Raw genomic sequence first — 69,025 nt, forward strand, 5'->3', positions numbered from 1 at the left:
GGCAATGCTGGCTGGGAGCGGGCGCCGCCTGCGAGGAGGCCTGGGAAGGGGGCTCGGGCCCTGGGGCTCGGCCGGGTCTGGGCTTCCTGGGGCAGAGCCGCCCCCGGGACCCCGGGGCGACGTCGCTGCCTCCCTGGGGGGAGACTCACCTCCCGCTTTCTCAAAAATCCCTTACGACGGCGCGAGCATGCGCTCACCGTGCTTCCTGTACCCCTGCCACCCGCGCGACGTCTCTGACGCGACCCAAACGCCAGCACGCAGAATGATTTTTCGTCCGAGAGAGAGGGGCGAGCCACCCCGCGACCTCCTCTTACTTCAGCCCTGATTTGCTGTGTAGCTGCGATATGCGTGACTCTCCTCTAGCCTTCAGGTTCTTTATGGACCGACGCTCTGTGGACCATTTTAAGAACGGGGCTTAGAGCGCTGGCCAGGTCGGGTGGCCCAGTGGGTCGGAGCAGGAGGTGGCCGGCCCAGTCCCCAGTCGGGGCACGTGACTCGGCTGCCGGTTCCACCCCCGGCCTGGGCCCGCACCAGAGGCAACCGATGGATGTTTCTCTCTTTCACCGATGTTTCCATCTCTCTCTTCCTCCGAGTGAGAGTTCAAAAAAAAAAGAATCGGGCTTAGAAACGTTATGAGTTCCCTGTGGCCTTGGGCCGTCGTCTGTAATGTCAGCGAGGAGGAGGAGCCACGCTGTGACCAGGCTCCATTTCTCGAAGTTAAACTGTGCGTCCCCAGACGCCCCGTGACCCTGGAGCCGCACGTGACTGAAGACGAGGCCATTCACCGCCCCTCGCTCCCACGTAAGGTGAGCAGACGAGTCACTCTCGCGGCCTGTGTCTTCTACTTCTGAGTGGCTGTGTCTGCCGGGCAGGCTAACGCCCTTGGTGAGCGGCTCAGGGCGGCAGTAAATGTGAGTCTGGGCTCTTCCCCTCAGACGCTGTCCCTAGACTCTCCAAGGCGGCCGGTGTGGAAGCCCCTCTCCTGGACAGAGCCGGGAGCGCGTTCCGGGAGCGCGTCTGCGGGGACGGCTCCCGTGCGAGGACGCTGCGCACCTGTCACCCGGGCGGCTGCCCGGTGAGAGCCCAGCAGCCAGAGGCTGGCCGGGGCGGGGACGGAGCACAGAGGCTCGGGCTCGGCCACGCTGGCTGTCTCACGGGCCCTGGGAAAACTCCCACAGGCTTTGACCGCAGGCGGCCCTTCCGCACTACAGGACGTGGGGTCAAAGGCTGATGACAAGGCCCCCGGTGTCAAAGCGCCGAGCCCCCCAGTTGTGCCGTGGGACCCGGCTCCTGTTGCTTTGCCGGGTGGTCGGCCTGGGTCCCGGCGGGGCAGCGGGGGCACAGGCTCAGGGCCAGACTTCTGCGGCTGACCCGGTCGAGGGCTCTGTCCTCCCCAGCCCCCTCCCGACCCAGTCTGACAAAAGGCAGGTGGCACAGCCCCAGCCCAGAGCCCCCGGAGGGAGTCACATGCGCACCGAGGTCATGGGGGAGCGTGCGGCCCGGCGCAACCCCGCCAAGCGCCCGATTCACAGCCGGGGGGCCCACGGAACGTCGCGTGCCCTGGGCGCACGTCTGCCTAGAGAACGCGGGGGCACTTCGCATCCTCGCCTTTCTCCTTGGGTTGAGTGTGTCACGTCAGGCCCACGAGAGAGGGGATCAACTACTTTTATTTAGAAGTTATTTTAGTTCCAGACAATGATCTGTTTGGCATGTTCAAAATTAGCTCCAGGACGAGACTTGCTCCATTTCCATGAACTATGAAATTAAACAGAGGAAGCAATTTTTAAAGGAGAAATACTGCTTTTAGCGCAAAACCCTAAGTGTGGAGTTTCTGCCTGCAGTGGGTTTTTTCCATTAAATTACCAGCCACGGGTAATAGAGATTTATAATGGGGGCGCGGATAGGATCTAACGATCGGGAAGCCATCCGCCACGCGCCGCACAGGGTAGGGATGGATTAGCTGCACTAAATTATCTTTAGGAAATGCAAACAGCACAAAGAGAAATGTAAAGCTTGTTGCATTATTAGCATAAAATTAAAGCCCTTGAATGCATAATTGTTCCATACCCAAAGCACTAACGGAGTTCACTTTTGGAGTTCAAAGACCTCCTAATTAATATGCAAAATCGCCTCATTTTATAAGCAAGTTTTCTTTTTTCTTTCTCAGAAAAGAGAGAGTTCTTTCCTGGAGGAAAATACTATGAAGTTTAGAAAACACTAACTAATATTGATATAAAAGCCAACACATCTATATAGCCAAAAACAATAACAACTAGGTGCTGTGAGAATATTTATAATTCTTCAGTCTGTGTATAACTATAAACTGTATGTTTAACCAAACAATGCCTGGCTTAGGAAGATTAAGCTCACAAAATATAAAGAGAGAACAGTCTCTCTCTAGAAAGTGTTATCTACTTGTAATGTTTTTAACTATGAAATAAAACCCAGTAAGAAGAGAAAGTCTGGACCTGGTAGCATAAGTTTAAATTATGTGACTCTCAATCTAATTTTTAAAAGCTGAATCCTTCCCATTTATATGGCCCCAGTCACCAAGGTCTGCAACCAGAAAAAGGATGATAAAGTTAAAATCGCACAATTAAAAACAGACTGCGCCAGCAAATGAATGAGTCACCAGAATTCTAATTTTTCTCAATAAATATCAGAATACTCTAACGCTTGCAAGCCATGTCCTGGGTTATTTTTTTAAAATAACTTTCTTCTCAGCGTGGACAATATAGAATAACTCAGTTTTCTTCTGAATATTTACGTACTTTTAGATAATTGATGCTCTTGAGAGTCTTTGACACATCATAAATCAAACTATAACGGTCACGTCGTCATGTTTTAGAAAATGCAGTCATTTCTCTGGAGCAAGAAGGAAGGTTCCTCTAAGAGAGGCGGGGCCGTAAAACGCCGCGCAGGCTCGGGCGGGAGGCCCCGTTGGGGGGACAGTGTCCCGTGAGCAGAAGCCCTGGGCCTGAGTCCCAGTCCGGGCACCTGCCTCGGCTGGGGTTGGATCCCCCGTCACGGCGCGTACGGGGGACACCGAGCGATGTCTCTCCCTCTCTCTCTCTCTCTCTCTCTCTCTCAGCAGTACACGTATTTGTGGTCAGCCCACGGAGCCGAAAGACGGGTGGAGGATGAGTGGAAGATCAACCAGAAAATAACAGTTCTGGGGACAAACTCGGAAGGAGCCGTTTCCGAGTGGCAGAGCGAAGAGCGCACAACGAGCCCAGCAGGAGGCGGGAGCGGGGCGGTCGCTTGGCGACGCTTCTCCAGTTCAGATCTGCCGACCCTCCCCACGAGTCTGACGTCCAAACGTCCTAAAAGTCAAAACTGTGGGTTCCGGGGTTTTTTTTTATAATTTTCTTGGAGACAAAAGGCAATCTGATCTGATCTGATTTGGCATTGAAGTTTAACCTGAAGAAAATGCGAGACCATTTATACTCTTTGTCTCACTGGGTGTGAACACTCACCCAATCCGCTGTAAAGCAGCAACGTTGGAGGCCGGTGCCGCCCCCGGCCCCGGGGCGGGGGGCCGATGCGCGGTGTTTTCTCCACGGTACCTTCCTGAAACTCCAGGAATTACGGAGAAAGGCCTGCATCCTCAGACACATCTGGCCCCAAGAGTTTCTCACAGGACAGCTCAGTGACTGTAGCCGCATACGGTGTAAAATGGGACGGGGACCGAGGTGAGAAGACCAGTGTGGAGACCTCCAACGGTCCTGGCCAGAAAAAATAAGAACCTGATGTATAGCGGCATCTCTGAAAATGGGGGGAAATGGGTGAATATAAGAATCACGGGGAATTGGACTCGGCAGCTGCTTGGAGGGAGCAGAGGGAGGAGGAAGTCAGAGGAAAGCCCCCGGTTGATTCTGGGAGCCCAGGGACAGCGGCGGCAACCGCAGCGACCGCGGCGATGCCCAGGCCTGCGAGTGCGCTGCGGTCACACAGGATGCGAGGAGCGGGCCGGGCTCTCGGCCGTCGCGGGCAGCGGGCAGGGGCGGCGCTTAGAGTCGGGGCGCGGTCAGCGCCCGGGCTGGGGGGCGGAGGGAGGCCCACCTGCTCGGGGGGCGGGGAAAGCTGTGGGCACGGAGGACGCTCCCGAGGAGGAACGGAGGGAAAGGACACGCCGGCATTTGGGGGAACCAGCAGCTCTGAACCGCAGGGCTTTCTTACTTGCACGGAAGGTCTGTTGCTGAGATGAGCAGAGGCCAGGAACCCCCCCATGACAGAGCAGCAGGGGACAGCCACCTCCGAAGGCACCGGTCCGGGTTCCGCCGGGAGGAGCACCAAAGCAGAATCCACCCGACCCCGACCCCAGTGTCACGTCAGCGTGTCTGTTGCCGACAATGAACTGAGCAAACACCCGTTTAAAGCTCTGGAAAAACACCCCAAAGCAAGTGGGTTCTTTAAAAAAAAAAAAAATCAATAGATGTCCTCGAGTCCACATTTTTTACCCCGATGCCAGTACAAACATAGCTTTTTTGCAGTCTATCACTGTGGCCCATTCTGACTCAAGAGAGCCATTCAGGCCAAAGTAAACCCCAGTTAGTCAAGCTGTTCGCTTGCTTTGTAAACAGCATCTTTCTTACCGCGGCTGCCGACACTCCCCTCGGCATCGCTGCTCTGTGGCGCAGACAGTGCGGCGGGAAGAGCCCGCAGGGAGCCCGGCAGGTGTGAGCTGATGGGCGCGGGCCTCTCCTCCAACAGTGAACCTCCAGAGCGATGTTTCTCGAGAGGCTGACGGCTGATTTTACAAGTCGGCCCAGGTACGTGGCCAAACGCTATTCTGGATGCTCCTGCAAGGCTGATCTGGGGGAGGTGCCCATCTCAATCGGCGGACGTCAAGGAAAGCAGATTGCTCTCCCTGCACAGGTGGGTCTCGTCCAATCAGGCGAAGGCATGAGCAGCACCAAAGACCAACCTCCCCCAAGAACCGGGACTCTGCCGGCCAACGGTCTTCAGACTTCAGCTGCCCCCTCGGCCCTTCCCCGGCCTCCAGCCCCCCGGCCTCTGCGAACCTGGGATTTGCCAGCCTCCATGATCACGAAAGCCAATTCCTTCAGACAAGCAAACGCAGGGTCCGGCACGCCCAGCGCCCCTTTTTCATTACAGAATCTTTTATTACAAAATCATGAGCATGTAATTCTGTCCCGTAACTATCACACTCAAGCACATCACAAGACATTCTAGGTGAAATGTTCAAATTGCTGTCCCTCGCGTGAGAGGTATTCACCTACCCTACCAGCCACACTCGATGGCGTTGCATCTGCCGGGCCCTGCGTACAGTATCCCGTTGGCTGCTTCTCCGGGGAACCCCGACTAATACCAGAGGGACAGAAGGGATAGGGCAACTTCACTTCTGGTGACCTAGAGAAGTTGAAGAAATGAAAACTTATGATCCAGATCGTCTCGGGGGGAGAAAGCAATTTAGTCAAAAACCCAATGGTGGAAAGCAAATTGATTGAGGCTTTAGATGAGTTGAAACGACAAGCTGATCAATAATAAAGATCTCAGTCCTCAACTTATTTCACTTCTTGATCATGTTTATACACCATCGGCCGTTGTGCCGCCTTTAGACATGTTGATCTCTTTTTCACAACAGGGGGAAATTATTTATCTATTTCTCCCTGCTCTCTGCTACAAACTGTGCATGCAGCCTCTGAGCATGACAGACGAGCTCCGTCTTATCCAAGCCACCATCCCTCTTTATTCAGCGAGTGGTAATCATGGGACAGGAACAGAATTAAGAATAAATGTGCTCCCTCCGAAAGGCAAAGGCGAAGGGAAATCGCCTCGACGGCAGAACCTTGAGTGGGCGTCCACTGCAGCTCAGTAAAGAGACACCCGCGCTCTTCCACGGGCAGCGATCAGAAGATTAGAGACAAGACCTGGGCCGGGGCGCACATGGGCCTCGCAGGATGAGCCCAAGATGGGGGCCCTCTGCGCCCCACACGAAGCGTGTCACGGGGAACCTCTGCAGAGAAAGCCTCCCGCGGTCAGATGCCCAGGTGGGCCGGGCCCGGGGCGCCGGGCGCCCTCCCTCTCGGAGCCCAGCGCCGGCTCAGCGGGCTGAGTACAGTCAGCCCGGGAGCAGGGACGGAGCCCACCAGGACCCTCAGCGCGCAGCTGTCATCTAGGGCCTCCCCTCGCACTGCTGCACGGCAGCCTTTGGGGGGTCCCGCTCTTGGCCCCCGCACCCTGGGCCCCTCAGACCACTTTTCCTCCCTAGGTCTTCGCGTTGCCCAGAGTTAATTCAGCCCCTCCCGACTGATGCCCTGGGGGGGCAGCCTCAGGCCTGGCTCCGTGCGGCTGCCCCCGCTGGCAGGTCCAGCCTGGGAACCCCCAGGCCTTCCTGACCGCCGCTGCTGCTGCCGCTGCCGCCGGGAGGACAGTTGGACGTTTTGTTTTCAGTTCTGTTCGGTGGCACGTTGGCCGGCCACTCCTGAAGCAGACATCCTCACGAGCTTTGCTAAGTACCTCGGGTTCAAAGGAAAGCACCAGATTTAAGGCAAAAATTCCCACGGAAACAATTACGATTCTTTTCCTCTGCTATTAAAATTAAAGAGGCCAAAGGGGCTCAGCCTTCTGGCATCCAATGGTAAATGTCCTGTTACCCAGAGGTCAAATCAAACTTAAACTGAACCCGCCGAGGTTTAACTGTGCCTTCGGACGTGAATGTACTTCTGTTTGTGAAGCACTTAGATGCCAACCTCCGAGAAAGTGGTAACAAGCAATGGTTTTGTAAACATGATTTAGAAATGTAATTACATGGGAGAAAGTCATCCCTAACACTCAGTTCTACCGGATTTGAGTGCCTCCCTCAGGGTAGGGGGTCCAGCCTGAAGGTGACAGTGTGCGGGGGGCACAGGCACGACGACAGCAACCCCTGAACAGAGAGGGGCAGGGTCGGCAGGGCAGGAGGGGATCCCAGGAGACACCCCGAGACCCCGCCTCCTGTTCCGGCGGCTACAGCCTGGACGGCGGCCGCCCTCCCCCCGCCCCACCTGCCCGCCCACATGCCCAACCCTGCCCTCTGCCACCGCTTTCACCCTCCTCCAACCGCCCTCAGTCCAATGCAGCGGCGAGGACCAGACCCTCATTTTCAAGCCTGCGTTCCCAGTGTCAGGAGCTGGTCCCGAAGCTGCCCCTTGTGGCCTGCTCTGCCCGTAGAACAACCTAACTCGTTCTCTGGGAAACAGTCGTAAAGGCCCCGGATGGGATAAAACGAACCGAAAACGAACCCCTCTTGTGAACAGACCCCCGTAAAGTGGCCAACAGGCAGGGACACTTGTCTTATGAGGGGGCCTGGGAGTGAGTGGTCTGACACGCCGCCGCGGTCCCCGAGCAGCCCTTCGGGGAACGCTGCCCACGCGACGCGGGGCCCCGTCACGTGTCTGTCCGGTCGGTGACGACATCCCGGGGCGCCCCAGGCTGCGGCGAGGCTCCGCGTGGCCTTCCTGTCCTCACCGGGCCCTTCGCCCTCCAACCCGCGGCGGACCTCAGCACGACCTGGAGGGCCAGCGCGTCTCCGCTCCGCGGGCGCCGCAAACGTATTCTAAGGGTATCCCACTCTGATGTATTTCATGAGAAGTGAAAACACAGCACCTCCGTAGAATTCCCACCATCTAGCAAGTCACGTCCACTCTGGGAAACAGGGCCCCGCTTCTAAAACCAGACCATAAATTTTTCAAAAGACTTTATTTCGGTGACTCCCGGGTCCTATTGTGAGTTAGCAAGTTCGGTGCTACTCAGGGCCCCCGATGGACGCAACTGAAAATTAGATTCCACAGAACTTCTCTGGTTGGAATTTAATCTAAGGTTTGTGCAATTCTACACAGAAATCCATTTTTCTTAACATTCAACTTAAAACATCAGACCTAATCAAATAAGGGGGGGGGGGGGGAATCATGATCGAATGCTAAACATGGAAACATGAAACAAGTAAACAAATCTCTTTTAAAAGATCACTTTATTATAAAAGAAAAAATTAGCCAGAAAATCGCACAGACCCAAACAAATCGACGTGAACACGAGGGCGTGTTTACCGTCACCCTCTTACCTTTCAAAGGAAGTTCCGTCCACTAAACCCACAGCCTTCACTGCCCGAAATCAGCGCCATGGGTGGTTTTACTGCCTAACGTCCCACAAACAATTGGCTTTTGTTCCGGAAGTTGAGATGGTATCTACCATTTTGCTTCATGAAAACTTCAAAATCATCCCTTTATGAGTGATTTCAGGTATCCGCCCCCAAAATCCAACGCAAACAACAGAAAAAATAAAAACACTGTTGTTTTCCAAAAAAAACATCCTGCCTTCCATCTCATTTCACCAGCCCGAGGACAAAGTCGGAGAACAGCTCCTGAAGGCCCGCGGTTTCAAACTCCTCCCGCAGCGCGTCCAAGCGCGGGAACTCTCTGACGTCAAAGGCCGCGAACCTGCGTGGCAGAGAGAAACGGGCAGATGAGCCCGGCGCGTCTGAGCCCCGCGCGTCCGAGCCCCGCGCGTCCGAGCCCCGCCGCCGACCAGCCCCCGGCGCCCGCGCGGAGCTGCACGGCACCTGGCGTGTTCCGGCTGCACCCGGCTTTCATACAGCACGCTGACCATCTTCTCCTTGCACTTCTTCCCGCTCGAGTCCACGTCGACTCTGCAGGTTTTCTGAAGCACCAGGTACTCCTAAACGACAAAGCAGGGTGTTATGCGCTGGCAGGGCCCAACCTCCCCGGAGCCGCACCCTGCAGGCGACCCACGTGCTTCAAGGGCGCTCGCTGGGGACCGAGCAGGGAGGGCGTTACGTGCTCTTACACCCTGGGTTGGGGGAAGCACGGGGCACGCGGGAGGGAGGGCTGACGCCATCCGCCGACTCAGGCTGAATCCCGGACGGGCAGCCAGGCCGCTCTTGGCCCGGAGCCTCAGAAACCTGCCCCACACCTGCAGGCGACGCTCGCGGCTCAGCGAGCTGACAGGTGCACAGCGCTGCTGGCACCGCCACTGTCACCGTCCCTGCGACCCCCCTGCGTCGGAATGGCGTTCGCAGGTGCACAGCGCCTGCCTGTCCCCGGGGGCGGCACAGGGGCACAGGCGCCTGGGGCTCTCGGGGCTAACCTGCAACCCTATGAAAATGCAACAGAGGCGTTTACACGAAACGGCATTTTAGGGACAGTTAAGAAAAAAGAAAGAACCCCTTAAAAGTGAAATTTCTCTACATCAGCCAAGTTCGAGCTGTGTGAGTAACGACTTGTTAATGAATTGATGGGTCCAGTCTAATCTCTGCAAAGCAGCTGCTTGTAGCTGAGAGGCCTGGGCTGCCTGAACGAACCGTCAGAACCTTTGGGGTAATAAGAGCAAGAAAAGTAAGCTGCGTCCCTTTTACCGGCCAGTGATCGCACTCAAAAGGATCGACTTTTACAGGTAGGTTATAAATCCCCTTACGATGCACGGTTCCCGGCCAGGCCCCAACCCAGGATCTCTATGAAACTCGAGCACCTGTGGCAGCGACCTGCTGTGACCCGCACTGAGCTGCCAGGCCAGGCGCCAGGCGAGTTTCCCGGTCAGACCCCGTCCTGGACGAGCTCGGCCGCCCTTCCACAAACCTGCGCGATCTCGGCCTGCGCACGCTCCGCCCGTTCGCAGCAGACCCAACTGCAGTGATTCCTGACCCAACCCCTCTGAAGGCACAACGTTTAACAGGTGACGTGTGGCTCTCTGAAGATGGGAGGTATAATTAGCTCTCTCCTCATCTGGCCCCACGTGAAACAGGTCAGAGGCGTCAGAATGCGAACCCGAGACATCGGCAGACGAGGGCGGGGAAGCCGCGGCCGAGACAAGTCAGGCGGCACGTGAACCTGAGGAGGGAGGGGACGGTCCCCGGGGGCGCCGGCGCTCACACTGCACCGCGGTTAGGGGGCCTGGCTCCCCTTTCCAGTGCGACAGGTAGCCAACTACAGTGTCAGACGGCACCCTTCACGGCCACAGAGTAACGTTTTTGCAGACTGACCGCAGATACAGCACTTGCTGGGCCTACCTCAGGCACAGGCGCGGAGTGCGCGTGCATGAGCGGAGTGAGGCTCATCAGAGAACGCACACTCGTAGGCCACGGAGGCTTTTTACGACCTCCCACCCACATTCAGTGGCATTTTTTTTAAAATAAAACCTTCTCCTTGATTGTCAAGTTTTTCACGTCTGTAGTCGTAATTAGCAGATAGAGCTACTCTCTAAAAAGGGAGACCCACGCGCGTGGGAACAGCGAAAACAGGCACGCGATCGGTCTGCCCACCGTTACTACGCATATGTACAGAGGCATCACGTTAGCAGAAGACGGTGGGATGCCCTTTCAACACCAAACCTGCAGGCACCTTGATGTCGTCTCTGCGTCCCTGCAGCAAAATCAGGATGACTCTGCCCATGAGCATCAGTCTCCCCGTCAGCCCCAAACCGGCAGCCCACTGCCGCACGGCCCTCGCGTATCTGCTCTTCGCTCTCATGTGGTCCACGTGCAGAAGGGCCAGCCACAGCCCCTCGTCCTCCGTCGCGCTCGCTGCGGAAGGGCACTGTCCGGGGCCGCCGCCCGCGCCCGCCTCGGCGAGGATGTGCCGGAGGTGCTGCTGGAGCCAGAGGACCAGCTGGTGGACCATCGGCTCCGGCAGAAGGCTCCGTGCGTGCTCCAGGAGCCTCTCCCTCACGGCCCCGCACTGCGCCCGCGTCAGGCGCTCGGAGCTGACGGAGACGCCGGGCGGACACGAGGGGTAACCGGCCGGCAGGTGGAACACCAACTCCAGGGGAACGGCCGCGTCCTCCGCCGGGCCCTCGGCTTCCGTGAGAATCCTGAGCACGGCGCCGTCCGTCTCTGGAAGGCATCCAAACAGAGCCGTTAGCTGCCCGCCGCGCGGTCTGAGGAGGGCCCCGGCCAGCTAAGAGTTTTGTTTCCCATGGCGACGTATTTTTCACGTGAAAACTGAGTAATGTTTGGAAGAGACCCCTACTGGTGCGAAAGCCTGGTTTACAGGTTACTTCCTTCCACCTCCACACTCCTTCCTGGAGCCCGTCCCACCAGCACCAGGGGCTTCGCTGGCGTTCGACTGGCTCTTCCCCCATTTTTATGGGGTGACCAGAAAGGCTCCTCAGCAGAAAACCGTTTTCTACCCGGACTTCGCTGACGATTCTGGAAACCCCTAATAAACTCACAGGAAGCTGCACAGGCTCAGCAGCACGTGTCTACGAGACCGGTGATGGAGCCGCCGGCTCCGCACCCGGCGCAGCGAGGGTCACCGCGCGGTCCGTCCGCGTGGAAGCGGGCCCTGAGCCCCAGTGGGAGCCCGGGTGCCGCGCCCCACGGCCGTCCTGGCGCCGCGACGGCCGGACCCGCCCTGTCCCACTCCAGACCTGCCAGGACCAGGGCGGCGTGAGGGCCGCGGGATGAACGAACGGAACCTCGGCGACACCCGGCCAGCGGTTTCCGTTTCGAGGAAGGAGCGGGAGGCACCCAGGACGCCAGATGAAACAGTCGCTCTTGCCAACGCCCTCCGCATCCCCCCGCCAGGTGCTCCCCACGCTTTGCCCACTTTGCAGAGCTGAGAAAGCACCAGGGGCAGGAGCCCACGGCTCGGGCTCCAAGTGGAGCAGAAGAGGGCAGCGTGGAGGACCCGCGGGGCCGCCGACCTGCCTCCCTGCTGCTCCCCAGCGCCTCTGCCCGCCCGCCCCGTTTCACCCTCCCTCCGAGAGGCGGCCCAGCTTTCTCGTTTCCGTCCCCCGACCGCCGCCCCTCGCCCCGGCTCCAACCGTGCGCAAGGGGACATCCCCCTGTTTAAGAACCTAACAAACATCAGCTGGCTCCCAGCTCCCCACCACACACACACAAGCTACAAACTAAAACGACCCAGACTAACGCTACCCCTGTCACAAAATGAGAAGCCCGATAACACAGCCCATTCTGCTGATATTTAATGTAGTAATAAAGGTGCACGTTTTTTAAGAACTCACTTTCTCCTTAAACCTCTACGTATGTAGACCACCCTTCCATTTCTCATCTGCCTGCGTTTGAGATGCAAGTAAACTGCCTCCTTTTTGCCCTGGAATTTTTCACATAACCCCATGTACTGCCTGTCTGGTTGTGGATGTTTTCCCCATAAAAAATGAAAACAAAGTTGCCCTTCTCTGCTGTAAGATTATCATCAGCTTAGAAGCAGAGTGATCACCAAAAACATAATTGTGCTCTGAATCTAATGCTAATCTCCGCCCCTCCCCAGCCCCCAAACTCAGTAGTGAGCGTAACTCACAAAGTCGTCATTAACATCTATGCCCCAGAAACCAACGGCTGCCTCCAAAACTAACATGATCCGAAGTCCCCAGACGATGTCCGTCTGTTCCGAAGGCCTCTCCAGGGTGTGCCGGTCTGGCCCCTGGTTGAAGTTCACGTACATGTTCCCTAGCTGTTGGGGCGGGTTAAGAAGTCATCCGCCCTGTAGGAAGTGCACCCATGGTACCAACACGGTAACGACAACAGGCGTCAAGCCTCCTTCCTCCCTACAAGGGCAGCAAAGAAACCGCGCTGCCAACCACGCTCCTGACAGCGGAAACCCGAACTAGAGCAAGGGAAGGGAAGCCCCGATTCCGCGTGAATGTCCTTTTTAAGGGTTTGCTGTACTTCATAGTCAACAGTAGAAACTCAGTAAACGCCGTCCAGTAACAGCCAACCCTGGAAAATGCAAGCGAGAGTTCAGGCAGTGAGATCTTCGATTCGCTCAGGGCCCATGGGGAAACCACCTCTACAGCACAGACAGCCGACTTCCCACACTTGATTTTCTTTGTTTGTTTGTTTGCTTGTTTGTTTTGCCATCTGTAAACGTCCTCGGATGAGAAGTTGCTCGGGAAAACACGAAGCAGCCCGATGGCCTCCGGCTCAGTGCCGCCCCCGGGTTCCTGTCCCCTGCCCCAGGCGGGCCCCCCACGTGCGCGGACGCCACGGCCGGTCCCCACATCATGGCTGGGGTTTTTCTGACATTTAAAATGTGGTCACAGGAAAGAAAAACCTAAAGTAAGCGACGCCCCAAGGGGCAGCCCCATCCTCTAGCAGCGGAGGCCACGGCTGAGCGGCTCTCCCGGGGTGGGCACGCGCCCACCATCCGCAGGACAGAGCGGAGCGCGCGGGGGCCCATGGGTGACGGTGGCCGTCCGATCGGCAGTGTGAGCACAGCGCCAACCCCTCCAGGGCCACTAACGCGTCACGTGCTGCCAGGGCTCAGCTGCCTGTCGCCGTCTCACCTTTTTCATCTGTAAACTAATTTCCAGAAACAACTCCTCGTACAGTGAGCACTGACGATGGCAATGGACTCTCTGCGAACCCCCGAGACCTGGCCGGGACACGAAGCTTTATAACAACACCCACCTCACCTGTCTCACAGGTGCGCCGCACCCGTGTCCCTCCTCCCTGGGTCCTCGCCCTTGCTCTCCCACCCCGTCCCTTAGGCGGCATGACACAGCGTGAGGGTCCGAACACCCTGGAGCCTGCCTTACCATCCGTTACCTTCTCTGTAAAATAAAGCGAAGAAACCCTCGCCAAGCGCGACACATTTAAAGTGTCAGGCACCCCGTCGGGGCCGCGTGACACCTGGCCCCAGCCGGACCGCACGGCACGGGAGGCGCAGACCCCTGACCAGTGTGTCCGCAGACCGCCTGGCACGGGGCGGGGCCAGGGGGGGGCTTACGAAACCTGTCCCCCTATGAGATCAGCGCTATCAGCGTCCTGGAACCGTCGCAAAGAGGCCAAAACGTGCAGGAGTCCCCAGAAGCCCTCGGCACAAGCCAGCCCGGCTGAACCGAACCGGACGGTTCGGCCTCCTCGCTCACGCGGCCTTCCCAGGCGACGCTTGGGTGGGAGCCTCCGCCTGCCTGGGCCACCGCGTCCCACAAGTGCCGTCGTCCCAGGGTCTTCTGGTCCCCGTGGCAGCAAAGAGACGCTTACTTGGAGGGGGCCCGGCAAACTGGGGGCAGCAAGCTGACATCCGCCAACCCAGGCTGCCAGCGACCGTGGCTGCGGGGCCAGCAGAACCGCGCGTGTCTGCCGGGGTCCGGCAGGGAAGCCCGCGCCGCGCCCTGACGCCCGGCTGCGACCACCACGCGGCCGCTTCGCAGTCCCCGAATCGCCCTGCTCTCCCGCGAACCTCTCAGCAACAAAATGTCCTAAGCTGTTACACTGAATTCCTTTATAATTCAATTACTTATTGATGCCAGAACAGAATTAAATTAATTAGGAGGCACGGCTTGAAAGTCATGCTTAATTAAACAGCAGATAAAATATCCTCGGCGTTCTGGATATTAAGGAGCGGCTCTCTCTCTCCACACTTACGTGTGCGGGTTAGCTACGACCCGACGTCGGCCGGGACCCACGCTCAGCAGCAGAGCCAGACCCAGGCCACCGCCCCAGGCCTGTTTCAGGAGCCGTGGGGAACCACAGGCTCGTCTCCCCGGATGGCCCCGGCTGAGCCGTAACAAAGGAACTCGGGGGTCCGATGACCTCTGCGAAGGGCTGGCGCGGGCCCAGGATTAATAATTACCAACGAGAGGGCAGCAGAGACAGCGGGCGAAGCGATGAGCTAGGGACGCCGTCCGATCGGAACAGCGGTGACAAGGGAACGGGACGAGGGGGCAAGCCCTTGCGTGCAGATTTTAAACGACTGTTCGAGACAAACACGGGGCAGGCGAGGCTCTAACGAGAAAGCAGGTCCGTCACACTCCCTGAGCCACCGTGTCGCGGTGCCCGGCACAGAGCAGTGCTGGGGACCTGCGTAGGTGGGGGACAGAAGGAGCAGTGGTTACAGGAGCCAGCCTCCCTGCACCAGGCAGGAAACCGTCCTGGCCCCAGACGGCCTGCTCGCAACACCCAGCACGTTGTCCACGGCCTCCTTAACCATCAGCCGATTATGGTCGGGAAGCCCCCGTTAACCGCGGCCGCCATCTAAGAGGGGGCGAACTCCTGGGACAAAAAATTTTCATACCCGAAAGCCCAGCGAAAACGCAATTATCGGCACCACTTGCCCTTTTCCATAAGCTATAGGTTTTTTCCCCTAATAGAAGCCACGGACAGGGACAGAGTAAGTTTTAGGAGTCACCAAAAACAGCCTTGGAAACAGCGTCTGTTCGCAGGAGATAAACAAGTGTAGGCAGAACAACTCACGCGCCCCCAGGACCCTTCAAGTGACACTTGCCTTTCAGGGGCCTCGAAAAAGCGTCAGAGAAGCAAGGACCTCGGAACAGAACGGAGAAAGGGTTCAGACCGCGCGCGGCGTGAATTCAAAACCCGCCTTTATTGACCGCCTACTGTGCGCCCGGCACTGTCCTAGGTACCCTGGAGTTTTGTGATTGCAAAGCAGACAGAGCCCTGCCCTCCAGCTACTTGAGACAACCTAACACGGTAGCGGGGCCAGAACGCACGGGGCTCGCAGGACCATCCAGCAATGCAATCTGGGGAAGCTGTCTTACACGAGGGGTCGGGAAAGAACTCTTTTTAAGGTGAAAGCTGAAGAGTAAGTACGGGACCGGCCCGGAAAGCGCAGGGGAGCGCGTTCCGGGAGGGGGCACCCGGCCCTACGGGGCGGGCGCTCCGCGAGTTTGCGGAGCAGAGCGGGCGCGCGGGGCACAGGACAGGCGCGCGCTGAGCCGACGACGGGCCCAGGAGGGGCACGGAAGGCCGGGACCTGCCGGACGGGGGCGCCCGAGCGTGGGCCTCAGGTTCCCGGTTCCAAGCAGCGGCGCGAGCCGGGGCGTGACACCGGCCACTCTTGGGGGAATGGCCTCCACTCCCGCCTGCCCCGCCCCCCGCCCCCATCCCTAGCGGGTCCCCTGGCGCGCGGCGGTCACCTGAGTGGCTGAGCACCTCCCACTCGCCGGGCCCGCAGAAGATCGCCGCCAGCGCGCACAGTTCCTCCTGCGCCGGCCCCGCCATCCGCGCGCCCCGACCCGCCCCGCCCCTTCCGCCGCCGGCCCCGCCCCGCCCCGCCCCCGCGCAGCCGGGCCGCGGCCACAAGGGGGAGCCCGCGTCTCCGCAGCGTGGGGCAGACGCCGGGGCGGGCGGATAGGCCCGGAGATCCGCCCCGGGCGCCCAATTCCTATCGCCCCAGGGAGGCTGCGTCTCCGGGGACTCTCCTGGGGGCCGGTGGCCCGGGACAGGGTCGCGCCCGTGGCTGTCCTGCCGGAGGGCGGCCTCGCAGCAGAGCCTCCCCGACCTTGAACGCGCGCCGGGCGGTGGGCGAGGGGAACCTGGTTAGGAAGAAAAGCGAGCGAGGAGGCGGGCAGAGGAGGCGGTGGGCCCTGGCCGGGCTCGCAGCTGAGCTAGGCGTGGGGGTACAGACTGGGCTCGCCCCCTCCTGGCGCTTCTAGTGACCCAGACCTTCTAGTGACCCAGACCGGGCACTCACCGCCTCCGAGGCTGAGCGCCACCTGGAGCGGCCCCTGCCCAGGACCCCTTCCCCTTACCGGTGCAAGAAGGGAGTTTGGACCTGCAGGGCCGGGATTCTAAGGATGTCACCCGGGGGCCCCGGACCTTGCGGGCAGTTCTGCGCCCAGGTGCCCATGTGTCCCCTGCTTTCACGGGGGACCGCCGCGCTGACCTCGGCCCGGGGAACTCCTTGGCCTTTGAGGGCGGGCTCAGTCAAGTGTGTAAACTCTGCAGACGCTAGCTCTTAACATTGTTTAATTTGTGAAATTCAGCACATACAAAACAGTGGGACTCTTGACCCTTAATCAATGAAATGATGGTCCCTGAATCCAGCAGTGAAGTTGAAGAATTTGAGCAATAGTGACAGGGTGGCGATTATCAGCCCATCTAGTTCGGCTGTGAATTCCTGAGCAAGGTTGCAGTGACCCTCTGCGGTACTTCTGTTTGTCAACCTGTTGGGCTCAACCAAAACCTTTTGGGGGGTGTACTGTTTGTGTGTTTTTGTTTTCAGTAACTCATTTCAAGTTTTGCAGCCCCTCTTCCCTGTAAAGGTAGCTGGCCTTGCTCAGGCAGGTCCCACAGTTTTTGCTTGTATCAGAAATAACAGTTTGAGCCCTGAGGGGTGCGGCTCTGGGTTGGGCACCTTCCTGCAGATCCAAAGCGTGCAGGTTGGACTCCCCGTCAGGGCGCCGGCCCGGGCTGTGGGGGTTCGTCTCGGTCCGATTGGGCACGTAGGAGAGACACCTAATCGGTGTTTCTCTCCGTCTCTTTTCCCCTCCCTTTGCATCGAGAGAGAGAGAGAGAGAGAGAACATTTGAGCGATAAGCGAGGGGCTTTGGGTGGCTGCAGCAGCTCCTGTCGTGGACCCGAAGAAGCCAGGCCCGTGGGACAGGCGGGCCGACGGCGAGACGAGTCACGTGACCGCCGCCGCCGCCGCCGCTCCCGCTGTTGCCAAAGCGCGATTTGAAGGGGGAGATAACAGCGGCTTCCGAGAACAGAAGGGCGTCTGGCCAGACAGGCTGCGGAAGGGCCCCCCCGCGGAGGGCCCGTGGGATTTCCGGGACCCGCGTCAGCAAGGGCACCCCTGTGCCCGTAAGGGGGGAACAGAGCGCTCTCTAAACTCAGTTATCTCCGAGGTGGCCAATTTGTTTAACAGTAATTTTTTTTTTAAGTTCCTTTGAGTTATTTCCAAAACAGCAGCAGCGAAAGAGATTCATAATTAGCTGCTGAAGAGGCTGGCGAACACAAGAGTCCATTTTCTAATTGAAAAGATCATCAGGTTATTTCATTTTAGTTTGGAGCCCGATGTTAGTATTAAAATGGTATAGGAAAGTATGGATTTAGTTGTTTGACTGAGCTATTAAATATAACCTTGAAAAAGTTAGGTTGATCATACCTGGCTTTTAGTTTCCCAAGTTTAATACAACAGGCGTGAAATAGCACAGGAAGAGCCAGGTGTCCGGGAAACGGGCACAAGTACCTCCATCTATTGCACGTTTTCTAATTGGCAGGCTTCTTCGCGCTCCCTTCCTCTGTGGGTTTCTTCCCCTGCTTCTCCTACTCCCTGTAGCGTGTTCAGTTAAAAACGTAGGTGCGAGTCCTGCCTGGTGTGGCTCCGCGGACTGAGTGCCGGCCTGTGAACCAAAGGGTCGCTGGTTCAATTCCTGGTCAGGGCACAGGCCTGGGCCGCGCGCCAGGTCCCCAGTAGGAGGCGCACGAGAGGCAACCACACATGGATGTTTCTCTCCCTCCCTTCCCCTCTCTCTAAAAATAAATAAATAAAATTGTTAAAAAAAAAAGATATCGGTGTGGATGTCTTTTCCACCGGCACCATCCTAAGGCCTGAAGTCCGCTAAACAAGGCTCTGCTCCCTGACATTTGGAAGTGTGACTGTTACAGGCCCCCTTGACGCCAGCGTGACGTTTCTCCTGCCCTGAAAACATCAGCAGCCTGTCAAGCACCTACAGCCCGCCTCCCTGTAACACATTTCCTTGTGTGCGTGGGCTACGGACGATTCGAAAGGTCTCCCTATGGAACGGACGTCTCAATGTGCAGATGAGTTGTGCTCCGAGTTCACTCCCCCTCCACCCCTCCCCCCGCCCCCGCCCGCGACCGTGCATGATTTGCTAGGACAATATGACGTACATTCGTGGCTTTTCTAAGGGGTTGCTCCCCGGAGACCATGAGGAGGAGGCGTTTGGAATCTCTCACCTCCAGTGAGAGCCACTCTGCCTAGGAGACGGTTTGTAACACGTCAGGGGAAACGCTTCTTCTCGCTTCGTCAAGAGTGAGATGGAGAATTAAATCCTCAACTCTCCTCTGAAATTTTAAGTCCAGCCCCACAGGAGCGTAGACCCGAGAACCCACGACTGATCGTAAGAGTATTCGGCGGGATGACGTGATGGCCTGTCCGGAGACGCCGAGGACCCTAACACGGAGCTGAGCGGTGTGTCGTAGGGACAGTTGTCAGGCAGAGACTGAGGAAAGTGAAAAGGCTTCGAGAACCACTAGGAATCAAGAACGAAAGAGGCATTAGCTGCCAGCCTGCTCGACGGACCTGAACTCCAGGAGGCCGCGCTGCAGGGCCGGCCCAAGGGCTCCCGTGCCGGCCCGCTCTGCACGCAGGGCGACCTCGGCTGACAGCCGCGGGTCGGGGGCTCCGGGAGCTGAGCGTCGCCATCCAGAGAGGAGGGCCGCCCACCCACTGCCTCAGACACCCCCCGCCTTCCGCCTAGACAGGCAAGGACACAGGCAACGGCCCCAAGGGCCCTCGGCACCCGCGGGCAGAGGGACGCCCTCGTGTCCTCGGCGCACGAAGTTTACCCTGGAGGCAGCAGCACACCGGGGACAGCGTGTGCCCCCGGCCACCCCCAGAGGGGACAGCTGTCCGCTCCGCTGGGAACGCGGGTTTCCAAAGCACGCGGAGTCGGCGGTGAGGGCAGGACGTAGCCCTTCCTGTTCTGCGTCAGCACGCGACCACAGACTCACTCGGCACCAAGATAACAAAACAAGAGCACGTAAAATCTATACTCACAGGACGCTGACTCTCTAATTCCTGCCGTTCCGCCGAAGCGGCCGGGTCCCCCGAGCGGGTCGCCTGTGCTCCCTCCACAGGACGGGCCGCCTCTGAGAAACGTGCCCCGTGCTCCTCACGAGGGACGTCGAAGCCGCCGCCTGCCTGCTCGGTGGGAAGCCGTTTCAAAAAGCCGTGTCTCCAACTCACAAAGGAACTGGATGTGAGTAAACTCTGCCATTTTGGCACAATCGACGCTCCGTGGTCGGACGTGGAGGGAGAGCAGCGTATCGGAGGCCCGCAGCTGTGACTGGGGAATTAGACCCGACTTCCTTTATTAAAAACGGAGGGGGGGGGGGCTGCAGGTAAAAGATGTATCAGATACAGGGGCAGGGAGAAGGCAGAGAGAGAGGGAGGGAGGGAGGGGAGGAGAGGAGAGACGAGAAGGACCCCGAACACTTCGGAAGACAATCGGAATGGATGGTTTTTATCACGTGAGGGGAAGTCTGAGTAGCGGCTTGGCTTTGTTTCTGGAAGAGGCTTGAGTTCCCTGCTTCTTACGCGATAGTGAGACCGGGGACTCTATTCAGCGATGGCACGAGGTCCTGTCGGAAGCGGGGAGAGGCCGGGCCGGCCGGGGGCGGGCGGGGGCGGCTGAGCACAGGGTGACAATTGGCCGGGCGGGGCTGTGGGGGCAGAGGGCTTGGGGGTGAGTCTGTCTGTCTACGCCTGCGTATTTCATATTCTCCGTAATAAAAGTTAGTTTTCAGAATGTATTCCATGGATCATCCTTGAAGGTGTCTGAGGCCCAGTTAAGGCCCGAAAGCAACGGGGAATCGGAGGCAAGGGGAGCGGCCGGGGCTAAGCAGAGAGGCCAGGGGCGGGGGCGGGGGTGTGGGGACAGAAGACGCCGGGCCCTGCGGCCGTGTGTTCCGCAAACGCAGGGCTCAGGGTTCATCAGGTGACAGCAGCAGAGCCTGAAGCTGCAGTGGCCTTAACAAGACACGCGCGGCCCCCCCGCCCCGAGACGGCTCCGGTGCAGGGAGGGGGCCCAGCGGCTCCGCTTGTTCTCCACGCAGCTTGGCTGCTCACGGTCCTGCGTGGCCCAGGGCGGCCCCGGGGCTCCAGCCACCAGGTCTCCATCTGCGCGGGAGAGCGGGACATGGCCGGCCCCGCCGGCTGGCGTGGAGCCCCCGGCCACTCCCAGCTGAAGAAGGGCATCTTCGTCCTGGGAGGCCATGCGCCCAGCTGAACGCGGAGGAAGAGAAGCAGTGTTATTGTTATTCCTCTCTTACCACGCTGCTGGGAGGCAGCTGAGCCTGGGCTGGGACGCTGGGTCGTCACACAGGCCACGTCTGCAGGGCTCCACCCCCGCCCCCCAGCTCTGCCTCAACGCCCTGCGCTCTTCCTCCCATAACAGTGCCGTCGTCTGAAGTCACCTCGATTGTTTGTGCACCTGCGGCTGCCACAGGACAGCAGGATCTGTCCCCCGCCAGGAGCTCAAACCGGCGCGGACATCCCGAGTGACGAGGACGCGTGACCCCACCCAGGTCTGGGAAAGGCGGGGCCTGGTGGCAGGCGGGGCCCGGGGCTCATCACGTTGGGGGGGCCGGCCAGGGTTGGAGTTGTCCTGGGCGCGGCTGGGGTTTCTGTGGAGGGACCGGGCGGGGCACGGCCAGGCTCCCTCACCCTGTTGCCCAACGCGGGCGGAGGAGAAGGGTGCCGTCTGCGGTCGGACAGGCAAACAGGGCCAGGCGTGAGGCTGTCCGTCCCCACGGGAAGCGTCTCTTCCGTGGAGCCAGGGCTGCGGCTGCCTTGCGCACTGGGCCGCCCTCCCGTCTGAAACGGCGCCTGGCACGTGAGGGGTTCAGGACACATGTGTTGAAGCAAATAAACCCCCTGCAAGGTTTACACACGCCTCCTACGACTGCTGACTCAGCTGAGGAACGGCGCCTGCTCCACACCCGTCGCTGTGCGAGGCTGCCCCCCAGCGCTCCGCGATGGAGGGGACCCGGCTGCCCTCCGGAGCCCCAAGTCCAGTCCGGGAGAGGCCTCGGCCTTCCCTGGGCAGGGGCCGGGTGTCCCACGGGTGAACAGAGGACCAGCAGGGGGTGGGGCCTGGTGCGGCCACAGGCGCAGGTGTCCGGTCACGGCAGGGCAGAAGGGGAAGCTGCAGGGAAGGATGGCTGGAGAGATGGAGTTCTGCTTTCATTCTTAAAAAAAAAAAAAAAAGCATTGATTGGTTTTAGAGAAAGAGGAAGGAGGAGAGACAAACATCAATTTGTGTTCCATTCATTTCTGCACCCGTCGGTTGATTCTTGTATGAGCCCTGACTGGGGATCAAACCCACAACCTTGGCGCATTGGGATGACGCTCTAACCCACTGGGCTGCCGGCCAGGGCTCTGCTCTGGGTGTTTAACAAGCACACCAACCTCACTTCTTACTCTGCGCACGGTCGGTCCCACGGCTGCTGGTTTGCGACACAGACCTCATGGAAACTGTGGCCTCGCAGGGAGACGGGTCTTCAGAGGTCGCACGTTCGGTCGTCCGCTCCCTGGTGAGATCCTGGAAGCCGAGACTGCCTGCCTGCACCTCAAGGTGTCGCAAGGACGGTCACGTCGTTCCCAGCCGCCCCGAAGCCCAGATTTGCCCGCCTTCCTAACACAATCCGGGGCAGGACAATAGGCCCTTTGTGGGCTGCGCCCGGGGTTCTGCGTCTCCCTGATGCGGGTTTTCCCTTTTCATTTCGTTCTGTTTTCAGTGGGGAGAAAAAGCCAGCCAAGAAAACAAACAAGCAAAAGAATTCCTTTCTGACGCTACCACTTGGAAGGGGCCCCCTCCCGCCACCGCCCGGGGAACGTAAAAACAAAGAATAAACGGTGGGGCGGGGACGTCTAGCGCTTCAGATAAAAATTCTGCCTGTTGTTGTGACTCTCGCCCCCCTTGGAAACGAGGGCGGACCAGCCCTTTCTCCGCCGCCAGCATCGTTCGCACCAGAGAAGCCTTACGCTCCACGCTAAAGCGGGCCAGGCTCTGCCTGTTGGGACAGCCCCACACTCTGCACCCTTCCTGTGAATGCTTGTTCCTCAGCTGCGGCTCCCCCGCCTCCCCCGTCCCCGAGTCTGCGTCGGGGACCCCTCCTCTGTATGCTCGTCCGACGGCACTGCCCTGGCTGAGGTGCCTGGAACCTCCGCAGACCCGGGTGTTCACGGGGCGGGTTCTAGGCCACCGTCCGCGGGCCTCCAGCTCCTGCCCCGAGACTGGCGTGTGCGCGGCACTTGGCGTGTGGGGGGCACACGCGCCGGAGCGTGGGCGTGGTGGCTTCGGCGTCTGCACAACAGCCTGGGTTCACTTTACCCTGATTCCTGCCGGTTTGGTAATCCCAGGACGTGTTGATTGCTACACAGCAATAGCAACCGACAAGATTATCACCTGGATTGCATTCAGATTAATGAAGAAATAAATGAACAAAGGGAATAGGGAGAGAGGGCTCCCAACGGGGCCCCACAGTTTCGTCAGGGGAGCCAAAGGGGTGTAATATACAAATGTATAATAAACAAGTAACAATTGTACAATGTATCATATATAGAGTCACCTTTACAGTATTTTTTTTCCTTTGAGCAATCGTTGCCTACTGTTGCCACTCTGCTTGATTATGTTATATACAAAGAAGAATACATTTTAAATCATTACAGCTAATGCACAAAAAGTTTTGGCCTGACCAGAAGCCATAGCGTAGGTCAATCCACATGGTGTTTACCTCCCGAGCTGAAATGGGACCCCACACGGTGCCCGGCCTGGCCTGGTTAGAGATGTATCACATTTCCACCTGGACGTGTGACCAGGGTATTATGTTGTGTTTACTATTCAGGTCAATATGAATCATTAAAAAAAGAAATAACAAAGTCACTCGGAGGAAGACTTACGAGACTTAGATTTTTCTGTGCAACTCTGATTCGTGATCACTTCAGAAGGGGTTTTTTTTTCCCCCTTTTTCTCTTATTTTTCTGACACTTCGATATGTGGGGGACGCGTGACTTAAACGTAAAGACCAGACTGTGGGAGAGGGCAGGGGACCCGGGGGGGACCCGGGGGCTCTGTGTCCCAGGAGGCCCTCTTCTTCTTGATGGGTATGACAATTACGTGAGTTAATGCCATTTGACTGAGCCTCTGGGACCTGCGTGTTGTGTGTTAAGTGTGCATATCTCAGTGGCCTTTTTAAAGAGTGTTGGGGGAAAGACAGGTGAGCAAATTCATCATCACTTTATAGGATTCCTTTTATTCCGAATTTGAGCTGAGTATGCCCTCAGCTTGGAAATTGAAAAAAATTTATTCTTTTCAACAATCCTTTAGCCTCACTACTGCTGGATTTTTAGGTCGCAACAACAAATCTTGGCAAGAAAAAGCTGTGGGTTTCAGGTGTCGTCAAATGGCACCAACTGGTCTCTGTGAGGGGACATTAATAGAACCGAAGAAAACCTCCCCACCCTCCATGTAGGCGAGTTGTTTTTAGCCAGCAGCTCAGCCTACCATTGTCTGTTGGTGCAAAAAAGAAAAAAAAAATGTGGTTGGTACAGGTGCACCTCATTTTATGCAAACAAGAGAGTGAGTGTTCAAGTATTATAGCGCACTAAACGAGCCCACTATTTTAATTTTATGATTTGTTTATTTATTTGCTAAGTGAGGGCCCCGACGTAGGCCATCTGCCGCTCGAAGGCCAGATCTTTGGTGCGCGCGTGTTGCACGTTTTCGCATCTCAGAAGTCGAGGAGCCGCCTGCCATGGGCTGGACGAGACCGACGCGGCTCCCCCGGCACCACTCGGGAGTCTAGCGTTCGCCGCAGAAAGCACCCACTGTCTCCATTCAGAGCTGAGCACAGCTGTACCTTGGACTAGTCATAAAAAACGCTGCTCCTCACGCAGCCTGAGGTCCTGCTCTGCCGGCTGACGCCATCCGCTGGGCCAGGGCCGAGAGACCGTCCGGGGGCCCGCGGGGCGTCTCCGTCCACATCTGGGCACAGAGCCAAACCGGTGGGAAAGTACAGGCCCCGAGCCTGGATTTTCAAAGCTGGAGAAACAAAAGACTAAACAGTGGGGTCCCCCGTTAAATCCACCTTCTCGTTACAGAAATAAAACCGCTCGTCGGGCATCGACGATCTTCCCCGCCACCGTTCCCGAGCCCACCGATTGTCCCCGAGCAGCCGATGGAACACCAGTCCTGAACGACTGTCTTCTCAAAGGCTTCGGCAATGACCAAAAGGCGCTTAGAAATAGTTGCATTGAGGAAACATTAAAATATTAACCATGGTCAATTTACATGGCCAGGTCATGGGTCATGTCTCTTTCTCTCTCATTACAGCAGGCAGACTTTAATTCTATGGTGAAAATAAAATGAACATTTAAAGATATTTTTAATTTGAAGAGTCTACGTGAGGCTCACTCCTTCCCTACAGCGTTTCTAGAGAGCCAGAGCTGGCCCGCCTGGCCCTGTCCCCTGAGACCTCTCCTGTCCCAGGCCTTTGCTCGCTTCACTGTCCCCAGCTTTAATAAGCGTCCTCTCAAAATCAGAGAGAGAGAGAGAGAAATGGGTTCCATGTTTGGATGTTTACATCTTCCAAAGGTTAACACTCGGAAGAGTATTTTAAAAATCCACTTGGCCTCAACTACGGTGGGAAAGTACCTCATTAAAACTTTCTCTCTCCCCCCCAGTAATGTTGACGCAATCGGCCTTCTTGGCTCGGTTCATGGTCTGCAAGAGATATCGTCTCCTCTTGCAAGCCAGGAGGACAGAGTCAGAAACAAGTGGCCTTATCCAAGGGCACACAGTCCCAGTCAAAGTCACAGCTGAACTGCTACACAAACACGCAGCTGAAATCAATGCTCCACTTACTGATTTTAGAGACAGAGGAAGGGGGAGAGTGGCAAGGGGGTGGGGGAGCGGGAAACATGCATTTGTTGCTCCACTTTTTGATGCTTTCGCTGGTTGATTCCTGCATGTGCCCTGACGGGGGCTCGGACCCGCAACCCTGGCGCGTGGGGACGATGCTCTAACCCCCTGAGCTACCAGCCAGGGCACAAAGCCAGCGCTCCAGGCTTGCTGTCCGGCAGAAAAGCGGGGCTGTCTCCTAACCTCGAGCCGCATCACCAGCGCCATCGAAAGGTGGGACTTGGAAGGAACGGGGCCTTCCGTGCACCCACTTCTCAGATGGAAAAAGGGCCAGTAAGCAGGGTGGCGCTTGCCCGGGCGGGTCGCGGGTCGTGGGTGGCGGGGCGGCTGTGGAGCCAGAGCTGGAACCAGGCTGGCGAGCGAGCCGGTGCCCAGCGCGCCGTCCGCGCTCCGCGGACCCCAGGCGTCATTCTAGCCACGGACTCGGCCACAGGCGGCCCCCGCGCCCACCCCTTTACTGCCCGTCTCCAACTCCGGCTCTTACAGCGGGTGGGAGTCGGAGCCGCGGAGGCCTTCGAACAGGATCCCGCAGGGAAGAAAGTGGAGACGCGGGCGCCGCGCCGGCTCTTCCCCTCTTCCCGACGCGTGTCCTCAGCCCGCCCGTCCCCGCAGCGACCATTCACCCGTCCCTCCTGCCCGCGTCGCACGACGACCCTGAAAACGGCGCCCAAAGCCGGAGTGACGCCGCCGCCGGACAGCGGGGTCGCTCCGGGCAGCAGGGCGGTCACGCGGAGCGCGTCTGGGGCCACCGCCCCAGGCCAGGCGGCCGGCCCACGGGCCCACGCGGCCCAGCAGCACCTGGGCCACCAAGGCCGCCGCTCCGTCCTGCCCCGGGGAGGGGCCTGGCGCGGGCCGTGGGTGCGGCGCAGACCTGCACCCACGCGCGCCACAGCCACGCGCGGACGTGGACAGAGAGAGGCTCCGCCTGAGTAACGCACATGTGAACTTGAACATGGGGAAGACAAGCCTCGTTCTACCACATGTAGGAACTGCGCTCGACACACGTCCCCCACAACGGCGAGGTCTGCGCCCGCGGAGCGCGTTCTCGGCGTCCCTGTCCCCTGGTGCCCGCACTGCGCCCGGGAGAGGACGCGGCCGCCCCCTGCCGCCGCCCGCCCCGTCCACGCCCCGCCTCGCCAGCTCCGCTCGGGGGTCCCAGCGCCGACCTGGTCCCACGGCCAGACCGCCCGGGCGGGACAACGTGGCCACGACAGCGGAGGCCCTCGAAGGACTCAGGCCGTGCGCCCTAAACGCGGCCGCCCAGGCCGCTGTGGACACCAGCGGGTCACCGGTCGCTGGACTAGGCGGGGATGGAGATGCCAGTGTGCCGCGTCCCTGAGCGTGTGCACGTGCTAGGCCCCCCGAAAGCGCGAGCCGCCCCAGCAACCCAGCGACCCTCAGGGGCCGGGCCACGCGGAGGCCTCTTGCCACGTCGCTCCAGTGCCCTGGCGCCCGGCCACGGGGCCTGCCGTTTCCGCGCCGGCCCAGCCGTTCCTCCGCGGGCGGCACTCAGCCCTCGGCCTGTCTCCGAGCGCGATCTGCGCCCCGACCCTCCGAGGAGGCCGACCCGCTCCGGGCGGCTCGGTGGCTGCCGGGTTCGCGGACCAGCGGCCGGGCCGAGACCGCGGCGACCGGGGAGCAGGAGCGCGGCGGCGACGCGAGGCAGAAGCCGCCAGGGGGCGCCCGAGAGGCCCGGGCGCAGACGAGGCCGCACGTCCCTTGCGCTGGAAGCCCCGCTGGGGTGTGCGCTGGCCTGCGGTCCGGCCTCAGGGACCGGACGGGACGGACGGACGGCCGGGAGCAGGGCGGAGGTGGGAGGTCAGGGACAAACGGGCCTCAGCCCGGTGAAGGGCACATATTGACGTCAGGGCTCAGGCGCTGCGGCAGATCATTGGATTTGAGGAAAGGGACTTTCATCACCCGTCTACCTTAATTACTATTAAAATTGCGCCGCGCAGACTCAGACTCTTGCACTACATAATTGATTTTATTTTTTCCCCACAAAATACAAAGCTTTGCACCCTATTAGTGTTTTAGCACAAGAAAATCCCAGGGTGGTGGCTGGGCAGAAGGACGATTTACAAGATATTGACTTCATACACGTTCTTCATATGAATATTAAATTCCATTGCCACAATAAAGTAATGCTGACCTTGTATAACATGCAGATTATTGCTTTGCACTTGCATGTACTTTAAGATGGCACACGTACCAATACAAACATCGCCAAGTATCAAGGGAATTACCTAAAGACCTTTACGAATCCCACCACATGAAGCACAACCAGAAATCAAAATAAAGAATACCAAATTGCTGTTTAATTGCTAATAAATCTGAGGAACACTAACTTGTAAATTACCAAGGCTCACATTTTTGTCAAGAGAGCAAACATTCTTCAGCCTTCTGGAAATAAATTAGAAGGCGTGGTCACAAAAATGTTAAATTTATTTTGAAAGACTTCCAACATCTTTATGACAATTAAATATTAATGTTATGTAGTCTCAGAAGGAAAAGTGTATCTACCACTCTAGCTAATGCATTTACTGCAGTATTCAAGTAATTTTTTCAAATGAAATCTACACCTAAAATTATTACAAATTCGAATAATTACCCCCAAATTTCATAACTCATTCTAGTTATGTTAATAAGAGTATATGATCTGTGCAAAAATTCCTTTAGTAACACGTAGACATATCAAACTAGACGCCAACCAAGCAAGAAACAAAAATATGTAGCACGTTTTATTTGGTTATATTTTAGGCTCCATTACCCAAGACATAGCAAATAACTTAATGCACACTTAATTACAGAAGGAATTACATAAAGACATAAAAACATTCACGTACAGGTGACATTAACGAGTTTCCAGCCAGAGGTATTGTATTGGTATCTTTGAGATTTATAAATATTCCTGATTGGTTTTGGTCTTAAGTGCAGGGCCGGACGTCAACGCCGTCGGCCTCTGCAGCACGTCGGTGCGACCGCTTCCCGCGCGACCGCGGCGGCCGCCGCCCTTCTTCACCGCCGTCCCAATACGCCCCAGCACGGACGGCTCGCGGTCAGAGCCGGCAGCGGCGGGCTGAGGTCTGGGCCCGAGGGACCGGGGCTCAAACCCCTGGGTGTTTTGCCTTGGAAACCCCGAATCTGCTGGCCAACTTGTTTTTGGGAGAAGCATGACCGCAAGGAACGTGGATGAAGAGCAGGGCCCCCTCACACTGCCGCCCACGGGCCGGGCCTCCGCACGCCCTCCCTCCGCCGACCCTGAGCCCTGGGGTCCAGGGAGGACCGTGCAGGTAATGACACGCCTACTGCTGCTCCCCAGCTGAAACGCGCTGTGACGCTCTTGTGGCCAAACCAGTTTAAGAAAAAAGAGAAGCCACAGCGGAGTCTCGATGAAGCTGTAACATTATTAGCTTTGCTCCCTGTTGTAAACGAGCATTATTAAGTGCTAAATGGCTTCCTATAGCCTCTTAATAAATTAGGGTTTGTCTGATCGCTGTTTAAACTTCCTGCAATGCCCTCCCGCCCCCGTGAAAGAACAAGAGGCCAGGGAGCTTCCGGGGAGGGGGAGGCCTCAGAAGTTGACACAGAAAGGCGTCAGAGCCCGGCGGCCAGCAGGGAGGCGCTGGAACCGGGGACAGGGCACGGCCGGCGAGCCGCAGGGCACGGCACGGGCTCTCGGGGAAATCGGTCCCGGGCGCCCCAGCTCCTGGCCTGCTGGCTGGCTGGCCCGGCACCGCTCTCACACGTCACGTTTCCTGTCAGGACCCCCGTCGGCAGCTTCGCGTGTCTGTCGCCGGCCGGGGTGGTGAAGGCTGGGAAGGTCGGTGGGCCCCGGGCCCCCGGCTCTTGGAGGCCGGGGCGTCCCTGCCCTGCTGGCCGGGACCTGTCCGGGCACATGCGCCCCCGTCCTGATAAGCCACACGAGCGCCCCCACGGGATCCAAAACACATCAACGCGCGGCCTCCCGCGAAGTATAGCCCAGGACGTCCACAACCGCACGGCCTTTCCAGCGACTTCCCACAGACGTGGCCGCTTCCAGCCACGCAAATGGACGTTAACCTACTTGGGGTTGAGAGGAGCCCAGGAACGGACACTTGGGCGAGCATTTATCGTCACCGTGGCTTTTGGGACGTGTGTGTTTCCCTTAGAAATGGAACGACAAACGTGACTATTACAACACACCCTTCCCCGGTATGTCTCCACGAGAAGGCTGCTTCCGAACACACGGCGACGAACACCGGCCGACCCCCCCGCTGACGCGTCACCCCCGGGAGCGCGCATTCTCCGGGGCCAGCCTGTGAGAAAGCAACGTCGAACGGGAGCCGCGGACATCGCATTTCTACCTGCTGTGAGGTACCAAGACACACGGAAGGAGTTGTGTCTTTGCGCTGGTAGATGACTCCACTCCGAGTTTTCAATGTAAACAATACTTATTAAAAAAGATTTTAGACACAAGAATGCAAACTCTAGACACTTGGGCTCATAAATTTCTAAATTCCCCCGTACAAAATAAAGTATCTAACACAGACGCTATGGTGGTGCGTGCTATTTAGTTGATTTTCATTCATTTTCAACATTTTGTAAGAATTTTTATTTTCTACCCAACTACACATTCAAAGAGCATCTTTATAGTTACAGGGTGTGACTAATCTTTTTTCTCCAAAAATAGAGTTGCTAAAAAATGTATACCAATTTGCTTTTATTTTCTATAAATATTTTAACAGAGTTGTTAAAATCAGAATGCCAAATAGACTCATTGAAATGAACCCACAGTCAACATACTTCATATGCAAAAGGTTTTGTTGCTTAATACGTGAAAAATTCATTGTTTGGTAAGTGAGGTGCCCCGCTTTTAACAACTTGCATCCGAGGCAGCGGGTGCGCACGGTCACAGGGCAGCAGAACGCTGCTCCTGGGGAGCTCTGCCCCGCAACAGCACAGCAGCCGGGAGGCTGCCTTTCCCGCGCCAGGGCTGTGGTCTGGGGGAAACTCAGGAGCCGCGTTGGACGTGGGGTCTGGCCGCTGGATCGGCTCTTGCGAAGCCGGCCTGACTGCACTGGCTGACTAGGGGCCCGCACACGGGAGTGCGGGACACCCGTACCTTCACTGCCCTGGTTTGAAGAGCGGTCGCTTGGATCAGAGGCACTGCCGGGAGGGCGAACGTGACGTTTTCAGCAGGAAAGAGCCGCGGCCTGGGAACCCGCTCCACTCCACTGGGACGGCGGGCTGAGCGCCTGTGTTCAGGAACTAACTCTGTGTTCACAGTCCAAGATGTTTCCCTCAAGCCTGCTGTCTTTCGTAAGGGCCTAATTTCCAAAATAGTTTTCTAATATACAGGTTTTCCTTTTTAAAAGCCAGCTTTCTTGCAAAAAGGGCAGGAGGAGGAGAAGACACAGCCGCTGCCTGGCGCTCCCTCGACATGCCAGCCCATGCCAGCCCACGCCTACCGGGCACACCCGCCACGCGGAAGACGCCAGGTGCGGAACAAACGATCCGAGCTGTGTTGGCAGCGGCAGAGACCAGCACCTCTATTTTTACATTACTTTAATTAAGTCTTCCAAAAATAAGTGGACCTAGGAGACGCCCATCGATCTCGTTTTATCACTGGGCGGCTGACTGAGCTTCGGGGGCCGGCTGAAAGCCCTCCTGGGCTTGCTCCGCACCGGCGTCTGGCCCTGGTCAAGCCCCGCCACACCCAGAGCCTTGACGTGCCCGCCGGCCTCCCCCCACTCTCCTCGCGTGAGTGCGGGAAACGGGCACACTCAAGGAGGGGGCGCCTCTTTTGGTTTGAGTTCAATTAAATTCAAGCATTCGCCGCCAGTCAAATTAAATTTCTGTTTTTCTTCGGTGAGAACAATCATTGAGGTCAAGTCCTTGAGAAAAAGAAAGGCAACAACAGCTAACCGTCATTCTCTATCTGCGTTGGCAGGACCGAAGCGAAAACAAACAAGAACAAAGACACCAGAGCCACCGGCCACTGATCATCACGTAAGACAATCTCGGTGATCAGGACGCTTAGGTTAAACCATCTTGTTTTTTCCTGTCCTTCAGGAAAGACAGAAATTTCAAGCCCTGGAAGTGCTGGCTAAAGCAACCATGGGGGTCAACCCTGAAATATGAATGCTGATGTTTTCTGTGCCGTTGGTCTCATCAGAACAAGGCCCGCCTTAGGAGCGGGACACACACGTGTTACCTAAGACTTTGGTACTGAGGATGCTGGGTTCTGAACTCAGGGCGTGTTTCACGAACAGAAAGAATGTATTTTTCACAGAAAAGCCACCAGGGGAGCCAGCCGAGAGGCAGTGGTGAAGCCCCTCCGCCCCCGCTGGTCCCCCCAGGCCTCGCTTCAGGAGGAGGGGTCACCTGTGAGGGAGCTCTCCGCCGTCTGACTTCTCGCTGTGAAATAAAAAGGCAGTAATTTGATAAAATGCAAAACACAGAAATAATAAAGTGAGGTCTGAAGAACCTAAAAATGTAGGAAGCACTTTCCATGACTGAGCTCATTAAATGTGCCCAAGTAAATAAAAGGTTTCACCTTTAATAGATGACAGCATATCTACAGGAAAAGCGCATCGCTGTAACAGCCTCAGAAAAAGAACATTCCAGCAATTTAGAAATTAGACCCTGTGCAGCCATCGTGGGCAAGGAGCACGTGCACTCAGGCAGGACGCTGGCGCCCGGTCGGGGACTGCAGAGTGGGGCCGGCGCTCCCCGCACCTCGGCAACGGGACCCAGGGCCACCACCGGGCACAGCCACCGACTCCCGGAGGAAGACGCTGGTGCTGGTGGGAGGGCTGACTTGTACCTTTTTATTTAAACCTTGAAGATTTTGTCCATGCTTATAATGCAGAAGAGAATCGGAAAAGAAACCTTGGGATAAAAAACAGAGTTTTAGTTTCCCTTTCCTAAAAGTAAGACCGGACAGAGACGCGGAGGCCCTGGATGGCACGGGCAGGTGCCAGGCGCCGAGCGTGGGCGGCGCAGAGGGCGGCCGCTCCGCGGGCCTCAGTCCAGCTTCCCGTTCTGCAGCCTGCGGCTGGCCTTCTCGCGCTTGAAGAGCGAGAGGACCTTGAGGCAGCCCCTGGAGATTCTGACCATCCACATGATGTTCATCACGTCCAGCACGACGCAGGTGACGAGCCAGGAGCACTGCGTGGTCAGCCCGAGGCGCACGTAGGCCTCGGTGCCGAACACCGAGCACATGAAGGCGTAGAACGGCGGGATGACGGCCACCCGCGCGAGGAAGAACACGACCATCATGAGCACGCCGTTGACCACGTTGGCCACGGAGAACTTGGGGTACTTCAGGGTTTCCAGGAACCACCTGGGAAAAAGTGAAGAAACATCACGTTTGCTCTGCATCTCGGAGGAGCCACCGTTTTTAGTTTTTAGTCTTTAAAATTCAGCGAGCGTCCCTCCCCCTCAGATGCCTACCAAGAGGCAAAGGACCTGCGTCGGAGCGCTCGCGCGCATGTGGGCGCACAGGCGAGACCCCCCCCGGCCGCCCCCCCGGGCCAGACCACGGTCCCCAACACCTTCCGGTCCCTAACCCCCGCCCCGTCCTCCAGCCACAGGAATGGGGGACCAGCGGCTGACTCCACAGGTCTAGGGTATTTTTTAGTACCAAAAAGAAAGAAAGTGCTCAAAAGAGAAAAGGATGAGGTCGCATCACAGGGACACAAAGACCAAAGGAAATGGCTCCCAAAGGCAACAACGGTCACGCTGTCAGCGACCAGGCAAGTCGCGCAGCAGGAGGTGCAGCCACGAAGGCCTTGCACCCGGAGCCCGACCCCCGGTCTCTGGAGGCCGCTCCCCTGCTGGCTCACCCTGCACTCTGGGCGCCGCCCGCCGGAGGCCCCTCGCTGCCCCACCCACAGGCGGCTCTCTGACGCTCCCTCCCCCTCCCGCAGGCTCTCGTCCTCCCTCACGCGGGCCCCCTCTGCTCACAGACGCGCCGGCTGCCCGTCACAGCCCCGCGCAGGGGGGCCGTACTCCGTCCCCCGGGACCTGTGCTGCCAGGGGCCACGTCCTCCCTGGCCCCTGGCCACCCCGTCCGACCTCAGAGCTCTGGCTCACGTCCTCCCCTAAGTGCCACCTGTCATTCCCCATCTCGCCACCTGACTCACTGCCGCTTCTCAGCGATGAACCGGGCGCTGCTCCATGTCTCGACGCCCCTCTGCACGGCCGCCGGTCTCCCCTCCCCGCCCCCCAGCCTCCTGGGGTCCCGTGGGCTCCGCCATCCTGGATGACTCCTGGGGTTGACCGAGTCCCAGCACCGCCCCTCCCAGGACGCTCTGTGACCCCTCCCTGGGATCCGCCCAGGACCCCCTTGTCCGGCCCCTCCCCCCGGCCGCGGGCCCCACGCTCTGTGCAGCCCGTTCTCCGAGCACTTCCCACGCTCCCTGAGTCCCCGGTCCTGCGGGAGGTGATTATCTACACACGCGGACTGAAGGCCGAGCCTCCTGGATGTCCTTGGCTGCCACCCTGCCGTCTTCTGCCAGCGTTCCCCCACGGCGCGTGCCTGGCCCTCCTGCCCGTCCCTCTTAAAGGGAAGGACTCACAGCGAGCGTCCAGGTGCGTCATGTTTATGGACCCAGCCCCATCTCCCTCCTGTGCCAGACGGCCTCTTGTTTTGCTGGGACCCTCGTGCTGCCACGGCAGGGCTCGCGGTGCGAGGGTCTGCATGGCCTGATGTCCCGCTGCCGCACAGCCAGGCACGGTGGGAGGGACCGCAGAGTCCTATGTCTCCTCCCTCGGCCCCCAGGGGAAAGTGTGTCTCGGGTGCCTCTGCGCGCCCCCTCCCCCTGCCCCTCTAAAGGGACTTGGATCCTTCAGCCAAGCTCCCCGGGGGTTCGCTGTGGGGTGGTCCTTGGGACCCTATTACACAAAAACACCCTGAGGGTCGTTTGTGTTGCCCGGTCTAATTCGTTGGTATTATCTGCTCCGATTCACATGTGGTAAGAAGTGAGGGCTTACTTACAGGGAGAGAGAGAGGGGAAAAAAGCCAGGGACGAGGCAGAAACGCCCCCACGGGGCAGGGCGGGGGGTGGGGCAGAGCGCGCCCTGCCAGGCTGCAGGGGCCGGGGTGGGGGGGGCGCTGTGAGCGCCAGAGGAATGAAGGGAATTTTAACAAGTGTCGCTGGGAGGACAAACTGGACCTTTGTTGACAACCTTGGAAAACCTCCAGGCAGGGCTGGGACGCTGCGCTGTCCCCGGACGCGCCGCGGCGCCGGGGCTGTGGCTGGCCCTCGCTGCGTCCTGGGGAAAGTGCGGTTCTTTCAGGCTCCGAAACACCTGTCTGATGAGCGCGGCTCCGGAGACGTCGCGCGCAGGACCCTAGCTCTGGAGAAGCTGCCCCCCATCGCTAAACAGGGAGGACGGGGAGACCGGGCCCTGCAGGAACCTGCCCCTGCCGCCCAGTGCAGCCGCGGGTCGCCGTCAGGGAAGCCGGGGAGGGTGCCCACCTCCCCCACCCCCCGGAGGCGCTGGCTGTGGAACGAGGGGCGCGACCCAGGGCAGGTCCCGAAAAATGACTGAGGACCCGGGAGGCCTGCCAGCAGGCGGCCGGGTGGCGTGTGCAGAGGCGTTTGAGGGGCCGCGCAGCTTGGAGAGCCCGCTGCGTCCCGGCAGAAGGGAGCCCACGGGCACCCCGTGGGACGGCAGCCACGGGGGCTCCACGCGGGCGGCGCACGCGCTCGCGTCTGTGTTCAGGGCGACCGGGGACAGGGCCAGAGGCAGGTGGACAGGGACGCAGGGGCTGCGGATGCTCCGTCCCGCTGTCACGGTCCGCCCCGCGGGGTGCAGGCTCCGTGGTAAGCAGACGAGGCTTCCGTGTAGAGACAGGCGGGGGCCGGCCCGTGAGCCTTGGTTTGGGGGACGCCCACGCCACCACCCTCCCTGCAAGCCCGTCCACAAGATGCAGAACTTTCTGCAGCGATGGAAATGGGCCGCGCGGGGCCAGGAAGCACAGGGATGTCACAAGGCAGACGGAGGGGCTGAATCTGTAAGTCACTCCGTTAAATGCGAGTGGTCACGTGCGGCTTCGGGCTGCTTCCCTGGGCGGTGCAGGGTTCGAGGCCGGCACTGCGGCCCGGGCAGGGACGCCAAGATGGGGCGTTGACAGCAGAGGCGGAGAGGAGCTGGGAGAGATGAGGGGGATCGAGGAGGGGCGACCGCAGCCGCTGCCCAAGGGCCCCACACCAGGGAGGGGCCCCCGTGGGGTGTGAACGGCCGAGCGCGCTGGACCCTGGAGCCGGAGCGACGCAGAGAGCGCACAGGGTGGGGGCGTGCCCTGTGTCCCCCAGCCGAGCCCTCGGGCGCCGGGGAGAAAGAAGCGGGAGCACCGAGGAGCGGTAACGAGCCTCAACATGCTCCTTTAAGGCGGAGGCAGCCGTACTCTGTGGGCGCAGCACGGCCCGTCCAAGGTCAGAGCGAAGAAGTGACCCGGCTGAAGCGCCCCGTGAGTGGACCTGATTCTAAAATGCCTGCGGCGCCACGGCGAGCGGCCAGGTAGAGCTGGAGCTCTGAGAGGCGGGCCTGCCGGGAGCGGCCCGGGGACGCCGGCTTTCAGGGGCCGCCTCCTGCAAGGCGACAGGCTGGGCCCAGGGGAGCACGGTGTGGGGACACACGGGGAGCCAGCGCGAGGAGGAGGAGGTGACCGGCTGCGGCGGCCGGCACAGAGACAAGGAGGCAGGCCCTGGACGCCGTTGAACTTGGCTGCTGGAAGCCGTGGTGCCTCCCAGGAAACCAGCCCTGCAAGCGCAGGACGGGGAACCTAACCCGAAAGGGCCGAAAGGATCGGCCGAGGGGAGAGCAAGCGGGAGCCGCACACGGCAGGGCTGGCATCGCTGCCCCCACCCACCCCCGCTCCGTGACGGCGACCCCGTCACTCACGCGCGGGCTCCCACAGGCGCTTAGGGGCTTGGGGAAGCACCCCGCGAGAGCGCGGAAGGACACCTACCGCTGGTTCACGAAGGGGCTGGAGAGCTCGGCCAGCAGGCGGAAGTTCCCCACGAAGGTCAGCACGCGGTATCTCTGGGCAGGGGCGGGAAAGGCGGCGTCAGGGCCGGCGTTCCCGCCGAGCGCCCGACACTGGGGACGCACTCGTAGTTCTCCAGCTCAAAACAACACCCGCATCAAAAGTGGCCAAGTCTGCGAGGCTGTTTCCCCCTTGATGAGAGCTTAGAAATGTCATTAGAACGCTACAGTGTTTTTAAAAGACTAGAGCGTATTGTTCCCTGATGTATATACATTGTTCCCTTATAAAGACAGATTCCCAGCAGCTGTCTCACGCTGAATGAAGAAATTCTTTGAACAGCCATTAGTAATGGCGCATAAATTACAAAAATAGACAAGTATCACCCAAGTTATCTCTGGAGAGTCAGACCTAGAAAATGTTATACTTACCAGGCCCTACATTTCTACAAACTCAGAATTCTGTTTTACAAACATCCATATTCAGACCAAAAAAATTAACAGAAATCAACGCAGCTGCCTGTCTGTCCCAGTGTTGCTGTGACGCTGCTGGCGCACCACGGGGCGCCGCACCGCGGAGTTCTGGAACAGTCTCCTGGACGTCGTATCACGCCCTCACCCCTCACCCTTCACCCCCCAGCCCCCGGTTCACACCGCCGTGCGCCCCGTGCGCCTGTGGGAGTCAGCGCCAGGCGTGGCACACAATGCCGCCCGGGACCTCCAGGCTCTGTGCGATGAACCTCCTTACCGGACACCCTCTCCCCCTTGGGAAAACCTCTGAAACACCGGTGAGAGAGAGGCTACCAAAGGGATAGGCTTAAGCGGCTCTAGTATTTCTGAGTAAATGAGTTACGAGCCCTGACACTTCGCTGCTAGTGAATCGTGGCACAGGCCACGGCTCCCTCTGGTCGCTTCGGGGTTCCCGTGGCTGCCATCGGCCTCAGGGGAGCTCTGCCCGGAGGGACGTGCCCACTCGCCCCGGCTCGGCACAGTTCTAACCAGGAACATGTGCTAGAAGACAGATTTCAATAGCTACGTGGTCCTAAAGGTTTTTAGGGTCTCCTGCCTTTCTCAACGTTTAGGCATCCAGATAAACACTCCAGCAGGGACTCCCACGCGAGGCTAGTGTTGTTGTTCATGGACAAGGTAACGTCTGGACGTGGTCCTAATGCACTGAGACTTGTTTGTTCGCACGCACGCCCACCCCGAGCCCCCCGCCCCACCCCTCTGCCGGGAGGGGGCCGCTGCGAACCCCAGCACGCACCATGATGATGAAGAAGGCGTACAGTGACGTGCAGTGGTGAATGACGAAGTATTTGTCACCGATCACTCTCCAATACAAAAAGAGAGCCAGCAGATCTGTGGGAAGGAAAAGTCGGCAGGATTATCACGCAGAAGAAAGCCACACCCCCTGTCCGAGTGCATTTAGCTCTCCTGGCTGCTCGCCCCAGGCCACGCCGGGCCACAGGGCCGCGCTCCCGGCTCAGAGCCAGTGACCCACTTTGACGTCAGGCACCGCTGCCGGGTAACTGTGTCCCCCACTCCGGGGACGGCCGTGACAGGAGACCTGTGCGGGCCTCGAGCAATGGGCAGCGCCCTGTTGAGAGCACCAAGGAGTAGTGTGTTTCTTGGTCTAAATAAAGTGAAAATACTATTACTACGTAAAAAATCATTTTAAAGTAAGCTTAAATTACTCATTTCCAGCACTGCAAAATAATTCAAGTAGATGAGTTGGTTACAGGAAAGGTAAAAAAAATGACCGACTCCTTTATAGCACAAGTTCCACAAAACGTATTTAAAAATTAACAAAGGAGGTGATCAAATATTAATTAGAAACAGCAAAAGGCCGCCGTGACTGACGGCTGTTAAGAAGATAAACAACGAAAAAGGCATCACTTTTTCTTTAAAAAGGCCCTGAATCTAAACACCATGGTTCAGGACGTGGTTTCCTGGAAGGAAACAGGAGTTTCTGAAGGTGCCGCCCCAGCCTCTCTGTCGCCCACGGGCAGACGCGCACCGGAGCCGCGCGGCCAAGCGGCAGCCGGGCACCCAGGCCCTGTGGGCTCGGGGCTTAGAAACCACAGGGGCCTGCTTTTCTTAAAAATAAAACATTACTGATGCCAAACCACTGCGATTATTTATAAATAAAGACAAAAAAAAAACATCGGATGACAAATTTTAAAAGAGAAAGTAAATACCACAAACGTGGAAATCAGGAAAATGAGACACCGTGGGGACTCAGGGCCGCTGTCCCGTCTGGACACACCTGCCCCCCACACTTCGGTCCCCAGTTTACGTGACAATGACGCTGAAGTACTCTCTGTGGAGAGAACACAGAGAACGCACTTTCCGTGCAGCGTGGCCTGGAAAAGGCGTTTTCCGCTCCCCGCCCCGCTGGTGCGTGTGTGGGAGTCGCCTCGTCGGGGAAGCCTTCCTCGGGCCTCCCCCACCTGAGCCTTCCCGGGGGCTCGGGATTCTCTGAACGGACAAGACCCGCAGGCCCGGGGCTGAGGTGGGGACTTTGTGTTATCCTTGTCAACAGCAGCGTTTTGTGCCAAAAGAGCATCATTTTTTTCACTGTGTTCACATGACACACTCTTCTCCTAACTGGGCCACCCAATCGTGCAAGAGTCCCCTCCCTACTTCTAGGCAAAGTCCGCCTCTTCCTAAGTGGATGCCCACACTCTGGGTCGCCGAACTTCCAGCCCCTCCGGACGGCAGGGCACCTTCCGAGCCCGTCGCCCGGCAGAACCCTCACGCCTGCCTCCTCCTGAGGTGCTGGTGCTTGGACTCTCTTCCCGCTGTTCAGGGAACAGGGTCCCCAGGTGCCACGGCTCTGCCCTCTCCCTCACTTATGGAGACGGCCCGGCCTGTCCCTTCACGCAGCTGCTTCAGTGGCAGAGGCTCGACTGCACTGCCGCCCGTGGATCAAAGGCCCCTCCAAGGCCACCCGGCACAAGGCGGGCCCCACACAGGAAGATGTGGAGTGAAGATTCCAGGATCTTAACTGACTACAGCTCAAACAGCCTACTTTTGCAAACTTCCCCAAAACAATACACCGTGGCCGTGGGAACTCGCTTCAGGGGACTTTGCAAGTGAGAGACGCTGCGGCCAAAACCGTGTGAGCAGCACAGGCTCTTTGGGCCGGAAGGGACCGTCGCTCGTGAGACGTGTCCACGGGACGTGCAGGCGGGAGCGCGCGCCTGTGCTGCCGTGACGCCCGGCTCTGCGGGCCTCGGCGCGGGCCCCGGCGGCGGCTTCTCAAGCAGGTCGCCCCGAGGCCCGGACCGGCAACCCTTGCCCGGTTCCATGAGTAATTTTAAAAGGAACAGTGAGAAACACAGCACATACCGGAAACGAGGTAGCCCGAGGTAACGGCGATATTCATCTGCGCGAGCGATGAGTGGCCCCTGCAAACAGTTTTGGAAAAAAGTTCCTTTTTTAGCACATAGGTTATAGACGGTGGCTACTTTTTTCCTATTGAGGTTTAAGTATAATCAAAATGCTTCCCACAGGTTCTCAAACAGTAAATTGTCATTTGCACAAAGCAATCTGTTAGCTACGGTAATACCTCTAACTGCGTGAACAATCGTCATTTCTTATATTTGATTAGCTAAAAGTTTTAGGAAAACAGTTTTACCAAAAAGCGACTTCTTATAAATGTGTTCTCATGTGATTTTACAAAGGCCTGGCATGGAATTCGAATGCTGATTTTTTTTTTAATTCCTTATTCTGAGAGACTCAAATAGCCTGACGACATCGTCTCGCCTGCCCCTGCTTTGAGGCAGTTTACTCTCCTCATCGTCACCGTCCTGGGGACCGAGGGACTCGCCTGTCGCGGCACGCCAGGCCGGCCGGAACAGGCCGTGCAACCCTGCTGGGCCAGCCCCCCACGGAGCAAGGCCTCCACGTGTGCGGGTGGTGCTCCTCGCTCTGGGGACAGACAGGGACGCCCGCCCCCTAGGGTCTGGTTTACAGGGCGAGCCTCTGGCGACGGGAACCGAAGGGACGCCGACCGCAGCGGCAGCGCACGGGGACGGCCCAGCGGCGGCCACGCCTTCCCCACACGCCGGCCCTGCCGGTCTGAGCCGGTGAAACTGGGCCCGGCGTCAACGAGGGCGTTGAAGAAAGTATGAAAATGTGGAGAAGGACCCCGGGCGAAAGCCTGGTTAGGGCAAAAATCGACCAATGACTCAAGTCTTTATTATAAAATTCACTTCCCAAAAGAACAGGTTCTGTTGACTGTCATATTTGTAAAATAAAAATATGAAAAAAAAAAAAAAAGCTAGAAATTGTTTAGGCCGCTTACATAAAACCCGGTCCAAGAAGTCAATGGACTGAATGGATTCACTCTGGAAAAAATCTTCCCAATAAAAAGGTATCAATAGTGGCATAATTCTGATGGGCATAATTTCGTATTTATGAAGAAAAAACAGTCAACCAGGGACAGTCCCAACGCCAGGGTCGGCTGCGATGTCCCTCTGCAGCGCTTGTTCAGAACATACCTATCTCCCAAACGCAGCCGAACTGTCTTCTCATAAAATGCCAGGAAATGCCATCTGTGAAATTTCTGCTATTGGAATGACATTTAAGTTTTCTCCGAAAGAACCACCCTGCAGATTCCCTCGTCATTGCTGAGCACAGTTATTACTGAGGCTTCGAATCTGCTTCTGCAGGACTACACCCCTCCCACGCGCACACCTGGGAGTCTCATTTTCACGCCTCTGAGGTCGAATGCAGGGTCGAACAGCCGTTTGAGGGCCAGGTCTGAAACCGACTGCTCGCCACGGTAACTCCCCGTTGCTCAGAACAGCGGTTACGATAGCTCGGGTTTACTCGCGAGCGCAGTATAAACGCCCCCTCCCGCACATCCTCCTGTGTCTGGAGAATGATGGCGACTGTAAGGCACAGAGGTGCCCGCTGTCTGTATTCAAAGCTACAGTCCATCGCTTAGTGCGCCTTGCTGACAGAAGCCCGAACACAAGCATTTTAATAAACCATACCCCGTCAATGTGCTTTCTGTTTGAAAGCAACATAAGAGATGTCCCGATGAATAATTAATATCAAAGCATAAATTGCATTGACTGCATTGGAAAGAAACAGCTTACCAAAGCGGGTCCGCGATGACCACCTCATCGAAAAAGACAATGTACAGACCTAAGATCCCAACCAGCAGGGAATGGCACGTAGACACCACCCTGCAATGAAACGGAATGCAGAGGGAGGTTTCAGATTCTTCGCAGTGAACTTTAATTCTGACACTTTAATTTTAAGCTCTGTGAACTTTAATTCTGACACTTTAATTTTAAGCTCTGTGATATGCTAATAAGCAATAAAGATTTTTTTCTTCTTCAATAGAATAAAGGATGAAAGGAACAGTGAAATTTTCTTTAGAAATTAACAGTGTGCAATGGATTTCTCTCGATGTGACCCCCAAATCTTTAAAAGTGAACTCTATCAGCCAATATAAGTCTTGATATTAGAAAACACGACTGTAACTTGAAAAATCAACATCCTTAGTCTAACTGATAACGTGGTCCTACATTGATATGTCAAGTTCAACTCAACCGAATCTTCGACGCTCAAAGATTCACACCAATTTAAAGACAGTGGCCAAGAGCCCTGTGTCATGCGAAAGGGCCCTTCGGAAGGGTGACTCACCCACCAGCCGCTGCGCTTTACAAGGCGTTCTCACGCCAAGGCCCCCGCATCCCTCCTGAGCACAGCAGCTAACAGAGGAAAGACGCTCGACAGCACGTGAAACTCTCCACCTCAGTAAGCGCGCCCTCAGCTTTCTGGGGCCGTTCGAAAATTCCATGAGGAGAAAAACGTAACCTCTCTGGAGCCTGTCTTAGTGTTTAGTACACTTGTATCAAAAAAATTCTTTCAGAAAAACTCCATCGGTTGCTGACACTCAGGCCTCGGCTCCCGCTCCGCCGAGGGCTCCGTGGGGAGTGGGAGGCCCTGGGGACCCCACTGGCTGGCAGAGGGCCCGGCCAGGCGCGTGGGAGCAGCTCCGCGTCACCGGGAGGGACAGCCGCCCCCTTCCCCCCACCCCATGAAGGGCAGGGCAAGCAGAGGCCCTGGGCCCAAGCGAGCTCCTCGGCATCAAAAGCCCGTTTGCTCAGGAACTTCTGGCGGTAAAAACGTCACATCTCATCCTTTGAAATCAGGTCCCTGGCAAAGCAGGAGTATAGAGTCCTTAGTGTCTAAAAAGAAACACTGAAATGCTACCCAGAATAAAATATTTCCATTTTTTTCCAAAGAGGATTGAAAAGAAATCCCTATGCTTATAAAAAGGCAGCGCTTCATTTTTAAGGAAATAACGCCCGTTCCAGAATAGCAGTCCAGAGCCGCTGGCTCAGCCGTGCATGAGCACCACGCGTATCACCGTAGAGGCCGCAGAGCTCCGGCAGGAGAGTCTGCCTTCGGAGAAGGTGACTTCAGATTAGGAGTATGAACTGCGACAGGACTTTCCATCCCCCAGGAAAGGAAGTGGAGAGATTGTGATAGAAATAATAGCTATAGGTATGTAGGCTTTCAGAAAAAGCAACAACGAAGCACTGCCGTTTGTCACTTACAATGAATTAAACTGTTCTCTCCCAGGTGGGAGCTGCCGGGTGCGTTCTCCGCTCCTGCCCTCCCTGCGGGTGGCCTAGACCGCGCCTCATTCAGACACTCTTTCCCAATCACCAGGGACAAGTGTGCGGTGGCTTTGGTCTGCTTCAGACGCGCGTGTTTACTGAAAAGCCGCCAATTTTTTTCCTTCTTTGCGCTCCCCACCTCGCAGCGTAAGTCCCGTGCAAACCCAGCTCCAGAGGGGAAGAGGACTCAATGGATTAGAGAGAGAGGGAGGAAGCCCGTTGCAGAGCATAAAGCCCCGTCTACCGCCCAGACCCCTTTTCGAGCGGGGAACTCGGTCTCCCGAGTGGTGGCCCCGCGCACAGAAGGACCAACGGGGACAAGTGCGTCTCAGTTTCCTCACTTTGGCTCACCGGCCCGCCCACCTCTCTCCCTCTGTACTTCCCCGTGGCGAGCAGCTCTCCAAGGTGCAAAGGGCCTCGCCACTGCTAACCCTGGTGAACAGGCAATGAAAACAGTTCCAGATCCAGCCGCAGAGAGAGCGCAGCCCCCGCCCTTCCTTCTCCTTCCCATTCTTCTACCTTCGTGGTGGGAAGGGTTTGAAAAAGCAATGGCAAGTATCTTCTGTATCCCGCAGTTGGACGATACCTTTGATCTATTCTTAAGACAAATCATAGCTCTTACTTTTTCAGACAAACCATACATGCTACAGCTCTTTCCATCCAAGGGGTGAGAATTCTTTCTCCATGTAATTTTTGGCAATAATTACGGCAATTTTGGAGACCCGCTGAATTCATTCGTTAGCATTAACTTCAACTAACAACAGCAAGTGTTCCCGTAGCGCACACAAAAAATTTCCAACTGACTGCAACTGACACAACTTTCCATAGCCTCCTAAGCAATACTCCCTCGCCACTTATTTTTGTTTTAAAAAATATAAAAAGCAACTTTTACTTTAGAACCATGTAACAGCAGAACAGATTCTGGAGGGCTCCAGGCTGGACTGCAAAGTTCATCGAGAGAGACGCCCTGCCCGGGCTCGGCCGGCCGTGCTATATATAGGCCGCTGCTGGCCCTGCTCCTGCTTATTTCTGTCGTCCCGTCCGCAGGACACGTGCTGGTCATTATAAATACCCGGCCATCCCCTCCCGCCCCGGGGACGCGTGCTGGTCACCGCGAGCGTTCCCGGCCGCGGTGGCCGGCTTCCCTGGCTGCACCCCGCCGCCCCAGAGCTCAGGCGCAGTGTCCTACCATCTCTCCGTACTGGAAATGTAAACATTCTTCTCGTGTGACACGTATCTACTTTTCTTTTATTCCTAAGGCCATTTTTTTAAACGCGCTTATTAGATTTTCTTAGATCCTGCATGAAACGCTTTTTGGAAATATTCTAAATAATTTTTTTTTTCCATAAAACTAGCTTCTTAAAAAATCCACTCCCGTGTTCGTAAGCTTTACCTTGAGTTCCACTCAATCTTCTTTTCGAAGCTGAGGTTGTTGAAACCTGGAGACACTTTTGCTGAAAACCAGGAGCTCAGGACGTGGAACAGCAGCTGGAAGGTGCAGAAGCTGGCGAGCGCGGTGCCGGCCGGCAGCGTGTAGTAGGCGAAGGCGTCCATGCTCCTGCTGGGGGAGTGAGGGCGGGGGAGGCGTCCAGTCGCTCTTGAGAACCCTACATTAATTTTCTTAATTTTAAAAGAGTATGTGATTGTGTTTGTAGTACTTCATAATTTAGCACACACGTAAGCATGCTAAGAAACCGTAGGAATTTAAAGCCTTTGTCAACAATTGGGCATAGATCTTTAATTTGCATTTAAAGTAAAAAAGAGGGGAACCTGTTATCCTGAAGATCTCAATATTATAAATTTCAAGAGATACATTTAATATCATGATACTCAAAATTATTTAAGTCTTAGAATGTAATATTAAGAGGGAATTTCAAGTGCTATTACTGAAATGTTGTTTTAGTAAAATTTTTAACTAAACTTAGGACAAATTGCCTGATTTCTCTATGCCTCAATGTCCTCATTTGTAAAATGAGAATTGGTTAGATAATTTCTAGGAAACAATTAAGCCAAAAGTTGTAATAGAACTAACATTGTCTGCAGTAGCAAAACAAAAAAAAAAAATAACTGAGTAATAAAAACTAATTTTACAGTACAGAACAAACAACATTGAAAACACAATTTAAATCTTAAGAAGAAGAATACCGTCTGGGAAAATAACCATACCACTGGTGCTGCTTAAATTGCTACTGAACTTTTAAAACCTCGGCGATCCCGCATATCCTTGGATCAAAAAAGTCTTCCCAGCTTTTCATCTCTAATAAAAGATCTTTATAAAAGAGCTTCGGGTTTTCAGGACAGAGTTAGTTGAACGGAATGGCATGCACATGTGCACATTCAAAGGAAGTTTTCTGTCTCCTGGGGCTGAACGCTAGTTGGCTCCTCAAAATCTTAGCGATGCTGAGACTGAAACAGTCCAGGAAAGCGTTGGCTGCGGCCAACACAGCCGCTCTCCTGCCGCTCCTGGGACAGAGCCGAGCTCAGAGGGACAAGAAATGGGTCAGCAGAAGCCGCCTCCCCCTCCTCTCACGCCCGCGCTCAGCCCCTCACGGGCACTTCCCACGGACGCGCGTCCAGCGACGAACTCTGCCCTCCTTTTTCCTGGGCCGTGCGCTCGGCTAAAATGCCGGTATTACCATCCTCCTCTCTGAGATCCACTACCCTTATTGCTCGTCTACCTTTTTAAAAATATATTTATTGCGTATTAAGGGTTTCGATGTGTGGTCTTTCAGATTAACATCAACCAAATAATACATAAAAGGACGTCGTGTCCATAAATTACACGTGGTTATGATTTTCTAAGTGAGACACAGGAGGAGGATGTGGAGACCGTGGCATCCGGCAGACGAAGCAGGTAAAGTCAGGCACCAGAAGAGCGCGCAGCGGCCCGGAAACAGGGCCCGACGGGCAGCGGGGGGACCTCAGGCGCGAGGCAGGGCCACCCCGAGAGCCTGCACGCTCCCTGCTGGCCCTGGGGGGGCGGCCGGGCGCCGGCCGCTCCTTTACTCCTGCGGGACCTCAACATGTAGGGTGAGCCCCTCTTTCCCAGATGGTCGCTAAAAGTTACGCTATAAAGCACAGCAAGAATTAGGCAACCTTATCCGTTTTACAAACTGTTTTTAAGAGGTACGCCCTTTGGAAATTCAGCCTTCCTTAAAGAGCTAGTTTTCACGAAGTCTCTGTTCTCCCGGGCACCCCGTGTTTTCCGCAGACCCCGCTCCCTGTTCCCTGGGGTCTATGGGGGACTCGCTGAATCCCTTTGCAAAATTGGTTTCACTGAAACCCGAAGGGCCCCACGTAATCGAGCTGTGGCTTCCACTCAGAGGCTCAGCCAACACGAGCCGATTAAATCGCCCTCCCAGCTTTGCTTCTCAGCGAGTGGCCACTGTCTTCCTCGGTCGAGGACGAAGCCAGGAGTTTCACAAACTGCCCCGGGAACCCAGGCTTCCGGTAGGAAGGAAAGGCCTCTGTCCGCTCACTGAATCAGGCAAGAAAACGGTGAAAACTGGTAAAACCAAATGATGCTCAGGACTCGGAGAGGCTCAGGCCCACGGCAAAGGCAGGGCCGCGCTCACACACGTCCGCCCGCAGCGCCGGCACCAGCACGAGGCCAGGGCGCAGACGGCAGTCGGACACGCCCCCGGCGCCAGCCGGCCCTCCCGTTCCCAGAGCCGCGGCCACCGAGGGACTCTCCCCGCGCCCCGCCTGCTCCGAACACAGCGGTGTTTGTGCGTCCCCGCCCCCGCCCCGCCCACCAGGCGGTTTCACCGGCTGGACCGCAGGCTGCTCTCCGAGCCGAGTGCGGAGAGGCCAGACGCACTCGTGTCCGCCGTCGGACGGTCGGCGGCGCCGCCCTCCTCCCCGTCCTCACTAGCTGGCATCCCAGCCTCCCCGCCACGTCCTCCCATCCAGCGGTCCCGCCGTGCTTCGCGGATGTCCGCCGGCCCTGCCGCCATCCCGAGTGACCTTCTGCCCACGCGGAAGGCCAGGCGTCCCTGACGAGCTGTGCCTCCGCCTGGAACCGCACCTCATCTCAACCACCGAGGGACCTTGTGGGAAGGACCTCGGCCCAGCCGCCTGACGGAACCCCCTGGGGAAGTCAGAGCCTAAGGGGACCCGGGGGGACAGAGAGGGCCTTCTCACCCTCACACTGCCGACGGAGGAGCCCCCTGGCCGCGGCGGCGTGGCCGAAGGAGGGCTGTGCGCCTGCCTGCTCCCCACACGAGAGGCGGTGGGTTTGAGGGACTAAGAAAACCGAGTGAATCTCTCCTCGGGTCCTGCTCTCAGACAAGGTCTGTGCAGTGGGAGCGAGACCAGGAATCACGGCCTTGTCCCCGTCCCCATCACACGGCCCTGGGCAAGGGGCGCGGGACCTCTCGGAGCCACGAGGGGCGTCAGAAGTTCGCTGCACATGTGCGTCAGCGCCCCGAGCGCCCTGGCCACCGCGATCAATCCTGGAATGGCCGCAAGCTGCTTCACAGCAGGACACGGCCGCTGCTGCCGTCCCCGGGTGGGGCCCTGCCTCCGTCCCCAGGGACCTGGGCTGGCCTTGCCCCCTGCTGACAGACCATGTGCTGGAGGATGGGCTGGGAGGCTTCTGGAGCCCAGTTAGGCCTTCGAGACCTTTGGCACCTGCCTGTCACTCTCCTGGGTGTCACCCGGGAGACTGCCACCTGCCTAGTCCTGCAGGACAGGAGGCCACACGGAGCGCTGAGGCTGCCCAGCTGACAGGTGACACTCAACACCAACGACCAGCCCTGCTGGCAAGCCATGGGGGCCTTCCTGCCCAGCTGACCCTCCAGCGGGAGGCAGCCCCGTGGGCGGGCCTCCAACCCGCTGAGTAGCTGCCCGGCCACCCGCGGAGCCATGAGAAATAACAGGCCATTGTTTTAAGCCACTCGATTTGGGGGTGGTTTGTTATGGAGCAACCGATGAAAACACCAGTCCACAGAGGAGCGCGCTTATTGTGGCATCCCGTCCTGACCAGGACAGGCTGCCCCGCTCCCGACGGCGCCGGCTCGGAGGGACCGGACAGCCCGACCCGAAGCGTGTGCCCGCCGCTCGCCGCACCTCGCCCCCGCCCGTGACCCGGCAGCGGGGCCGGCGGCCCCTCGACTGACCTCCCGCCCCGCCCTGCCTCCCGCGGCACTGCCTCCCGCGAGCGCGGTGCCCCTGAACGCGACTCAGCGTCGGGTTTGACGCCGTGCCGTAGCCAAAGAATCTAACCGCATGGACGTGTTTCTTCGAAGCACTATTAACAGGCTGGCAGGGCGAGGTGGCTCCAGGTGACCTCCGGTTTAATATTCACTGCCAACCTCCTGTTTCAGTTCAGGCAAAGTCCTGCGAGAGAACCTACGCGTGGCCCTTGGACTTGGGTGTCCGAGGCGGTGTCCCCGAGGCCAGAGGTTGACGAACGAGGGCGTGAGGGCTCAGTCCCTCTTCCCGGGTCTCTGGGATTGCGCCAAGCTACCCAGCTTGCAGATCCCGACGTGCCGCTAATGCTCTCACGGTCCACAACCGCTAACGAACTTCAGCTTGGAGGTGCTCTCGAGACTCCTTGGAAGGGTGGCCGGGGCCCTTTCAGACCCGCGGAGCTCCCCCGTGCAGGCAGGTCCCGTATTTTCCATATGGACCAAGTGCAGAGTTGGGGTTCTTTCGGGAAAACATTTCGCTCAGCTCTTGCTGCAGTTCTAAGGCACGAAGGCCACCTTGGACACCCTCACTCCCTGGCGGGGCAGCCGCAAGCCTCACCTCCCCAGGCAGTGGGTTCCGCTCGTGGCAATCCCGCCGGAGCGACATATTCTGTGCTGCCCGGCAGAGGAAGTGCCCAGGAACAGCGTGAGGTCACTGTTGTCATCGGTCTCGTAGCCCTTCAGGTCCTTGTGAGGCCATCTCCGCACTGAACCCATGAGCGTACGTCTCAGCCGGGTGACCCTTCAGAGAGCAGGTGGGGGCACGACACCTGCCGAGCTCCGAGGGGCGCGATGCGAAGCGGCCTCAGGTGCAAGGGCGGCCGGGCCGCGATGTGGGGCACATGGACGATGCCGGCCGCTGCAAACGCAGCGTCTCCCGGATGAAAACCCAGGGGAGGCGGTTCTCTCGCCGCCCGGAACCCGGACTAGACGGGCTCCCCGCGTTGGCTTCTCTTCTGCTCCTCTTACCGCCGGCGACGGTCACCGCCAGCACCTCCGGGAAGAAGCAGGGCGCGCTAGCGGCCGACGCGCGGCCCTGCCCCCTGGATTTCGCTCGGACACACTTCTCTCTGTACCCTGCCTTGACGTCGCCTTGTCATAGTGCGGCATCCCAGCCTGGCCGCGCAGCAAGGCAGGGGACAGACAAAATCGAAGACGGCGCACTCCGCATGTGTGCCTCGTCCCTACGCCAGCAGGGTCCCTCCCTCACGAGGGAGCCTGCGCGTGGCCCCACTCTGACATCCCTGTGGTCTCTCGTTGTGCTTGTACTGCTGAACGAATCTTTGGGGAATTAAATGGGAGAAGAGGCACATGTGCACAGCGCTACGTATAATTCAGCACTGCCTGAATTATAAAGTGAGCAGCATGCTCTTCCTCCCTTTACCCTCAGAGCGAACGCACGTGCGTGGGGAAGGACGCACGGACGGGGAGCTCCCTGCAGCTCGCAGAGGCCCCGGCAGGGAGGCGCTTCAACACGCGGGCGCAGCTCCACTCTCACGGCTTATGAAGGCGGTGATGTTTTATTTTAAATCACTTCTTAAAAATCTCAGTCCCAGCTGATACACGCCGTTGTATCGGTTGCAGGGACACACCCCAGGGATCAGACGTCACATAAGTTACTAAGCCGCGGTGCCGTGACATCGCGGGCCATCTGACCCGACGCACAGACTCCCACTGACCGGACGCCCCAGGCTGTGCTTCCCGCCCCGCGCTGCTCTGTGGCTGCCCACGTGTGCTCCCCGACCCCTCACCCTTCACCCGGCTCCCCGCCGGGCCCCCCGATCCGACAACCATGGGTCCACTCTCCACATCTGGGAGTCTGTTTCTGTTCTGCTTATTTATTTTTTAGATTCAATTGTTGCTAGATATGAATTTGTTGCCATTTTATTGTTTGGTTGTTTTTTTTATCTTCTCCTTAAAGGTTCCTTTACCATTTCATATAATAATGGTTTGGTGATGAGGAACTCCTTTAGCTTTTTCTTGTCTGGAAAGTTCTTGATCGGTCCTTCGACTGTAAAGGACAGCTTTGCTGCGCAGAGTGATCTGGGTTGTAGGTCCCTGCTTTTCACCCCTTTGAATACTTGCGACCAGTCCCTCCTGCCTGCAAAGTTTCTGTTGAGAAATCGGCAGACAGTCTTATGGGAGCTCCCTTGCAGGTAACTAACTGCCTTTCTCTTGCTGCTTTTAAGATTCTCTCTTTGTCGTCCTTGGCTGGGTGACTTGTTTGTTTGGAGCGTCATCCTGGGCACCATAGGGCTACGCATTCGATTCCCCGTCAGGACACATATCTAGGTTATGGGTTCAGTCTCCTGTTGGAGTATGTGTAGGAGGCAACCAACGGATGTTTCTCTCTCTTTCCCCTCCCCCTCCACCTCCCAAAATCAATAAAAACATATCCTCGGGTGAGGATTTTACAAAAAAAGATTCCCTCTTCGCCTTTAACCTTTTGCATTTTAATTATGTGTCTTGGTTTCGGTCTCTTCAGCTTCATCTTGTCTGGGACTCTGTGCTTCCTGGACTTGTATGGCAAGTTAGGGAAGTTTCCTGTCACTATTTTTTCCAATACGTTTTCAATGTCCTTCTCTCCCCGCCTGGCACCCCCGCGATGCGAATGTGCGTGCGCCCGCAGTCCGCCCGGGGCCCCTGTCACTGCCCTCGCTGTTTTTTATTCTTTTCTCTTTCTGCTGTTCTGTGTGTGTTTTCTTCTATTCCAAGTCCCTGACTTTGGGCTCTTGAGTTCGTCTACTCTAAACTTCCTGTAATAAATTCTTCACTTCCGTTGATGCAGCCTTCATTTCTGACCGGTTCTTCTCTTACGGTTCCTGCCTCCTTGCTGAAGTTCTCGCTAAGTTCATCGACTCTTCCCCCAAGTTCATCGAGCACCCTCATAACCGGTGTTTTCAACTCTGCATCTGGTCGGCTGCTTGTCTCCATCTTATTTAGTTCTTTCTCTGGAGTTTTGTTCTGTCCTCTCCTTTGGCCCATGTGTCTTTGTCCCCTCGTTTTGGCCGCCTCCCAGAGTTGGTTTCCGTGTTAGACATGTCTCCCTGTCTGGGCAGGGTGGCCCTGTTCAGTAAGTGTCCTGCGGGGTCCAGAGGCACAGTCTCCCCGATCACCCAGGCCGAGCACTCCAGGAGTGTCCCCCGTGAGGGCTGAGTGCACCCTCCGGTTGCAGTTGGACCTTGATCGCTGCTGGCACATCACTAGGAGGGACCTATCTCTTGGCCACTCAGCTGCAAGGACTGGCTGTGACCCCCGGCCACCACAGAGGGTCACTTGTGCGGGGTCCCTCCCCACGGAGCCGGACTTACTTCGCCGGGGCTCCGGAGGCCGCTGAGTCGCCCCTTGAGTGTGTTGCTGCAGAGGAGGCGGGCAGTGCTTCGGGGAGGCCTGAGTCTGCCCCCCGGACGCTCTGGCTCCGGGGCTTCCAGGAAGGTGCGGGGCGGGGGGGGGGGCGGCGAGCTGCCTCCTGTGTTCTGCCCCGGAGCCACCCGGCACGAGCTACGCGGCAATCTGCGGGTGGCTGCCGCTTGTGCCGGGCTCGGCGGTGCCCCGGGGAGGCCGAGCTGTGAACCAAGGTGGCTGCTTCTAGTGCTGGGCCTGGGGCCACTCAGCAAGAGGTGCGGGGACGCTGCGGCGGATGCTGCTTGTTTGAGAAGTTTTAGGAAAATCTGAAGCCTGAGCCGAGACAGGCCGTTCATGGGGAAAAGCCGCTGGAAGCAGCTTGCGTGGGCCCGCAAGTTGGGTGGGAAACTCAGGGCATCGCCAGCGCCGGGGAACAGTGTGAGCCAGGCGGGTGGGGTCTCAGATCCGGCGCCCGCCTGCTGGCTGTGCAGGGGCAGGGCTCAGCGAGGGAACAGTGCCAGCACTTCTGCCTGGGAGACAGCGGCCCCCCAGCTCAGTCAGGCGCCGACCCGATGCCGGGCAGTTCGGTCCCTCCCCGTCTGTCCCGGTGCCTTTCAAGCTGCTGCCCTGGCATCGGAGCTCAGAGGGAGTGAGTCCAGTCGGCCTGCGCGGGCCCTTTAAGGGGCGCTGCCTGGGACTCGGGAAGCCTCTGACTCTCTCAGGCACAATCGCCACTGGCTTTTACAGCCAGAAGTTACGGGACTTCTCTGCACTGGAATCCTGGGCTGCGGGGCCTGTCGCAGGGCCGGGACCCTCCGCTCCTCAGGGTGGACCTCCGCAGCCGAGGCTCCGCTTCCAAACGTTGGCCACCACGGCGGGCCTGGGGCCCACGCCGTCCGCATCTCTGCGCCTCCTACCGGTTTCGGTGTGGCTTCTCCTCTGGTTCTGTCGCGGTAGGACCTCCACTCAGTCAGGTTCCAGGCCATTCTGCATGACGGCTGTTCTGCAGTTTAGCCATCATGTGGATGTGGCTGTGGGAGGGCGTGGGACCTGTGTCTGTCTACGCCGCCATCCTGACCGGAAGCTCTGGTCGTGAGGCCACTTAAAAACATCACAGGAAACACTTAGAGACGCGAGGCCATAAAGCACGGCCAAGTCCCCAGAAGCGCCTGTGGCCTCGCGGGTTCAGTCCCGCGCCACGAAGCCGGGGCGCTCCCGACGTGCTCGGCAGGCGGCCTCCGCCGGGCTCCCGCCCCACCGTCCTCCCTTCCCGGGTCCTCCCGCCGGTCTGGTAACGCTCGGGCCGGTGTGTAAAACCCAAAAAAGGCAAAAATGTTTCTCAACCGGAGCACAGCTGCGGTCTTTGTAAGTCCTTGAAATAGCACGTGACAAATTACAAAGCGTCTCACTATAATTGCCTCACTATTTTTAAATGTCTTAGCGCAAACCACATTAACTGAGGGAGATGAGTTTGGAGGCTTATGACCCTAAAATGTAACACTTTGTCCAGAGGGTTGATTGATTCGTTCTCAATTTTCATCAGATGTCAAGTGCTTCCTCCTCTTATTCCACCAAGTAAATGGAGACCAGATGGGGAGACATTTTCTATACCTTCAAACTATACTTCTTAAAAGGTTTTAAGGCCTATTTGGAGAAAGCTCATTAAATTAACTTGACAAGATAGTTTCTCCATAAACCCGGAACTTAAAAACTAGGTCAAACCCGTGCACAAGCCCATCGACGCCCAGCTCTGTCCGGGGCGCCCGCGGCCAGACACAGCGAACGCCAGCCAAGCACGGGCCAGGGCCCAGGGAGGGCGCCCTAGGACGAGACAGGTGGACACCGTCCGGTGCAGGGCTCGAGGGGGCCTCCGGGAAACCAGGACTGAAAGCGTGAGTTAGGCTCCAGACAGCCTAGGAGAGCTCAGGCCAAACTGGGAAAGCACGGCCACTCTGTTGAGATCAGCAGGCAAGGCCAGGGTGGGCCCACGGCAGGAGCCCACGGCCGGAGCCCGGGAGGGCGCCCGCGGCTGGCGAAGGCCAGCAGTCCCCCGGCAGCGGGAGAACTCTGGTACCCGCACATCTTGCTGAAGGCTTGGTGGTTCTCGCCCACCGGTGTGTGCGCTCGGTGTGCGGGGTGACGGGAATTGTTACAGAGAGGAAACCAGAGGCCTGCAGAGAGATGGGGCCGTTGATTAAGCCCAGCGCACAGATGCCAGGATCGCTCAGGGCTGCTGAGTGCAGCCGCACCCGTGTCTCCAAAAAGCTCTTTTGGCAATCCCAGAGCCTAGGAGTGATGATTCCAGTTTGATTGTCGGTCTTGAAACAGATGTCTAAGGAAGTCCTGATTGCCCAGCCCTTTTATAAAATGTAATAAGAATCCTTTTCCAATTCTCTGTGAGGCAGGCAGCCAACTCCTAATGAGTCTGATCAGCAAATGGGCTTTGGAAACCGCACCTTCCATCGGCACCCTCTGCACAAACTCCTCAGAGCTGGCAGGGGGACGCGGGCTGCCCACCGCCACTCTGCTCCCGAACCCGCTGGCCACCATGTTCTGTGGCCTCTGCATCTCCTTTAACCGCCAGGAGGAATCCGCGGCCCTGAAGACGCAGCTTCCCAGCCCTTCCCCGGCTGCATGCGCGTGCGCCCCTCCACGCTTCCCCTTCCCTCGGTTTTGTTCTGACGTGCAGAGCGTGGTGGGCACCCTTTCTGCCTCTGCCTGGCCCGCTGCCTTTCCCTAGCGTGGGCCCCACACCCCCAGACGCCGGGTAAGACACACCGACCGGCGCGGGTGCGCGCGGGTCCATCCGTGTTCCCCGCACCCGCGGCCCTCCGTCCGGCCTGACGCCCAGGCTGCGCCCCACACCCGTGGCTCCACCCACGGGACACATGGTTTCCAGACAATGGGCTGTGACCCCGGAACAGCTGACCAGTTCAGAACACAGAGCCGAAACAGAAGATGGGACGAAAGCGCAGCCAGCGCGTGCACTGCCCTGCGGACCGCGCGCGCGCGCCGCGCGTACCCGGCACAGGTGGGCGGGATGCTGCGCGGCCCTCAGGGAAGGTCTGCAGCGCCGCCCCGCGGGCACGCCCCCAGCTGCGGGCCCTTCTGCTCGGACTCCCTTCCTCGTGCGGCTGGGGCTCTGGCCACATGTCCAGCTGCCTCCGTGGGCCTCGGCCTCTCCCCAGGGCCCACCGGCTGATCCCCCCGTAGCCGCGGGACTGGCTTCTCCCTGGACTGACCCCTGGCCTCAGCAACAAAACAAAACAGAGCAAAACAAATGACACCTCGCGATTATCCATGCCGCCTTCCCCAGTCCGGGAACTGGGGCTGCACGCCGACCGTCCGCCCAGCACTGACCGTGGGACGGGGGGACCGCTTCCGTGCGAGCCACCTCTCCTCTCGACCCGGAACGCTGCCAGCAAAGCCACTCTGGAAATGCCTCCGACATCCTTACCAGACTCGCCTCCCTAGCCCGGGGCGCCGCGCCCCTGCTGTGCCGCGCCCGGTGCCCGACACCTGTGCCGGGTGACTCCAGCTTGTCCCGCAGGCCCCGCCTGAGAACGGGCCCTCACCGCCATCCACACCGCCCGCTCCTGCTGCTTCTCACAGAGCCCGCGGGGACCCGAGGGCTCCCACCCAGGACGAGGACGCGGGCACCCAGCTCCCCCGCCCAGCCACCCACAGGACAATTAATTCATTATCTTCCTCCACAGAAAACCTTGTTTTCCGTATCTTCTTGTGGACTGTTCATTTGACTTTTCTCAGCCCAGCTGAGATATCGGAGCAAAACGGATCCCCGTCTGCAGGGCAGGGCACAGTCATTTGAGAAGAGCGTGCGGGAGAGGCTGAGGCCCAGCGGTTTCTTGGGAGTCAGCTGCTCGGCTGCCTCCCCTCCAGGGAGGGTGGCTTTGGGGGGCCGGGGGGGGCGCAGCTGTAGAGCTGCAGGACAGCTGCGCCAGGCTCTGAAGGGCAGGTCAGGCCAGGGCGCCAGTGCCACACGGCCCAGGGCTCCGCCAGCACCTCTGGTGCCTGCCCGGGGGCGGGGCGGGGGGGCAGCCTGCCGTCCCCTCCCAAGTCACACGGGCTCCTCCCCACGCCTCCGCTGGGGCGCTCCCGACTGCAGGCCGGCTCTGACCTGGAGTCCCCACGGCTCCTGCTCCCGAGGCCTCCCTCTGCTGTGGCAATCGAAGGAATCTCTCTCCAGGGGAGATTCCAGAAAACGCAGGGACAGGCAGGCTGACTCCCGCGTCCGCACTCCTCGGCCGATCAGAAGACCCCGCGCCTTTGGAGCTGGCTGTGAAGCGTCCGCCCCGCGACCACCGCCGTTCCCAGGCACCTCCACAGGCGCGACGTTTGTTAAAAAAAACCAATAAACCGACGTCCATCCCAAGGCCAGAAGGGAGGCGCAGGGACACAGGATGCCTCGGCGTCTAAACAACTGTGCTGGGCTGAGCGGCCGGGGCCAGGTCACGCTCCCCACGCGCCAGGTCACACAGGGCCGACGCGAACCCTGGAGAGAGGTGGCGTGGCCAAAGGACTTGCAGGGAGTGGGGTACAGCGCCTCCGACGCAGAGCGCCCCCCCCTGCGGGGCCCCCTGAGGGCAAACACCCAAATCCTTGGCTCCTCAGGGCACTGCCTCCGGTTTTCTAGGTGGCAGAAATGCATGTTTCTCATTCGGTTTCAGCCGCACAATTAAAAGACAAACAAGAGGAAAACTCTGCTTCACCCAGAGCCCCTCCAAAGAGAAACGGAGTTCTCCTCGCGCCAGTTCGACGGGCCGCCCCGGGGGAAGCCGCGTTCTGCTCCATCCGTGCTGTGTGCCCCCGACCACGTGTCACTCACAGGCACAGCCTGCCACCCTCTCTCCCCCTCCACGTGCGGCTGGGGCACCGGTCCACCAAGATGGCAGCCCTCTTCCTACCTCACACTTCAGCTCCGAATGTCCACACAAACTTTCCTGTCTTGTCCCCAACGGGTATCCGACTCATTTAAAGACTGTCCAGGGGATACGTACGTGCACGGCACCAGCGCTCAGATGGGCGCAGCTGGGTCGGCACTGACCAGCAAAGCGACCCTCTCGCGACCTCAGACAACTCCGCGGGCGGCAGGGCAAGGCTGGCACTCGGGGATCCCATCTCACCGCTGGGTACAGCGAGGTGGGCACGCAGCTTAGCCGGCCTGCCGGGGCGCCAGGGCAGCGCTGGACAGAGAGCCTGGTGTCAGCGGGACTCTGCGCCCGGTCCCTTTGCACTGGGCTCTTCGGACTCGGTGGCTAAAAGCAGGACCCTCCGGAGCGCCGCGGGGCGCACAGCAGCTGCTTGTCTTATTCAGGGGAGCTGGGATAGGGCACTCACCCACTTGATGCGCCTGGGTGCCGGCCTCCGGAAAGCTTTCGGCGACGCCCAAACGCCCACCCCTGCGTCTGAGACCCGTAGGCACCCAGAGAGCCCGGGAGCAGGAGCGGGACGCCCGGAGACGTGGGGCGGCGGGCCGGCACCCCGCCTGCGCGGCCCGCGGGCCGAGATGCTGCGCCGCCACGCGCACCTGCTGGAACCACTCGCCCCGCGCTCTCGGGACGCCCAGCCCGCGGAGCCTTGGCCGCCCGTTCCCCGCGCTCCAACCCGGGCCCTGCAAACCGCGTCACCTGTGCCGCGGCCGGAGCCGCTCGGGTGCGCGCGGCGGCTGCGCGCGGCCGGTCCCGGGCGCCTGGTGCTCCGGGCGGGCGGAGGGCTGGCGCCGGGCAGAGCGGCCGGAGATGCTCAGCGGGCGGGCGCCGTCCCGAGTGCAGCTGCCGCCGCCGCCCGCCGGGACTGCGGGCTCGGGTTACCGCAGCGCCGCTCCTTAAAGGGGCCGCGGCGAGCGCCGCGCTGCGCTCTGGCGCCCGGAGACTCCGACCGCGGCCAGAGTGGGCGGGGCCGACCTTCGCGGGCTGGAACCCCGGTCGGCCGGGGCTCAGCAGTGGAAGCGCCGAGGCGGGCCATCCCTGTCACCTGGCCAGGGACGGGCGGGCGGCGCCTGGCTGTCCCAAGCGGGAAGCCGAGCCCGCCAGCGGGGACGGCCGAGCCCGCTTCCGCAGCGGGCAGTACCTGGGCTCGCCACGTCACCAAAATCCCGTTCAGGCTGTGAGTTTACGTTCTGCCTTAAACGCCCAAATTCGACCCAAACGAAGCGCGAGATCTCATCCTCGGAAAGCAGAGGGCAGCTCGGTGACTGACTCTCCGGCCACGGCCGACGGGGGTCCCCGGCCAGGGGCTGCAGGGCCGGGCGCGGGTGCCAGGGCTCAGCCGCTCCTCCTGGAAAACAGCCGCTGAGCGCACTCCGCCCCCGCCGAGCCTCTGGGCTGTCGAGGGAAGGCTGCCGCGTTTCCAAGCTGCGCCGTGTGGAAAGTTTGCCTTAAAGCAGCTCTCCTGACCTGCTAAAGACACGCACCCTCAAAAACTTCCCAGTACTCCCATCAACAGAGGGAGTTGCTCTGAATGAAACAAAACAAGGAAGAGGTGCGTTTAGGCGCTGATAAATCGCAAAACCAATGACAAACCTTTCTTTGAAAGAGGTAGGTTCTAAAGTGATTACTTAGTAAACACCGCCATTGGTAACGCCGTACAGTTATGTTGGCTCACACACACATACACGCACACAAACACACAAGTCAGCTCACGGGCCCCCACCGGGCTCCGTTTCTTCATCTGTAAATTGGGGGTGCTGATGTGCAGTTACCTGCAAAGTCCCTGTCTCAGCAAATGGGTCTCCGAGCGGCGTCAGACACACAACCCCCCTCAAGGACAGAAAGCGGCCCAGGCCCTCGAGGGCACGCCTCCTTGCTCCGCACAGGGCCCGGCAGGGCCACAGGCTGTCCCACTGGAGTGGCGTGGCAATATGCGGCCCGGCCCGTGGCAGCTCTGGGTCGCCGCCCCCCCCACCCGCCCCCCCGGCCCCTGCATTCATGCAGCCGCTCGCCAGCTGCATTGGCAGGGCGGCCGGCCAGGTCGCCGTGCACAGGCGGCCTCGGGACTCTGCCTCAAGGCTGCCTCCCCCGGACGTACCTGTGCCTATCTCCAGGGCTGACCTCTGCTCTGCTTCGTCCTGCTTGCGCCATCGTTACCTTTGATTTACATGTTTCGAACACCCACGGCCGTGGCCAAGGCTGAGGAAACGCCGAGAAATCCGCCGCGGTGCACCTTGCCCTCCACGCCTTCGGGCCCAGCTCTAGGGAGGCATTGCCCAGTCCTCAGAGCACCCAGAGCGCGGCAGCGAGTGCGCCGGCGCCCAGGGCCAGGCCTCGGAGGTAGGAATGGATTTACATGTTTCGAACACCCACGGCCGTGGCCAAGGCTGAGGAAACGCCGAGAAATCCGCCGCGGTGCACCTTGCCCTCCACGCCTTCGGGCCCAGCTCTAGGGAGGCATTGCCCAGTCCTCAGAGCACCCAGAGCGCGGCAGCGAGTGCGCCGGCGCCCGGGGCCAGGCCTCGGAGGTAGGAATGGGGTCCAGGGAACACTAGCTGAACTTTGAAAACTTTAAATTAATCAGAAATCAGTGACCTTAGGAGGCAGGCTAACATCAGCTGCATACTTTTCCTCAATATTTTAATGCAGCTTATTTTCTTTAAAACATCCGTTTCATTATTCACATTTTAAATCTTCAATTATTCTTCAAGTTCTTTTTACTGATTCTCCCTCCCCAAGGACAGTTCCCCAGAGGCTGTATTCACCGTCTAAGATTTTCTGGGTTTCAAATCGGAGGAATCAAAGTGAATTTCATTTTTATACTTTTTGTGCATGAAAACAGTTCAAAGGAATAGGTCACAGAAAAATACGATTGCTCATCCATACTTAAACAGAGATAAAAGTGCAAAAATTCTTTTGAGGCAAATTCTGATAAATTTGTTCCCACAAATTCCTACACTTCTAAACAGAGCCAGTTGTTTGGAAAACTGAGATTAAATGCTGGTCCTTTGCCAGACAACAAGATAATTAAAGCAGAAGTAGCCTGGACAACGGCCTCAGCTGCCCACCGGTCCCCATTAGTGAACACAGAATCAAAATGACACCAAACATTGTGATGAGAAAGGTTGATTTAGTAAAAACTGGATGACCCCAGCCGCTATTTTTAAAATAATTTTTGAAAGGTTTTTTGAGTACTTAAAAGTACTATCATTTGTTTTTCAGAAATCTCTTCAAGACATTAACAGTGGTTATTTCTGGGCAGGTGAGATTCTGTCTTTTGTGGATTTTGTTTTCTTTTTTAAGATTTTATTCACTTATTTTCAGAGCGAGGGGAAGGGAGGGAGAGAGGGAGAGAAACATCCATGTGTGGTCGCCTCTTGCGTGCCCCCTACTGGGGACCTGGACAGAAACCCAGGCCTGCGCCCTGACTGGGAATCGAACCGGTGACCCTTTTCTTTGTAATCTGTCGCTCAGTCCACTGAGCCGCACCAGCCAGGGCTGCCTTTTGTGTTCTTTTTTGCTTATCTTATTTTATGTAATTTTTTTCCCCTGCCTGTAATTCTGTAGTAATATAATGTATTATAAATAGCGTGAGAGTAACATCAATTATTATAAATGCATGTAACCTATCATTGATATGGATTTTTAAAACTTAGGTAATTTTTAATGAGAGTCATACATACAAGTGAAAATTCAAATGGGCACATGAACTATCCTAAAAGTGACTACAAAGAAAAAACAGGAGTAACCTTTCTCATTAATTTTTCATACACAAATATATCCTTCCCCTTGTATGTCCCAGTCAAATCAGCCCCCTCAGGTCCTCGCGACCGCTCCCCTGCACCCGTGTCGCTACAACCGGCCCGGCGGGCCAGGCGCGCGCAGCACGGCAGGCGCCGGCGCCGCTCTCAGGCCTCCCACGTAAGGCCTGCATTCTTCGCGGTTGAGTGAAAACAAAACATCTTTGCCGTCCCATAAGGGACAGTTTTGAAAAATTGCCCATTGCCATCTCTTTTCGAAATACTTCTGTTACATTTTGAAATATACTAAGAAATGTTTTTTTTTAATTTTAAAAAGAAGACAATCTAGTTTTAATTTTTAAAAAATCCTCTGGTAGGGGTTTATTTCCCGCTAGGAAAGGCATGGTTCTCCTCTAAGATTTTAAAATTCTTCTTGTAGAAAGTACTGGATAAAAAATAATGTTGGAAAGATTGTTACAATTAAATGTCTTCAAACAAAGATATTCTGAGCATCTCAAAATGCTAATGTTTAATAGTCAAAAAAACTAGGGAGAAATGGATTGTGGGGTAAGGAAAACTTTATTAATGCTCTATATGCATAACATTAAAAACTATCATATCAACAATGAAAACACCATCAGGATAAGGAAATTTCACTTAATCTATGAAGTCTTCCCCCAATCAAATACAAATCCAGAATTTCACACACACACACACACACACACAATATATATATATATATTTATACACCAAGTTGAAATAAAACCTCAGAATTTGTGAGCATGGCAATGATTTGTTCTGATGGCGACAGGAAGTTCGCTTGCCCTCTGACCTCTCAGCAACACAGCCCTACCGCGGCCCCCCGGCCCCGCGAGGCCCCCCGGCCCCCGAGACAACTGAAGCAGAAATATTCTGGATGAGACTCTCTCCCACCAGGCCCCGCCTCCCACGAGTCTTCTATGTCCAGTCCTGTCCCCGCGCCTTCTAACTGACCTGTCCTGCCATCGTTGGTGAGAAAACAGGGAACACTTTCTGAATTTAGAAAGGAATGAAATCACGCGCCTATTTATCCATCGTCAGGAGGAGCGGCTACACACGGTCCCTCGGAGGCGCAGCCGAGAGTCCCGCAGCCAAGAGTCCCGCAGCCAGGAGGAGGAGCCGCATCCGCGACCGCCGCTGCTCCGGGGCAAGGCTTCTGTCGCGCACACTCCTACCACCTGCACTGAGCCCTGCGAGACCGGCGCTTGCCTGCGCTCTCCGCACGCGTTGCCCACCCTCCCTGGCTTGTCGGGGAGCCCATGTAGGGGTTCGAGGGGTCATGGTCTGCAGACTCTTAACCAATATCCTACTTTCTAGGGCGGAAAAGGGTATAGCAATGGTTTCCCCTTGGTTTTCACCCTAAGCTATTGCCTAAACCCAGCGAGGAAAAGCCCTGCCGTCCCTGCCCCTCTGAGCTCCGACAGGGCGGCGCCGGTCCGGCCGGGCTGCGCCGGCGTCGGGCACGCAGGGCCCTAATAGCAGAGAGAGGGAAAGGGGTCCCCCAGGTCTCAGCGGAGCGGCAGAGCCAGTTCCATTCCCTTCGTCTCAATCCGGGTTATTAATTCTTTCGACGAAGAATGCAAATTGTAAGAGCGTTGCGGAACTTCTAAAACAATCGCATGAATTCGGATTCAAAGCCAGACAAGAAATTACCGGAAAATAAGTAACTGTGACCAACAGCTCCAAACAGCAACGGTCAGACCACACACATGTCACGCTGACTCAGGAGGGCAACAAACCGCCACGGCCGCGCCCGCCCTCTGCACGGCCCCTGTCTTCTTCGGCTTCCGTTACCCACAGTCACCACAGGTCCAAAATGATGAAAAGAAAAACTCCAGAAATACACAGTCCACACGTCATCAATCACACGTCGCCCGGGCCAGCCTGACGGAACCGTGCGACGGCCTGCCCCGTCCTGCCTGCCCGGGGCGGGGCCACGCTCTACCCGGCCTCTGCACTCGGGGCTCGGTCCGGCCGAATCCGACCCGTCGTCCCCGGGGAGGGCTCGGCACCTCCGGTCCCTGCTCGCTCACGCTGCTTCCTGGGCACAGCCGGCCCTTTCTCAGGCCCCTCCCCGTCACCAGCTCTCCTAGTGCAAAGACCCAGATCACACGCCACAAGTTACAGATTCCTCCAGGCAGACAGTCCCTCCCTATCTCTTCCCTCCTTCCTTGAAACTTAGTTTATAACTTGCTTTGTACAAGTATTTCCTTTCTCCTACTAAAAAGATAGGATCAGGGCTTTTCCGACCACAGGCAACAGAATAGCTGGAGTCTTGTTAAAATACAAGACAAAGCCAAAACCCTGCCCAATGAGGGTTTCCTGCGGTGGAACCCCGAGCTCCGCCTTCGGAAAGCAAGCTCCGCAGTGAGGCACAGGGAGGCCAGGCGGCTCCGAGCTGCGAGCTGCAGGAAGGGGCCTGGACGGTGGACAGGGACCCGCGTTCCCGTTGTGTCTCTGCTAAAAGGTCATTTGCAGACAAAGCTCAAATCATGGCTCTGACACAGATAGAAAAGAGAGTGAAAGATTTTACTTAACTCTTTCAATGAGGGAAGCAGACAGATGTTACAAACTGCTCAAAAGAGAGTCTGAAAGACACGTTGACATCGAGTTGCACCAGGCCTCAGAGATGGGGACGGGTGACAGCCAGATGCAGATGGCGGGAGGGGACAATCAGACAACCCAGAGGACGCACAGTGGCTCGAAGACGGCGAAGAACAGGAGCCAGGGCACCTGGACAGTGTCCTCCAGGCTACATGAGTTTTCTGTTGAAACACGACCATTTTTCTACACCTCTAACTAGCTGTGTGGCTTTGAGTATGTTACTTAGGTTCTCTGAGCCTCAATTCCTTTACCTGTAACATGGCTACAAAGTGTCACAATTTTTTAAAAGTTGCCACAGGGATCATGCTCACCGAACAGAGGCACCCTCAGAGCTCAGTGCCGTGTGAGCGCTCAGAGCTCGGGACGGTGCCGAGCCCAGGATCCCGCAGCACGTCACCCAGAAGGGGCAGCATGGTGGTGGCCGCCGCACTGACGAACCGCGAGTCCCGGAGGGCGTTCTTGCACCCCAGTGAGCCGGCGCAGCCACTCACCGGGCCAGCGCGTGTCCGAGACTGGCTGGCGCTTGGTCCGGGCGGGCAGCGAAGCGGCCCCGTGCCGAGGAGGAAGTAAAGCCCGGGTTCCGCTCCGTTCCCCCAGGGAGGTCCCTGCGCCCGGCGTGAGTGGGGAGGCTGACCGGGGCACGCCCCCCGCCGAGGATGGGGACCGGGGGTCCGCAGTCCCCACCGCCCGGGCGGTACAGGCAGGGCCTCTAGGTTTTAGAATTCGCCCCCTCTAACCCAGAGAAACAGGTGCTCTCAACAGGGGAGGAAGCAAAATGCTGGGTGTTGTCGATCTTTTGTCTCAATTTTTTTCTATTATTTAACTACAGCCGTGGATTTCTTAGTTCTCACAGAATTTCTATCATTTTAAACTGACTTGTATGTTAAAAATAAGTAAGTAAAGATCTGAAGTAGGATGTTTTGTGCTTTTTCAAAAATGTAATACTTGAGCCCTGGCCGGGTGGCTTAGAAGGTGGAGATGGTTGGGTCCCATAAACCAAAAGGTTGCAGGTTCAATCCCCGCTCAGGGCGTGTACAGCAGGCAACCAATCAACGTTTCTCTGTCACGTCGATGTGTGTGTCTCCCTCTCTTTCTTCCCCCTCCCCCCAAATCAATGAGCATATCCTCAGGTGAGGATTTTTAAAATATTTAGTGCTTGACTTCTTTGCCAAGTGAAAAACTAAACATTATTCCAGTGCTGGGGGTGGATAACAATCACGCACAGCACAGGAAGTGGAAATACGCGTGCGAGCCCAGCAGACAAACTGGCCGATCGTGCAGGGCGCACAGACCGCTTACAGTGCGGCGCCGCAGAGCAAATTCACACTCAATCTTGAAGGGCGAGCAAGACGTCCCTAAGGAAGCACAGCGAGCCAGCGGTTGTTGCGCCGGCTCGTTACACGTGTTAAATTTGATTCGTACAAGAGTTGTACAGTAAACCACAGCTCACTCTGAGTGCTCTCTGCACTGGGCGCTACTTTAAATAACCATCGTCTTACTTTATGAAGGAGAAAATACCCAAGGCTTAGAGAAATCAAGCAACGGTCTCCAGAGGAGCCGGCGGCGGGCAGAGCCACGATTCGTCCCAGTTAGCGTCCTTCCAAAGCCTAGGAAATACCACCTCCACCTGCTAACAAGAATCGAAACCCGGGAGATTATGAGATCGCCCAGGAAAGAAGAATCAGAAATGGGTCTCTGGGTTGGAAGCCCAGCCGGACAGGGAGGAAGAGGAACACTCCAGAAAGGGGAAGAAGGCACCAAACCCCGGAGCGTGCGGGGGCGCGGCGCAGCTCCAGGCGCGGGGACATTTGGAAATCAACGTGCGCTTACAGGGACAGAAGGCTTGGCCATGAAAGGTGGTCGGAATTGTGAGAAGTGAGCTCTGCCACACAGCCCTGAGAGCTGCGTGGGAGGATGCGTGGGAGGAAGTGAGGAAACGGTGGCGAGGGTTAACAAGGGGAGGAGCTCAAAGGGTCAGCAAGGGGCTCAACATCAACCTGCCACTTATGCCAGCCGAGCTCCTGAGGAGCTCCTGAGCCAGTCGTCCTGTCTGCGAATGGAGCAGACGCCTGGGGTCACAGGGAGGCCGGCCTGAAAGCGCACGGGCAGCGCCCGCCCCGGCCTCGGCCGCAGCAGGCGCCCTGAACGCCGGGGGTGCAGTCGCAGCGCGTGATTTGGGTCGAGGTGCAAATACCCTGAGACCTGGTCTGGGTCTTTGCAAAGGAGGAGCACGCTAAGCGTGCTCCCCGGCGCCTTCCTCCTGAGGCTGTTCAGGAAACAGTGATGTGGCTCAATTTGCTCGGGCCCAGGAGGGGGCCCGGGGAAGGCAGCCACGCCCCGGAGCACAAAGGGCAGCGGGTCTCAGGGTCTGTGCGAGGCCGAGGGTTCCTGTGTCGCACGTCTCGCGTCCCTGCTGCGTGTCTAACCCTGTATGACGTGGTGCACCTATGAAAGCAGCGAAGACACCGTCTCCTTTCACAAAGAGTCAAGTCCTGGCTGATCTTCCGTACGCCAGACCCCCGGCCACCTGTCTTCCTTACAGCCTCCCGCTCACGCTCGGGGGCACTGCTCCTGCGGAAGCGACCTCAGTTTCCCTACTGTGTCACCGCTCCCGCGACGCCTCCCCGCGCCTTTGGACTCCATCCTTTCCTGGTCCCTCCCGCAGGACGAATCAGATGACCCCTTGTCTGACCGAAACCTCTAGGCCGCAGGAAGCCTCGCCTGGGCCCAACACACCTTGCCACCCCAGGGAAGCGAGGCCAGCCCTCTCAGCAGCGGGCTCTAGCCCTCTTCCCCGGGGACACCGCCTTGCGTCGTGAGGCGCGGACGGCGTGCTCAAGAACGTGGGGTAGCAAGAAACAGGATAATGACAGAGAGACTCTTCTACGTTAGAGGTTCACCCAGGGGTACGGACGGACGGAGGTGGAGGTCGGGGAGACGACAGAGCGGAGACAGCGACACAAACCGGAAGGCAGAGCAGCGGCGCGGCTCACCTCCGCACCCTGTTCGACCGCCGTGCGGCTCTCTCACTCCCTCACAGTTCTTCAGCCGCCCGACGTCTCCCGCGTCTGCAGTAAGCCCTCCGCGCCCCCCGCAGCTCCCCACAACACGCGCGCGCAGTGTGGGAGGACGCGGGGCGCGCACAATCCCACACAAGCAGATGCAGGCGGCAGGCCCGGACCACGGGGCCGCCCAGCCCCCGAGCCCGGGGCCGGGCAGGGCCCGGCAGCACCCGAGCCCGGCTGTCGGGAACGGGCAGTGCCGTCGGGCGGCGCGGAACTCCGTTGGAGTTGTGTAACGGGCTTCGGAGCATCTTGTCTAGGGGGGAACAACACTCACGATCCACACCGGCATCTGCGCCACGATTTCTTCGGAGGCGCCACAGGTCGGCCTTCCCCAAGCTCCACGCTGGGCCCCGCTGTCCCGCCCGGGTCAGGCAGCTGCCTCCCCGGGGCCAGCCCACGTCCTCCTGGGGCCAGGGGACAGCGCTTCGGGCTCTGTGGCCAGCGGCCGGTCCCCTGTCTCTGCACTGGAGGCCTGGAAGGAGCCGGAGGCACCATGTCAGTGAATGGTACGGCTGTGTCCCAGGAAAACTTTATTGACCAAACCGGGCGCTGGGCTGTGCCCGGCCCCTTCTGCTGTGCAGATGGTCCTCCATCTAAACGCCACTCCTCCTGTTCGGACACTGGAATGGCTTCCCACTGCTCTGAGGGTAAAGTCCAAGTTCCCACCAGAGCTAAAGGTTTCATCCCCGTTGCCTCCTCTCTAGCCATTCCTGGCTTCTCGCTCACCCTGTCTGCGCGCCCCTCACCCCCCAAGCTCCTGGGCCCCCCTCCCCTCCTCCGGGGCACGGGCATGTGCTCTCCCTGCGGCCGGCCTCTCCGAGGCCTTCGCATCCGTATTTCAAGCTTCCCAAGGAATGCAACCTCCTCGGGGAAGCTTCCCCTGACCCCTAAGCTCTCACGAAGCGTTGAGAGCGCTGGTTTAACTGTCTGCATTGGTTGGTCAGCCCGAAACCCCGTGGGGAAGGGAAGCCCGCCCGCCGCTCACTGCCAGATTCTACCTTCTCCTCTGTCCAGATACGGCCACAGGTCACTCAGTGACCGACAACCCAGAGGCAGTTACTTGACCCCACTCTCACCCCCATGGACAGCGGGGGCGGGGGGTCAGGTATAGCACGAACCACCACCACAAAAACTTCCATTTCAATGGGGAAAGACGCGGCAGCCAGTAACCCTGAATGGCTCTTCCTTCCCAAACAGAGGTCCCCCCGCCAGGCCCTGGGCACATCCCTGCGGGGCCGCCTGGGTGGCTCCGCTGACGCCCGCAGAGCCAGCCCGCCCCGGGGAGGCCCGTCCCGGCCCGGCCGTCCGAGCCCCTCCAGGCTGGGGCTGCGGCGGGCACGAGGGCACGCTCTCCTGCAAGCCGCCCGAGGGCCGCGGCGGGCTCTCGCGGGCCAGACCTCTGGTGTCTGTAGCCCCGCGGGCTCCTGGCGCGGAGGCAGCCCCGCCGGCCCTCTGCAGCCTGTCGCAGCCGCCGGGGCCCAGACCCAGGGCGCTTCTCTGGGACCGGCTCCGCACCTGCTGCCCTTCCAGGTTCTGCGTGCTACCTGCGTCTCTTTCTCTTGTGTCAATGGCGGCTACGTCGAAGTGGCCTTACATAGCGCAGGGGACCCCCTCACCTGACCTTCGCTGCAAGGCCCGATCTCGTTTGGCTAAGAAACCTCCGTCACAGGCCAGGCTTCCAGAAAGTCTCTGAGCAAACAGCCCTCTCCCGCTCAGACCACAGAAATGGCTGGGTTTTCCAACCCACCAGGCCCTCCTTTCCCACACACTCCGTTTCCTTCCCCTTGTGACCTTGTTGTCTCTTAAGTGAGCTCATTTCTTTCTTGAAAAACCTTGCTATTCGGCAAGAACCACCGTCACGCATTTACATTCTGGTTCTTGCCTCGGGCTTCCCCTCTGTTCTGCCGTGCGTGGCGGGAGCACCGTCAGCTCCCGGGCCCCCGCGCCAAAATGCCGGCCCACGGCGTGGCCATGGCGTTGCAACAACCACCTGTTTCCCAGCTGCAAGACCCGGCCCCGCACCGCCGGCGGCCCGGCTGCCTAGGTAAGGCCTCGTGGCTTAAGGTTTCGTTACGACTCCCTCATTTCCAGGCATCCGGTTTTGGCCATAGAGTAAAGGCTAACTCGCTCTAGGGAAGACACCCCAGGAAACAGGGACAGAAAGAAAACGGGAGGGGCCTGAACTCTTACGCAGCAGGTGGGCCACGACTGGCGGGGCCTCGGCTCTGGGGAGTCGCTCCGGGCACAGACTCCGCCCGTCCTGGGGCTCCGCCCTGTCCCTGCGGGACCCCCGTGGCGATGACAGGGGGCCCTGGGAGGCGGCGAGCCGGCTTCCTGTCCAAGGGCCGCGCGAGGGCTGCGCTCACCACCCCCAGCTGCGCGCCGTTGGCCAGAACTGAGCCACAGAACCAGACCTCGCTGCCCGGCAGGGTGAGAACCGCAGACTCCAGCTGAGCGGACACGTGACCAGCGAGGATGGGTTTTACGGTGAGCACGCTTACTCTGCCCCAAAGGTAGGAGGGAACCCAAGGGTTAAGAATCCTCAGAAACACAAAAACCAAAAGGGGGGAAGTGTGGCTTTTGTTCCTTAGAGGGAAAGAACGTGACAAAAGATCGAAAAGAAAGGCAAACCCTAGCTGGTGGGTACCCACGTGTCTATTTTACTATTTCTACTGCTTTTCTGAATATATTTTATAAATAAAAGGGTTTTTTGGGTTTTTTTTTCACTTTAAGGGAATCAGATGAGAAAGACCCAAGATGTCAAGATAGAACAATAGCGATGCCACTAGTAACAACCGGGGGCACGCTCACAGCAGAAGCGGGATTTCTGAGCAAAGGACAAGCTTGGACAGTCTTTTTTAAGAACAGTGACTTTTTAGGGAGGAAGAGGCAAGGTGGAAACTCCTTGTGACGGGTCCCGCGTGCACGTGGGCTGAGAGAGCACGCACCGGGGGCTGGGTGCTGAGACGGGGGCGGGGCCGGGGGGCGGGGCCCGGGGAGCCGTTCCGCCCCCCCCAGCACCTACAGCTCCTGCGCCTGGAAGAACAGAGCCCAATGGCTCTCGGCCGGTGAAGG

The 69,025-nt window shown here is 58.0% G+C and overlaps 2 protein-coding genes across 6 annotated transcripts; both read right to left on the minus strand.

The window, feature by feature from the left end:
* Positions 1 to 8,003: 8,003 nt before the first annotated feature.
* Positions 8,004 to 15,957, minus strand: RWDD3 (RWD domain containing 3). Its single transcript, XM_054565097.1, has 4 exons — positions 15,859 to 15,957; positions 10,359 to 10,849; positions 8,564 to 8,679; positions 8,004 to 8,441 (listed from the first exon to the last, which is right to left on the minus strand). Exons 1-4 carry the CDS (start codon positions 15,941 to 15,943, stop codon positions 8,327 to 8,329), a joined length of 807 nt encoding a protein of 268 aa, XP_054421072.1. The 5' UTR covers positions 15,944 to 15,957; the 3' UTR covers positions 8,004 to 8,326.
* A 13,223-nt stretch (positions 15,958 to 29,180) lies between these two features.
* TLCD4 (TLC domain containing 4) lies at positions 29,181 to 58,728 on the minus strand. 5 transcript variants are annotated; one of them, XM_054565032.1, is made up of 6 exons: positions 58,601 to 58,728; positions 44,410 to 44,623; positions 41,481 to 41,570; positions 39,724 to 39,782; positions 37,637 to 37,731; positions 29,181 to 32,722 (listed from the first exon to the last, which is right to left on the minus strand). In XM_054565032.1, exons 2-6 carry the CDS (start codon positions 44,568 to 44,570, stop codon positions 32,057 to 32,059), a joined length of 1,071 nt encoding a protein of 356 aa, XP_054421007.1. In that variant the 5' UTR covers positions 44,571 to 44,623; positions 58,601 to 58,728; the 3' UTR covers positions 29,181 to 32,056. The 5 variants fall into 5 exon arrangements, with proteins under 5 accessions (XP_054421007.1, XP_054421005.1, XP_054421006.1 ...); XM_054565030.1 differs by lacking the exon at positions 58,601 to 58,728 and adding an exon at positions 58,275 to 58,361; XM_054565031.1 differs by lacking the exon at positions 58,601 to 58,728 and adding an exon at positions 57,202 to 57,365.
* Positions 58,729 to 69,025: the final 10,297 nt, after the last annotated feature.

The sequence above is a fragment of the Pteronotus mesoamericanus genome, unplaced genomic scaffold (genome assembly GCF_021234165.1).
Source record: "Pteronotus mesoamericanus isolate MK-2021 breed Mesoamerican mustached bat unplaced genomic scaffold, CSHL_Meso_final scaffold_99, whole genome shotgun sequence".
Classification (NCBI taxonomy): domain Eukaryota; kingdom Metazoa; phylum Chordata; class Mammalia; order Chiroptera; family Mormoopidae; genus Pteronotus; species Pteronotus mesoamericanus.

What these genes read in the sequence shown, in the direction of transcription:
- TLCD4 (XM_054565032.1), bottom strand. Translation starts at nt 44,570, where the DNA reads ATGGACGCCTTCGCCTACTACACGCTGCCGGCCGGCACCGCGCTCGCC. An exon ending in AAGATTGAGTGGAACTCAAG is followed by an intron (nt 41,571 to 44,409) that starts GTAAAGCTTACG and finishes GTTTCATTGCAG; the next exon opens with GGTGGTGTCTACGTGCCATT. An exon ending in GTCATCGCGGACCCGCTTTG is followed by an intron (nt 39,783 to 41,480) that starts GTAAGCTGTTTC and finishes AACTGTTTGCAG; the next exon opens with GGGCCACTCATCGCTCGCGC.
- RWDD3 (XM_054565097.1), bottom strand. Translation starts at nt 15,943, where the DNA reads ATGGCGGGGCCGGCGCAGGAGGAACTGTGCGCGCTGGCGGCGATCTTC. An exon ending in GGAGGTGCTCAGCCACTCAG is followed by an intron (nt 10,850 to 15,858) that starts GTGACCGCCGCG and finishes GATGCCTTCCAG; the next exon opens with AGACGGACGGCGCCGTGCTC. An exon ending in GACGCAGAGACGACATCAAG is followed by an intron (nt 8,680 to 10,358) that starts GTGCCTGCAGGT and finishes TTTGTCGTTTAG; the next exon opens with GAGTACCTGGTGCTTCAGAA.